This window comes from Symsagittifera roscoffensis, chromosome 9 (genome assembly GCF_963678635.1).
Source record: "Symsagittifera roscoffensis chromosome 9, txSymRosc1.1, whole genome shotgun sequence".
NCBI classification, from domain to species: Eukaryota; Metazoa; Xenacoelomorpha; order Acoela; family Convolutidae; genus Symsagittifera; species Symsagittifera roscoffensis.
Genome location: NC_087070.1, coordinates 11,367,649 through 11,439,737, shown reverse-complemented (window position 1 = coordinate 11,439,737; position 72,089 = coordinate 11,367,649). Strand labels below are relative to the sequence as shown.

General features: G+C 42.7%; 1 protein-coding gene across 2 annotated transcripts; it reads left to right on the top strand.

Annotated features, from left to right (window-relative positions):
* Positions 1-48,010: 48,010 nt before the first annotated feature.
* On the top strand, positions 48,011-61,285 carry LOC134853986 (microtubule-associated protein RP/EB family member 1-like). 2 transcript variants are annotated; one of them, XM_063870028.1, is made up of 6 exons: positions 48,011-48,192; positions 48,632-48,728; positions 49,015-49,289; positions 50,558-50,706; positions 55,170-55,372; positions 60,586-61,285. In XM_063870028.1, the coding sequence occupies exons 1-6, from the start codon at positions 48,177-48,179 to the stop codon at positions 60,941-60,943; spliced, it is 1,098 nt and encodes a 365-aa protein (XP_063726098.1). In that variant the 5' UTR covers positions 48,011-48,176; the 3' UTR covers positions 60,944-61,285. The 2 variants fall into 2 exon arrangements, with proteins under 2 accessions (XP_063726098.1, XP_063726097.1); XM_063870027.1 differs by having other exon boundaries at positions 48,013-48,192; positions 50,558-50,721.
* The last annotated feature ends 10,804 nt before the right edge of the window (positions 61,286-72,089 follow it).

Here is a 72,089-nt window from a genome sequence, read left to right as displayed (position 1 = left end):
GAGTATAAGAACATCGAATTTTTATGGAAACAGAGGCCTGGTGTAGGAGGGATGATAGCGCTACCCCCTGTTGCATCACAGATACCAGGGAAGTATTTGTGTTTCCTGGCTACCAAGGCCACTGATAGGCAACCCGTAGAGCCAAAGAGCTTGGTATTGGCCCTGACTCGACTTAGGGATTTTTTGGTTGAGAGAGGAGTGACCTCTCTCTCGTTACCAGTATATGATCCTAATAGGGGAAAGCTACATCGGAGAGAGTTGTACGCACTTTTACATGTGATATTTTCAGAAACTGACATAGAGGTTTACTTACATAAAAAATACTATCTGAGCATATGCTAGGAATTGCATTTGGCGATAAGTGGTTTTTATTAAGTTACTTGATAAGCATTAGTGTCAAGTTTTAGATTAGGTTAGGTTTTAGGTACAATATTAGGGATTATGTTTTTATGCGATAATATAGATGTTTACGTGTTTATGTGTTATGTTCTTGTTATGATATGTTTTATTTTCGTGTCATAAAAGACCTAGAGTACTCCAGGTCATCAAGGTGACAGCGCTCATTTGTGCTACCCTGACAAAGATACAGGTGGACGATCCACCTTGGTGCTAAATTTTTAAATCAGGATTGAGAAGAGAATTTCAATGAAGAGTTTTAAAGAGTTGAATGATGTTTAATCCAAAAATGATGGTTTTAAGTCGCGACTTGTTTTTTAGATCTTGATTGATCAGAAATTTTTTATTGAATCCATTGAATCAAACGAGACAGGAAGAAACTACACGACAGTAAGAATCAACACGATAAGAAATGGGTGACACGAACGAACTAATGGAATTCCTCTCAGCGAGTCTAGGAGCGACTCTAGACGAGATCTATCAGCGGCTGATCGATTGTGATTTTACACGAGAAGACCCGGGGCTGGCGATGTTTGTGGTCGCGCTCCTCAATGCATTAGGACGAGAGGGTCGAGGGAATCGCCCTAAAGAAGTCGTGTTGATGTTGGCCTTCGGTGAGTCCGGGACCGCCGAGAGAGGTCGAAACCGACTGATGAGATGGCGGCATGGAGAAATGTCTGGCCACGACCTGGCTCGTGAGCCAGGGCTAGGTGAGCAGAGGGACCACCGGCTAGGTGAGATGCCCTTACCCGTCCAACCTGCGCAGCCACTCATCGGAGCGAAGAGACAACGTGATGGGCCAGGCCCGTCACATTCGATCGACTCTCCAATAGCTGCTCCTGAGGGTGAGTGAAATAGAGATCCAGACGTCGGAGACGATCGAGACGCTGGAGAAGAAGGAGAGAGATCAGAGCGAGCTGTGTGCCAAACTCCAGGAGTATAGGGCGATAGCTCGAGAAAGAGACGAATGGAAGAAGAAATATGAAGATCTGCAGGTGGCCTACAAGGAGGATGAAATAAAGCACCTGAAGGAGCTGTATAAGGCAAAGGTGAGCCAAGTGTCACAGGAAGTTCTGGCGACAATGAAATCCTCGGAGGGATCCAGCGATACACGCCCCAAGACGAGAGTACAGGAGCTCTGTGCATCGAGAGGGCCCGAGGCTCCTCAGCAGACACAACAGTCTGCTTCTAGTCAGAGGAACACGATACCGGACCCTTCTGACACCTACCTCGCTCCTCAGTTCCAAGAGTCGTTCAACCAAGTGGCCAGAGCAACAATGGATGAGATCAACCGAACCACTGGGCGGACATTGGGTAGGATCGTTCCTTCCCAACGTCGTGATCATTCATCCAATAGCTCGGAGCGAGCACCCCGCACGGTAGTGTCCTCGGGGACTGCGCATGGCGGAACCTTTCAAAAGTCCCGCGGGTAGACATTAGGAAGAATCTGATGACACGTCACCAGTTCACGCAAGTAGCTGCGGAGCATCCTCGAGCCTGCCTGAATGACATGAGCTGGAACCCCGCTACGAGCGTCCAGGTAATTCCCCCAGGGAGTCGCCACTTGATCATAGGAGATAGTTTGGTGAGGGATCTGAATGAGATCTTCGTCTATGGTCAGACTACCACTCTGTCCTTTGGAGGAGCCTCAGTGGCTCAGGTCATCAAGATGATGGAATTCCAGAGCGAGGATCACCTGGATACGCTGGTGATAATGCTGGGTACCAACGACGTCTCGAGAGCCCCAGTGACTCTGGAGAGCAAGGGGGAGCCTCTGTTGGTATGCCTCCTGAATGAACTGAAGGAGAAGTACAGGCCCAGGCTTGCACGATACCACAAAACCCGCTGGTGGGCACCACAGTGGCAGATTTCATGAATGGCAACGTGACACGGTGGAACGAAATGATCCGTAATCTGGTGAGAAACAACCTTGGCGAGTTGCGACTTCTGGATCTCGAAAACATGCTGCGCATGATTGATCACATCGCGCTTACCAGAGATGGAATACATTTCAACACCCAACGAGGGAGACACTGGGTGAATGATGTATTTCAGACGCAGTTGAGGGAAGTGGAGCAGGAGTCGAGGGCGACCATTTCTCTGGCTCGGACCAGCTCGACCGGAGGAAGTAGAATAAGGGCAAGCGTGCCCGAATCCCTCGTCAACCGCCTAGGGCCCTTGGCAATGAAGACGGCAGCAGCCACACCCATCGCTCCGAGCTCAAACGTAAGAGAGCTCCTCCTCCCAGAACACAACCGCTTGAAAGCCGACTCGGGAGATCAGTGGTTCAGAACAGGAATAACTCCCAGACAGTGTCTAGGAGGAACAATCCGCCCGCCACGGCAAACCCCGCTTCAGCAGCAGGACCGTCTACGAGCGCCGTGCCAGCGGAGGGAGTGGAACCAGGCAGCGTGCTGCTTTGGAACCGATCAGACCCTAGTCATTGGGGACAGTACAAGACGGACATGTCCACGAAGTTGAACATGAATACCCTGACGTGTCGGGAGGACGCAATGAAAATGATTGGCGGAGAAAGTCCCACAGTGTCGCGACTATATCGGATACCGGGCGTGGATTTGGCTGCTAGCAGAGCAGGAGCAGTTCAGCTCTACGACTACGCTCCGGCACGCAGACTTGAATGGGTTGCCTCAGGACAATACCTTTGGACCTTTGAATACCCGGTCTCTTACGGACGTCGGACAGAGAGCCCGGGAACAGACGCCACCTGCTCGCAAGGGCAAGTTTCAGGCAGAGAACAAGCCCAATAACAAGCATCACAAGATGTACAGGCAGTTTGCTAAACCACCCGGTCAGACGCCTGGCGAATATTCGAGGGACTACCCCCGAACGACCACGGTGGATGGAGATGACAAGAGATATGGGAAACTGAAGGCCCCAATAGGCGACGGCCTGTTTGCAGCTTATGATCCCTTAGATATGAAAGCTGCCAAGTATCTGATTGTGGCCAGTTCCGATTATCTCTATACGCCCCGTTCTCTCTTTTGGCCCGACGTGATTTTCTTGACGGCGCCTAAATTGGACTGGGGACAGGCAATAGGCATGATGATAAGTGTACGAAGGGTGGTCAGCATGGAGCCGCAGGTGATAGTGGTTGCAGGCTCAAATGATCATCTGCAAAGCAGGGGCTTGTCGACACGTCTGACGGATGGGTCGATCCCGAGCAACGAGGTCATAGGGGAGGCGATAATGACATTGCTCTCGGCGATGGCTGAGGTAGAAACAGCAGCAAAACAACGTTTCACCCAAAATGTAGTGAAGGTGGTCTTTGTGTTGTCACCAGGGTACGCTGCATTGCCAGAACCCCTTCAGTTTGTGTACACGATGGTCACAACGATAGCAGAGGGGAGGTTCAACGTGATAATTCCTGCCCCGAACAGAGTGGTAGACCCAGACAATTACTACCCGTCCCGATCTGAGCTTCCCGCTGTTTGGGCTGACATTTCCAATGCCATACAGGGACTCAAAGATTGTAGCACAACTCGGTTGGTGCTGGATGAGGTTCTGGGGTTGGAGCTGTCCAATTTTGCCAGATTGTTGAAGTTAAGACCAGGGGTAGATGACGATCATCTGTTAGTACAACAGGTGGCTGATGATCTCTGGTTCAGACAGATGGATCATGCCAAGAATGAGCAGGGCATGGACAGTCAGGAAGAACATGACATCAGCGGAAGAAGATCTCATGGCAATGGCTTTGCGCACGAAGCCGCACAACAACGTATGGTTGTACTTGTCACCAAGGCTGTGCACCTTGGGTGAGGACGCGTTCGAGCATGCGCCGGCAGTGATAAAAGAGATACACGTGTACCTGAAGAACTTGTTTGATGCCCGGGAGTTAGCTGGGGGCATGATGTTGAAATTGATGCAGGACGTAAACACGATGTCGCTGGACAAGTTCCAAGCTGACGTGCTAGCCATGAGGGCATAGTATGAACGATCGGATGCCATCTTGGGTGGAATGGGAGTGGGATGGACGCCATCCTTCCTGTCGACGTGCTATCCTAGGGCATCCCGGAACCTGATCGCGAGTTTCGTCAAGGACATCAGGAAGTTGTCGATTGGCCTGATATTAGCCCTATACGTGACATTTGGTCATGAAAATTTCGTGAAGGGACCGGCGAACCTCTTCACCCAAGCGTTGGCAGATTTGAGATTGGATGGACTCCTGACTCTGATTACCATGACCTACGGTCGACTGGGTGATTTGCTTGTGCTCTTGCGTTACCCTGAACAACTCCAGGGAACAAGTCGTGAGTTCAACGCGCAGTTGGATACCGCCTCGCTCATGAAGATGAAAGACTGGAGGACTCTCCTGCTCCAATATCTCTTGCAACAGAACAGAAGCGTCACGGGAGAAGATAAGGTGGCGACGGATGCGGGTGAGTGTAAGCAGTATTGTGGCATGCCCTTGCTGACCGATTTGGCTGTCATGATGCGGATCGATCCGTTGGCTCTGATTCACGGATTGCGGGAATTCGTCACTGTGGTGTATGGACCGGTGATGTCTTTCGCGTTTCCAGACCTGCAAGTCAAGGCATACAGGAATTCTGTGTTGTATGTCAACCTGGTCTCAGTCGTGGACTGTTCCGTGCTGAATTGGGTAGAGCAGAGGGAGCTGAGAGGGCTGGCCAGCGGCGATAGGCTGTTCGGAAGAATATCGGAGCCAGGTTGGGTGTTGATGGATTTCAACAACCACTTCAAGTGCCGAATGGGCCGTGAGGACCTTTCCCACATCCAACTTAACCCGAAGCTTTGGAATTTGAGACCGGTAGTGATGGATACAGGAGCGGCTATGAGAGTCCCACTCTTGCCAGAAGCCTACGCACACGCGAAAGAGAACCAGCAAGCGTGGCTTTCTGGGTCCAGGCCGCTGCCGGACCAATGCCCTCGATATCCACCGATAAGGAGGATGTTGTTGGGAGTCACATCTCCCGTCATTGCCCCTCGCATCGGAGCCGCTCGTGATGCAGAGAAGAGAATGCTGAAGTGAAGCGAAGGGATGGAGCCGCGCTTCATCAGCTGGAATGTTGCAGCCGCGCACACGTTTGACTTCTCATTTCCTGATGCTTGGAGTAGGAAAAAGATCAAGGCACTACCTTCCAGGAGACCAGAGGTCTCGGCTGAAATGTGGAACGAAGTGTATGCTCCCACAGATGACACTTATCAAGACTGAAGTGGTCAGGAGAAGTGAAAGTAGTGATGCTGGAAGTGGCAAAGGAGAGCAGAGGAGGCTCATACATAACAACAGAGGACCTGGCACCACATGGCGAGGAGTCCGTAGAATTCCTGGTGAACGATGAATTTTTTTTATCACGCAGGAGACATGACCGTACCGGCTCGGCCGGACTCGGGCATAGACACACGACAAGGCCCTTCAGGACCCAAGCCGAAACCTGATGCAGATGATGATGAATTGATAGATCAGGACGATAACGATAACGACATTGAGGGAAAGACGGGAAAACCGGGTGAGACGGATCTAGGAGCGTTGGAGAGAGACTTGCTAGAATACCGGTTCAGTGAAGACGACGATGGGGAAGTCGATGGGAGTCTATTGCTAATGACGCCATCGTCTTTCATGTCCCCTACAAAGGAGGCGTCGGCCGACTTATCCCCGATGGACCCAATAAGTCAGGCGAGAGAGTGCCGAAGCAGGGATCCGCAAAGATTGCTCCATGAGTCACCGAGGAGGAGAAAAATTGAAGAATCAATGAGGGTATCCTTCCTCAGTACGCTACCGGAAGAGGAATGGGAGAGATATCAAAGTGAGTTAGAAGGCAAGACAGGGGCAACCTGGAGCCGAGTGAATTTCATGGAAAGATCATGGGACGTGATACGACGATATGGGACGCAGTCCATAATGAAGGTGGGATTGAACCAACCCATCATGCGTGAGGTCCTGGAGAAAATAGTGAACTCCATGGAGTCGGATGTTCTGACCGAGTAAGTAACGGTAGACAGTGCCGATGATCAGCAGGTCGCAAAGAAATTACCTGTCAGACGAGCCAGAAAGGGGCTGAAGCGACTAAAAGGGAAGACAGGAAGTCGAGCCGTGAACCCGAGAGTGGTGAAGTCGAAAGCCAGCACAGTGGTGGCCTCTTTAACGAGCGCAGGTTGTTCAGGCAAGAGCGGGCAAGGAGATGGTGCAACGCTGACCGGGGGAGAAAAAGAAAACCTGATACCCCCTATGCTCTTGGCAGGTCTGACCACGACAGCCATGAAATCAAAGAAGACAGCACGAACCCTGGCAGACACTAAGTTAGAGATGGAGATCATCAGTCAGTGTGGATCTGGAGGACTTGAAGATTACAGGCCCTCGCGAACCAACATGGCCAAGTTGAAACTGGAAGGACAACTCGACGTGGTCGAGTACAGTCGAGTCACTGTGCCGGAATCGGTCCACATGGGAGATCCAGCAGGGGGTTATGTAGAGATGTTGAAAGCGAAGAACTCCGCGAGAGGGCACTTGATGACTTGGAGCAAAAAGCGAGCCATGCAGGAATATCTGAAAGAGCTTACGGAGAATTCAAACTTAAATCGGAAAGAATACGGCACGGTAATGTCCTCTGAAGCGAACGAAATCGGATTGGAAAAACTACTAGAAATTTCTTGGAGAGCGGCCCTCCAGAGATACTTCGACGAGACGATGCATGCACCTGCGACGGTGGCAGCGTACCTGGCTCATCCGTGCACGAGAACTGATCTGCAAGTACGGTTGGCTTGGTGCTTGATGGGCATCAAGAAGGCGGAATATGAAGCCAGTAATGATTCGAAATCACGGGATCAGGAGCTGGAGTTGATGGAAGCTCTGCGAGCGTTGATTTCAAAAGACGATTCTGCGATAGCATGGGCTAAGCGTAAGGATGCCCTTTGCTTTGTCAGGTTCGTGGTGGATCGTATCCCCACTCCTGTTTTGGGAGAATGTATAAAGATCACTCGGCAAAAGGGAGTTGATTGCGAAAGAAACTTCCTTAGGACACTCTTGAAACTATATCAGGATATGCCGTTGACTGTACCAAATAAGGAGTCGAATGACATGGAGAGCTATCGCAAGTTGGAAGAAGTGAGAAGATATTCCAACAAAGAATTGAAAGTGAACCGGGAGTTGATTGAAGCAGTCAAGGGACAAAAAGACTTTGCAACACTAGGAAAACTGAAGTCGTTCCAATATGTGTCTGGCATACCGGGGATGGCGTATAATCCCTTCGTGAATGAAGAAGCCAGGGAAGCGTACTTCGACTATGAGCAAGTCATAGTACTCATTTACTGGGTTGAACGGATTAAAGAAACTGGAATGCTGATGGTGGAACAACCCAAGCTGGGAATTATCTTGAAAGAACGAGTGGTCGAACCCTCGGTTCCCAAGCTAGAGGGGCAAGTGAGTTTTGATTGTGGTTCTTGGGACGGTCCCTTGAAAACCAGTCTAGTAACGATGTGGGAACTCATGAAGCCTTCTTGGTGTCCTCATCCTAACGCCGGTTTAATCTGGGACATGACGGCGGATATCACGTTAGACCTGGATGATGACGCGAGTTTGCATGATCTGGCCATGATACACCATCTGCTGGCTATGAGGTTGACGAAGCGGAAGAGCAACCCATCCACGGAGCTATCCGAGGAAAGTCCATCGAGCAATTGGTTGAAGCAAGGCACTTGCTTGGCTCAACATAGTGGGATGGAAGGACATGTTTGCAACTTGGGGCACTGCCTGATTACGCTGAGCGAGCAGCATCGACAACAAGCACGATTGTACGGAAAATTGAGCATGTCGGATAAGAGTGGCATGGAGTTGGTCGCGGACTGTCATGTGGTGACGGATGTAAACTTGACCACAACCTTGGGATTTTGTAGCATGACGAGTTCGATATAATCGCTTGATTGCCTGGAGCGTGCCCATGAGCTAGTGACGTCCCTCAGCGTGGAAGTATTCCCTGGAGCATTGCAGACCGAGCAGAAGATTGGAGGCTGGCGAGAAGCTCTGGAGAACGAAATGAATCTGAAAGATAGTGAAGCCTATCATAAACCTACTGGTTCAAAATATCTGGTGGGTTCAAGCTCCGCACCATATTGCAGTAGCAGGTATCCTACACACATGGTGGTGGTGGATGCGAGGACACAGCAGGTGTTGATTGACCAACTTTTCTCTGTGCCAAAGTGCGTGAGGTTGGCCAGAATGTCGGAGAGGTCATATGATTTGTTGGCGAAGATCTTTCGGGCAGTCCCGAAGAGATCTGAAGGCGAGTTGCAAGACGTAGTGGGCGAAGAGTTTCTGAGATTGAACGAAGGTAATGTGAGTGAGTTCCAGAAGCAGAAAGCGAGTGGAGCGTTACCCACTGAATTCCCCACCATAGAAGAGAAAGACGACTTATACAGAATTCTGATGGAGGTGGAACCGTTGCTGGGAGCCTCAGGGTATCGGACCCGAAGGAACATAGTGAGAACCCATGGGGAGTATCCTTGCCACTGCTTGGCGCAGACGTTGTGGTACCCCAAACGCGGGAATCTGATGCTATTATGGGACGTGGAGGAGTTGTACTCTACGGGGTTGCCCGATCAGAATCAACAGGTGTCGATCGTGGTGGTTAGTGCCATGCTGGCAGTGAGATGGCTGGAGGCTAACGCGGACACAAGTGAACAGGAGACGGCCGTGCCGACTCCTGAGCAGCTGAGCAACGTGAAGATGAGTCGTGAATTGGATCTTTTCAGAACCACCTGCAAGGTTCTGAGAATACCCAAAGCCATTGAAAGAATATGGTCAAGGCAAAGATTGATGCCTTGGTTCCGTGCAGTGATGACATCATGAATGTATGAACGCGCGAAGCGTCACATGTCGAGGAACACGGAAGCCTATCAATCTTTCCAGCTAGATATAGGACCGGGAGCCTATAAGAGAGCATTCCTGACGCACAGAAACGCGGTCACCACGGCGGTGAAGTGGGTAGCTGGAGCGCCTTGTGTAACTGAAAATGAGAAGAAAGAGGTCTTAAATGCTGACCTAGAAAGAAATGTGAGCCTATGTCTTCACAACAGCTTTTGCAGGAACCGGGAGCAAAAGGTGAATATGGATTTGCTACCTTGTTGCAATTCGAGACTGTTGGAACAAGAGAGTTGGGGCACGGTCCGCAACTCCATGGACATGCTGGAGAAAGTCCTAGAAGACAGCGAAGCTGAAGATCAGAATGGAGAAGCGATGGAATGAAGATTATGAACGAAGAGAACAAGTGAAGACGTGAGCGAAGAAGAGAAGAGAAGGAGAAAAAACTTGATTGTCATTGTGTGTTAAAACTTGAACCAATCAACCAAGTTTTGATAATTGAACTTGTTAAATTTTTTGTTTTGATTTAGTTTGGTCAAACCAAACTTTGAAAATTGTTACAATTGTCAAAATTGTTGAAAGAGAATTTTAGTTATACTATTTATGTATATATATAGAACATAGGTGAGTATATTTACCTATTTAAACATGACTGAAGTTTTTAACCTGTGTAAGACAAAATTTCACTGTGTGGCGACATGGTAAGTGTGAGTAAACTCGCTCGAGAAGGGTGAGTAACTCAATAACTTTCCTAGCCACAGAGTTTCTTAGTTTTAATATTGAAAGGACCGCATTAATAACTGATTATAATTGGTGAGTGACGTTAAGTTAATTTTAACGGGTGCGTGGCCGTGCCACGTCCCACTTTTTAATCACAAAGAGCGAAAAGAAGTTTTATGGCAAGACGACGTAAGTAGTCAGAAAAGAAATTTTATCTAGGACACTCCTCATGGTGCAAATTTTGTGAAAATGTTGAAAGGCAGTGAAATGTAGTACGATGCCATTTGTGAACACGTAGTGAGTTGAGGTGGAGTAGATAAATTTCATTTTCTTATGCGATTTGTAAGATTGATTACAGAGAACTGGAACACTACTTGACGATAACCCGGTGTTATGCGATCAATAGGGACATTGATGGGGACTTGTCCGGGGAGTATGTGCCATTCTGCCAGATTGACACAGCGCAACCTTTCGACGACACGAAAAAAAAACGAATAAAGGCCTTAGGAACGAAAAAGTATTGCGAAGGAGGGTAGGAACATTCTAGAAATTTTATTTTTAAAATTTCGATTGAAGAGTGGATATTTCTCAGAAATACAAAAAAGACGGCCATTTTGACGAAAAACGACAAAAAAACAGAACAACGACAAATATTGTGGAAAACGGTCGCACAAGAGACGAAAAACACGAAGCCTCTTATCGTGGCAACAACACGATAAGACTCTTAGCAGTGGATATTAGTGGAAAAGGAAGCTTCAGTGGGGAAGGAATATTCCACGGAACCCTCCCGTGCCACAAATTGGAAGAGATAAGAAGGTTATCTCAGGAAGATTACGGGAGCGGAGGCTTGGTCCCCCAGAGACTGTTTTATGTGAAGGGACTATATAAAACTAACTTTGTAGCTACTTGGATGTCGTAGAAGTCTGAATTAATGTGCCAGTCGGTCATGTCTAGGGGTTTGACCTTGAGAAATACGCAATTTTGGAGTGAAATTTTGATTTTGCAAAATTCGAATTGAGCATGTCATGCTCAATTTTCTCGAACCAACTGAAAATGAAAAAGTCAGAAATCAGAACACCCGAATTAACAATTGCGGGAAACTACTCAAGAAAAAGACAGGAAATTGCTATTCGCAATTTCTCGATACGAAATATCAAGAGAGTAGAGCTGTCTTGTCCTGAAAACAGGAGAATCGAATACGGACTTGAGACAGAACAATTATTCGAATGGAAAGGAGTGGACTCTGAATGGAAGAGTGGACAACTCGAGTGTCCAAAGGGTTCATTCAGAGACTTTGATTCTAGAGACAAAACTTACTTCTGTTATTGAAACTAATTGGCCTTAAAACTTATTTAGTTATATTAGTTAATTCTCAAGCTGCTCATCTTTAACTTACTCCTCATACTCAAGTGCGTCGATATGTAAGTTCCAATTTAAATTTCTCGAGTGCATTTTATGATAATTATGTTGAGATAAGGCGAGTTTTAGGTTGATCCATCTGAAATGGATCAAAGTTCCACTGTCCAATAAAAAGTAACTAAGCGGATGGTTCCGACCCGGTTTTTAATGGCGTTCATGTATTTTGGGTATTCCGAGACCTAAGTATGGGGACGTTTCTATTTCTAGAGTGGGGGGGGGGGGTATTCTGGTAGTGGCCTTTAAGCTGTAATGGGTTCCAGTCTCATGTCGCAAGCGAACCGAATTGGCTCCGACCGTTCTTGAGGCGGAAAAACACAAGAGATAGTGTCCCTGACTCTTGAGCCAATGGTTATAGGGCCTATTTTTCTTAAGCCTCATATGTGACTAAAATAGGCGACTGTTACATAGTGTTTTTATGGCGCTCCTGGGTGTTTTTACGACATCATGACTACGGAGTCGAACCCACTTGACACAGCTCCGGGCTACATGCCCATTCTAGAGTACCGGTGGTACGGTTCAGCGGGAACGTGTAAACCTTCCGGTTGTACCGTGATAGCTTTTTAAGAAAACTCAAGAAAACTTCCTGGTACGCTCTCCGAACGAGGCTTAGCTAACCGAGTAAAGGGGGGCAACTAGGGGGACAAAAACACGAGCAAAAAAGGAAAACAAATAGGAACAAAAACTATAAAACGAAAAAAGACAGTGACTTTGATACCAAATTAGTTGGATCGAACCTTTGTATTAATTAAATAGTATACACATACTGTTTTACAAGACCGATCGTTTCGATCAATCTAGCAATTTTTCGATCAACTAGCAGTGACCTTGGTAGGGTGCCCGAGTGGGGGGCGTTGTTAAGGGTTTTTAGATAGATTGCGACCCAACCGGACCACTAGGAGACTTGACTGGAAAGGGTGACCAGTCGAGTGGGAAAGAGGTTCACAAGGATCGAAACGGACCACCAAGAGACTTGATTGGAAGAGGTGACCAGTCGAGTGGGAAAGTGGGTCTGCTGTCAAGGGCAGAACAGAGACAACCAGCACAGGGCCACCACAAGAGGACGCACAAGGGTGTTCTCAGGTCGGACAACGGGTATCGTTAGAATCCACATTACATTATAAGAAATAAGTGTAAAATTGGATAAGCGGAGTCCCATTGTTTTGAAACAGTTTTTACTCAAGCAGACCTGGAAACAGGTCTACGGTTTTCTCAAGAGAGGTTTAGCACCCGGCGCTTAAGGGCTTTTTCGGCTTAAGAGGGGGGCTAAACAGGGGGGAGGTTAGCAGGGGGGCTGGTTAGGTTAGAGGTTGGCGGTTGTAAATTGTAAAAAGGGGGGAATTAGAGTAACTAGTTAATCGACATCGTTGATTTAGTTACATTAGCCATCAACACGCGTGGTAACAATAGGTGGACATCCAAAACTTATCTCGAGTTAAGATTGGTACGCTGGTTGGATCGGTAGGGGGGAACGGATATAGACAGTTTTCGTGACACCTCATAAGACAACTAGTGGGGGGAGGAAAACGAAACGCGTGGCAATTAGGTACCAGACATTTTTTTTGAAAGAAGGTTGACATTTGTCTCCTCTGAATTTTAGGTGGGTCGATTACTCTGTTTTGTTATTTTTTTCGGTACAGAATTTTATTTTTTCTATAGACATTGTTGCGTTTTGGGGAAGATTTGCGATTGGTTTTTAATACAAACAGGTGATCACAAGATACCTGCACACAAGTTGTGGCTCCCAATTGCTGGGAACATTCAAAAAGAGGTAACTAAAAAAAGGGGGGCCAGATTTGGCAACCAAGAGAGGGTTTTTGGGAAAATTTTCACTAGAGCTTGAGTGGTGGTACAAGGTACAGACAACCAAGGAGTCCCTACAACGAAGAAGAAAGAAATCCTATATCCAGACACTCAGTAACGAGTCTTGGGACAGTACCGAACTAGTCTAGGGACATTGCAGTCTGGGGACAGTCTTGGAGCAACACAGTCTTGGGACAGTGCAACTTTGGGGCAGTCTTGGACCAGAGCAGTCTTGGTGCGAAGCGGTCTTGGGACATTGGTCTTGGGACGTTAGTCTTGGGACATTAGTCTTGGGCCATTGGTCTTGGGACGTTAGTCTTGGGACATTGGTCTTGGGCCATTGGTCTTGGGACGTTAGTCTTGGGCCATTGGTCTTGGGACATTGGTCTTGGGACATTGGTCTTGGGACATTGGTCTTGGGACGTTAGTCTTGGGACATTAGTCTTGGGCCATTGGTCTTGGGACGTTAGTCTTGGGACATTGGTCTTGGGCCATTGGTCTTGGGACGTTAGTCTTGGGACGTTGGTCTTGGGCCATTAGTCTTGGGACGTTGGTCTTGGGCCATTGGTCTTGGGACATTAGTCTTGGGCCATTGGTCTTGGGACGTTAGTCTTGGGACATTGGTCTTGGGACGTTAGTCTTGGGACATTAGTCTTGGGCCATTGGTCTTGGGACGTTAGTCTTGGGACGTTGGTCTTGGGACGTTAGTCTTGGGACGTTGGTCTTGGGACGTTAGCCTTGGGCCATTGGTCTTGGGACGCTGGTCTAAAGGTACCAACGAGAAGTACTGGGACAACGCTGAACGGTCTTGGGACGGTAAAGAGAAAGTCTTGGAACAGCATTAGGAAGAGGGTACTACAAAAGTAATAGGTTAGGTTGAAGCACCAAGTATAACAACACGTTCAACACGTTCCCTATCCTAACCTAACACGAAAGAGCTTACAAGAGTTCAAGAAAAATTGTTTTTAGCGAATTATTAATTTCTTTTTCCTTGGAGTTTTTAAACCTTAGAATAGAATTTTTGTAGATAATAATATTGTAAATAATAACAATTGTAAATAATGAGGCGGAGCAGGGTACCGGTAGCTGAAAAAAGATCGACCGAAGCAAAGTATAATTCGTCGCTAAGCAAAGCAACACCAATGGGTCCGAAGATAACAAAGAAGAACTTTTCAGTTAACATGGTCAGCACAAGGAGTACAGCGGAGAACAGGGCGAAAGAGGGCACGGAAGGGGAGAGAGTAGAACCCACCATCGAGATTGATCTAGAGACACCCGATCAAAGTGTGGATGAAACAGGGAAGATGGCGACAGAGTCAACTCCAATGCCCAATACAGAGGAACCGAACCAGAAACCCATAGAGTTCTCACCGATAGATGACGCGGAAGATGCAATAGGCAACACCGAAGAAACGGTGAGAGAAGACTCTCAAGTAAAGAGGACATCTTTTACGGAAAAATTGGGAATAATGTTCGGAATAAAAACGAAAGAAAACGTGACTGAAGAGCCAAAAGCAGAAAGAGCACGAACATTTGGTACAGTGAGCACGAAAGCGACAGAAACCGGCCAGAATGAGGAACAAGCTAAAGCAGAGGCTATGGCCGAAGAGAAACCCACGGCTGACCATGAAGAGACTAACATTGAGCTGGGCGATTTGTTGGCGAAATTAAATCAGATCGACAAAAGACTTAAGAACAGTGAAGAAGACAGAGAGGTGATAAAAAAGGAGATAAGATACAACAAGCACGAGTATCTAGACAGTTATTTTAACCTAGCTAAGGCAACAGAGGAGAGACTCAAGGAAATGTCAGACAAGGTAGAGGCCACCAATGAAGAACGAGAAAAGAACATCAAAACAGACATGCAACAGTTGAAGAACCGATATGATGATGTTAACAGCCAATTAGGGAGCCTGGAAAGGAGAATGGACACAATGAGCAAGAGTCAAGCAGAGAGTTCGTGTGCAATACAGGCGAAGTTGGATGCAATCTTGAGAGGTTCTACACCACAAGAGAGACCGGCAGCGGATCGTACGCAAGGCACCAGAGTTGATTTTGTAGAACCACAAAGAAACAAACGGCAATCGACACCGTTGCCCATACCCAGGGATGCGATAAGCATAGCACCAACAGCTGCGAAAACAATAATGAAGAGTGGAACGTCGAACACGACGACTGGTCCGGGAGATTCAACAGCCAACAGCAACTCAGGACCGGATGCTATGACATGGGCCAGCACTTGGGAGATGATGAACAGGACTCTAGAGGCCTTCGCCACGAGGAACACTGACTCGAGCGACAGGAGAGAGGGAAAATCAAGAAAAACATTCAAGAAGCCAAAAGAATTCAAAGATGACTCCGATGGATGCATTGACACTTGGGTGGAAGTGATGAGACTACATCTAGAGCAAGATAACTTGAGTGACGAAAGACAAGCGTGCACAGCCATACTCAGCAATTTAGAAGGCACGGCATTAAAGTGTGTGGTTGCGAAGAAAGAAGAAGAACGCGACACCGCGGACAAAATCTTTGAAATACTGTTGAACAGATTCGGCTCAGGCATGAAGGGTCATCAAGCGATGATGCGATTTGAAAAATGGAGACAGAGGGACGACGAGTCAATAGATCGGTTCCTAGATGACCTCGAGAGCTTGAGAAGGAGGAGTGACCCAGAAGAGTCGACAAACAGACGGAACTTTAGCATTGCCTCGAAGTTCATTGATGGGGTGAAAAGTGATGACTTAAGGACAATGTTAGCAACATACTACACGTTGTCGAAGGACAGCGCACCCACCCCAGAAGAAATGAGACAGAAATCAAGAGAATACATGCTGATGAAACCTAAGAAGTACTCATATTCTGAAAACAGGAACACGCAAGGGGGAAGCCAACCCCAGAGGTCATCATGGTACAAACCTAGAGATGATATGGATAAGCGCAGATCATGCGCGAACTGCGGGTCAGCGGATCATCATGTGGCTGACTGCACAACGTACAAACAAGGCATGAAGAGCCTAGGTTATGCACCGGATGAGGAGGACATGAGTCAGATGGAGGAACACGAGTACTATAATGGCTTAATCATCAAGATAGGCGCCAGATGTTTTTTCTGTAACCAGGAGGGGCACTTCAGAATGGATTGTCCCTTGTTCTGGGAAGCGGTCAAGGACCAGAATCACCCCAAACATAAGTTGGCATTAGCGGCGGTGCAGAATCAGCGGAACAGGCAAAACGAGTTCGAATCTAGGAACTTAGGGGCACCAAACACCGAATTGCCGACGAAGACAGTGAAAGCTGTAACACATGTTAGCGGTGCGTTAGAGTCCGCGGCCGGGAGCTCTCTAGAGATAAATTATGAGAGAGCGGCGACGGAAGCAATTGCCAAAGTGAAACAAGATCTGGCTGCGAAAGAAATAGAGCAACGACTAAAGTTGGAGATCGAGAGACAGAATTTTAACGAAGCATTAACCGGAACGAACGTAGTACCAGAGGCTAGAACGGGCTCAACAAAGAACGGGAATTGTAACACCGTGAAAATGGTGACAGGTAAACCCTTTGGAATATCGAAAATCGGAGCAAGAATAATGTCGATAATCACAGTGGGCGGCCACGAGGTGACTAGAAACTTGAGCGAGCCGAGCGACCAGACGTTAATGCACATTGACGTGTATGCAGACTACTTGAGTGGAATAAGTCCACGAACTACTTCTAGAGCGCTCAGGGCACTACTCACGAGAGGGGGCAGCAAGTCGGTACGTGTTGATAACAGATACACTGAAGCTTACGGTCCACATGAGGTTATGCTAAACATAGATGGAATCAACATCTATACCAAGACGATGATAACATGCGACGAAGACCTGATTGGACAAATCTATGTAGGGAAGGAGGAATTGAAAGTAAGATCGATTGGACACTGTGCTATGCTTGAAGAAGATGCAATGCACATCGGAACGGAAGCAGACGTGACAGGGCACGTGTTGGACATAAGTGGAAAGAAGACTCAGTTACGTGGGTTACTTGACACGGGAGCGGTCTTGAGTGTCATACCTATTGAGACTTGGGAGCGAATGGGCTTCAACAAAGATGATTTGATAGACTCGAGAATAAGGCTGTCAGCTGCGAACAAAGGGGCCCTTCGGGTGCTAGGCAGGACGCCGATAATAGCCCTCAATTTGGGAGAACGTAACCTGTGGATGAGCTTCATCGTGGTAGAAAACCTGGATGAATCTGACCAATTCATTTTGGGCAGAGACTTCATCAGGAATTTCGACGTAACGATTGATCTAAATAATGCAATGTTCAGGATACGGAACCCGGATAGGAGGTACGCAATCAAACCGGTAAATTTAATAATGGCAAATGAAAACAAAGCACCGGTATTCTTGAGTAGGAGAGTGAGGCTAAAAGCTAATGAAGCAGCAATCGTGAGCTTGAGGATGAAAAACTACAATGAACTAAGTGACAATAAGCAAGTATGTATAGTTCCAAACCCTAATAGTCAAAGTGCTGCTGTTTTAGGAAGATCATTTTCGATAACGAAGAGTGGTCTCTGCGTCAGTGTCTTGTTGAATACCCTTGACATACCGATCACGATACAGAGAGGGAGGAAACTGGGATATGCTTTGCCGGTTAAAACTCGATATGAAACGATTGAGAACTTAAAACAAAATGAAGTTGTTGATTGTCCCAATCACAGGGATAAAATTTGTATCTTGAGACGATTGCAAAAAATTAAATATTCTTCAGGCCTAATTAAATCACTTAAGTCAGAAACGGACGATGGGCTGTCGAGCTGTTCAAACTTTCCAGAGCGACCCACACTAGATGAGATGCAGACAGATAAACCGGTTCTGCCGGAGATTGAACATTTGAGGGGCAAACTGAAAGATGAACAGCTCGAAGCCATCAAAGACGTACTAGAGCGGAATGAAGAAGTTTTCTCGAGGCATAAGGCGGATATCGGGTGTTGTAATTTTGTGGAGCATGAAATAGAACTTGAGGAAAACGCGGTGCCGCACAGGGAGGGGGCGAGGCGTATGACCCCACACAAATCGGACGCGTGTAGAAAAGAAATCGAGACGTTACTAGAGTATGACATGATAGAACCATCCAAGTCACCGTGGGCGTGTGGGGTAGTGATGGCCAAAAAGAAAGGCGACCAGTTGAGGTTCTGTTGTGACTTTCGATACCTGAACTCCGTCACGGTGAAGGATGCCTATCCCATACCTAGAATTGATGAAAGCCTCTCGAAGTTAGGTGATGCAAAATTTTTTACGACTCTTGATTTAGGCTCGGCTTTTTGGCAGGTACCATTAAGGAAACAAGACAGGGACAAGACAGGGTTCGCCTGCGAGTTAGGTCTGTTTCAATGGAAACGGATGCCGTTTGGACTCTGCAATGCCACAGCCACGTTTCAACGGCTGATGGCACACGCGCTGATAGGCGTGACGAAGAAGTACGGCAACCTGGTAATGTGCTATGTGGACGACGTGGTAATAGCAACGCCAACACTAGAAGACCACATTGAGAGACTTGATGAGGTGTTCGCGTGCATGAAAAGATCGGGGCTGAAGTGCAAACCATCAAAGTGTGAAATACTCAAGGACTCAATAAAATATTTGGGCAGGATGGTAGACAAGCACGGCATCAGACCTGACCCAGACGCCGTGGAAGCAGTCCTAACCTGGAAATCACCGAAGACAGAGCACCAGTTGATGAGCTTCCTGGGCTTCGCTAACTATTACAGGGAGTTCATCAAAGGCTACGCGGACAAGGTATACCCGATGCAACAATTAATGAGACACAAGGGCAAGAAGTTCACGTGGAACAACGCAGCAGAAGAGTCATTCCAGAGAATAAAGAAAGAGCTATGTGAGGCACCAGTACTGGGTATGCCGACTGAGAAGGGGATGTACGTGCTGGACACAGATGCGTCGGTAGTCGCGATTTCTGGGGTTCTCCATCAAGAACAAGAATGGAATGGGAAGACAGTCTTGAGACCAATAGCATACGGGAGCAAAGTCCTAAGTGACACAGAAATGAAGTACGGAGCACCGAAAGCAGAGATGTTCGCAGTGGTCACCTTTGTCGAGAAATACAGAGCGTACCTAGGCAGTGAACCTTTCAAACTGCGAGTAGATAACCGAGCATTAAGCTGGCTGAAAACGTACTCAATGGACCAGAGCTACATTGGGAGATGGATAGTTCGCTTGGACGGATACAACATGATAATTGAACATAGAACGCGAGACAAACATCAAAATGCCGACAGCTTGAGCAAGAAGACCGAGTTCTACGAGAGACAAGAACAAAGAGAGGCGGACAGACCTGAGATCAAAGATGGTTTCTCCTTTATGGACAAAGAAACATACGACAGTCTTCCACTCACGAGATGGCTGGACAAATCAGGTAAACCGATTGAAGATCATCCCGAATTGCCAAAAGAGTCTCTTGAAAAGACCATCTTGAAGAAAAGCAGAGGGATTCCGGTAGGAATAATGCTCAAGTCCAAAATCGTGAGGGAAACACTCAAGGCAAAAGGTCACGATCTCACCCAGGTAGAGGAGGGAACGGTCCAAATAGATGAAGACTTAATGAGGTTGCTTGAGAAACTATCGGATGACAAACCCGTGATCCAAGGGAAAAGTCAGGAGGCACCGGAACTAACCATACTTCGGAGAGAAAAAACAGTGAACAATACTGACGTCTCAAAAGGAATCACCACTGATAGCAAGGAAGTTGTGCGATCACTAGTTGAGAAAATCCCCGAAAAAATTCTGGAGCAAACAAAAGTCAGGGATAAGAAAGTGACATTCAGAGAAGAAATTGAACACCTGGGATTAGATCAAGAGTCCGGGGAGTGGTCCAGATTCATGGAAGAAGACGAAACCGGAGAAGGAAAATTGTCCGGGGAGCGTAAAGAATGGGATGAAGACTCGGACGAGAGCAGTGAGGATCAAGACAGTCTATGCATGATACTGGCGGAAGAGAAGATGAGACAGCACGACAGGGAATTACAGACAGATCCATCTTCAGGAACGTACAATCTGGAAATGCAAGAGGTACGAGGTGGAACAGAGCTCGAGAAAATAGCAGTTTCAAGAAAGCCTCTTAGGGAACTATCGTGCAACTCAAACGTCAGAACGAATCTGGTACCAGAGGACGACATGAAGATCATGAAAAGGATAATATGTGTGAAACTGAGCAATGACATACACAATCCTGGTGAGATGAATGGACAGATCATGGCGTTAAAGGAGCACGTTAAGGCGAGATATAGACTGTCTGACCTAATAAGGGCCCAGAAGAATGACAAAATGACAAGTAACCTCTCCAAATGGATCCATTCTGGAGTCAAGGAGAAGGGGGAACTTGAGGAAGACAGCTACAAGATCTTGAGCCAGTTCTACAAAGAAAAGAGAGACTTACTTTACCACACAGCGGAAGGGGTGGTAGCGTGCAAGAGAAGAGATGAGGAAAAGATATTACACAAACACAACCTCATCATACTACCACAACTGTACCAAACGGAAGTGCTCTTCAGATCACACGACCAAATGGGCCATCAGGGGATAGATAAAGTACAACAAAGGATACTTCACAGGTTTGACTGGCCGGGAATGAGAAAAGCTTGCGAGAGATGGGTGAATGCCTGCCTAGCATGCCTTCAAGTAAAAGACCCAAGGAAGATGAAGTTTCCCCTCAAGTCTGTCGAGAGTTCGGAATTCAATGAAGTAGTGCAGATAGACCATCAGAAAATCTGCATGACGGAATCGGGTTATAACCAAATACTAGTTATAATAGATCACTTCACCAAGTTGGCGGAAGCAGTTCCGTGCCAGACAGCCTCAGCAGAAGAAACATGTGATCACCTGATAACGCATTGGATATCGCGGTATGGTTGCCCAATGACTTTCCAGTCAGACAACGGCAAGGCTTTTGTGGGGGACTTAACAAAAGAATTGATGAAGAGGTCACACATTGCTCAAGCACACTCGACGACCTATCATCCACAGACCAATGGGTTGGTAGAAAGACAGAACAGGACACTGGTCAACATGCTCAGGGTGTACTGCTCAAGGTACATGACAGACTGGGACAAATACCTGCCACAGGTAGTAGGAGCCTACAATAGTACCCAGCACTCTACAACGGGTATCAGCCCTTTCATGATGTTGACGGGCAGGGAAAGGGCAATGCCTCTGACATTCTTCTATCCGGAGTACGAGGGGAAGAGGACGTCGCCTCAAGCATACGTGAAGGAAGCGATCAAAAGACAACAAGAGCTGAACGAGCTATGTCGGAGAAACACGGCACAAGCGCAAACGAGGCAACGCAAGAAATATGACGAAAAGATACTGAGAGCAAAGCCATACGAAGTGGGCCAATACGTGTGGGTCTTTCAAAACGTCATACCGCCCAAGGGAACAAAGAAACTACTCAAGAAATGGAGAGGACCGTTCATGATTACGGAAGTACATCAACAAGGAAGGTTCTATCGCTTGAGTACAGGGCGAGCAGCACATTACGAAAATCTGAAACCTCACGTTCCGTCCCCGGAGGATTGGTGCCTGCCGAAAGACATGGAGGGTCTTGACTACCTGGTGGTGGAACCAGCGTGAGAAGTGAATGAGAAAGGCACCAGAGAGAAAAATGATGGTAATGAGAACTTGAGTTTGGACGACAACGAAAAGATAGAAGTGGAGTCGGATACAGGTTCATTTGTAGAAGAAGACTGGAACGACCCAGAGCAAAACGAGGTACCGAAGTGGATGGAACCGGATCGACCAACACCACCGCAAACCAGGACGGGCAATCGTAAACGCACAGGCATGAGGTACAATAGGTACGGGGATGACTTCTTGATCGATAAGATACAGCCAGAAAAGTTAAGCGATGAACTACTAGGCGTAGGCGAACTGGAAGCTGGAGAGGAATGGCAGGTCATTGACGATGGTGGACATTATCCGCAGGATGATTACTCGACGCCAGAAGTGGAGACGGATCTCGAGCAGGGTGAAATAGAAAGGAGGGAGAATACGAACTTGAGGATTCTAGAGTGGATGCGTGATGTCAAAGACGAGGGTCACGAAGGACAAAGCATGCAGCAAGTCGATGTATCAGCAGCAAAGTACATGAAGACAGCGGAGCCTCTTTTCGGATGGACAGCAACAGACAGGCCACTGGACATCCCTAAAGACAATTCAGACCCGACTACATCGACGGGGACGTCGATAAATATTTTTGTCCGGGGAGTGGGGGTAGGACTTACCCACACCGAAAATTCGATGATAAAGAAGCTCAAGGAAGTGAGGGAAACAAGCGGATTGGAACTGGAGGAAGAAGAACCAGAGCCTACCATAGGAAGGAATTTCAAAACGAAATTCGAAATACCCAATGAATACTCAGAGAACATCATGATAACGGATAGCGACTTCATCCTGTCAAACAGGACCAGCGCGATCTGCATCACGGCGGACATGAGTTTCAAATCAAGATTGGAGGCTGACTTCAAAAGAGAATACCAGAACGTAGAGTTTCTGTTCAGACAGAGGCCAGGATTGGGAGGCATGGCGGCGCTTCCACCGTCAGTGGCACAAGTCCCGGGCAAATACCTCTGCTTCCTAGTAACGAGAGTCAACGACAGGAACACAATTGATCCCGAACACGTGATATTGGCTCTGACAAGACTACGCGACTTCATGATTGAAAGAGGAATATTGGAGGTCTCGGTGCCGGTGTACGACCCAAACAGGGGCAAACTGAGCTCGAGGGAATTGTACGCCATTCTTCATGTGGTCTTTGCAGAAACGGAGATAGTGGTGCATCTTCACAAGAAGTACTACTTGAGCATCGCCTGAGTCAGGTACACGGGAGCGTCGAGTCGGGTGTGAGGGAAGAATCTTGAGCTAGGTATTGGGGTACGAAACAGGTAAGGGATCTCATGGGTGATTGGCATGACAATTATCATTTTAAATGAATGATGGTGCTAAAACATAAAATGTGTCTGCATGTTTTTTAGAAAATTTAAATTGAATCATTTTAGTAGGGCGAAAAGGGGAGGGTTTTTAATCATAAAAGTAATGGGGCTTTCTGGTTAGGAACACAGCTTGTCGGTCTAAATATCGGGTGTTATTTTCAGATTGATTTGTTGATCTCAAATTGACTACTCATCTGTATTTAATCAAAAGAAGAGAACGACATCTCAAGAAAACTCAAGTTGCTCAGGTAAAACTCAAGTTGCTCAGGTAAAACTCAAGTTGCTCAGGTAAAACTCAAGTACTAATACTCAAAGAGTCAATCGAAGTCACAGAAATGGCCGATCGATACTGGAAGTCCATGCCATCGGCTCTGAAAAAGCCCACACTTGACGAACTGTACAGACGGCTGAGAGATCTGGATTACACTCAAGTGAACGAGAGAATGGCAGTGATGCTGAACGCCATCCTACAATTGGAGGATGAGGGCGAGTGTCGAGAGTCTGCGACGGAGGCGGTCTTGATGGTAGGCTACACCACTGAAGGGGTGTCCGATCAAGCACAGACCAGATGGCTGTCCTGGAACGTGGATGGAGCGATAAGGGGGTTCGATTTGGCGAGGAACCCTGGTCTAAACAACAACACAGAGTATGGTGCGGGGGAATTCCCACTGCCGGCCAGACCATCAGTCAGGCCCGCGAGCCAGAGTACGAGTAAAGTACCGTCGATGTCACGGGCACAGCAGACGGGGGAGGCTTATCCGGACGTCAGTGCCATGAAAAAAGAACTCGAGAGAACCCAGCGGGAGAAGAATAAGGCGAACCTCGACCGGGATCAAGCGGTGCTCGAGAGGGATCAAGCGCGGAGAGAATTGGACATAATGAAGGCGGAACGGCTGCAGGCAGAAAGGGTGCGGGAGAATGCCGCGAATTGTGAGCAGCTGAAGCAGGCTCTCGAGAGAGACCAAGCAAAACTTGAGAGGATCCAGCAACAACAGCGCGAGCTCGATATGCAAAAAGGGGCTAGGCCCAAAGAGCGGGTAGTGACTGTCTCAAGGCCAGAGTCACGCATGGAGGTGGACGAAGCTCCTAGGTCAAAGGGACGATTCAACCTCGATCGTGCGGCGCAAGAACATATGAATGAGGGGCTGGAGGTATGGATACCACCCGAATCAACGTCCTCCCTGCGTGGAATGGAGACTCAAGTAATACGACCATTGATGGACGTCGCGCTGCCTGGATACACACCGAGTTCGACCCCAGGTAGTAGTGGCGGCTCGTCACGGCTGAAAGAGTTGCAGGAGAGGTTACAGCTGAGGAATCGCGAGAGTCCGGTAAGAGTGGATTTACCCTCGACTTGGGGGGAACAGCCTGTCAGGAGTGTGATGATCTCGAGCTACAAGAAGAATACGGATGGGAGATATCGCAAGCACAATCGTATAGACTGGAATCCGGCGCAGAGAGAGAGAAGAGATTGCTTCCACGATGCGACTTGGGTGGAGTACTTCACGTATCCTCGAGTGCCTGAAGGCTCGGTTCACTTGATCATTGGAGACAGCTTGCTGCGGGTGCTGACCCGGATCCAATCCCATTGGCAAACGGGAATCTTGAGCTTCGCCGGAGCCGCAACGCCGCAGATGTTAGCGACTCTTGAGATGCTAGGGATGGTGAGCGTGTACACAGTCACCCTGATGGTCGGGACGAATGATGTGTCAAGGGGGGAAGCGAGGAAGGTGACAAGGCTGCATGAAAAGATGAGCTGCATTCTCGAGGAGATACGGATCCAAATGGACCCGTCCATTCTCACGGTGTGTACTGTTCCCTACAACATGGGAGCGGATCAACATGCGGTAGAGATGAATACGAAAGTGCGCAGCCTGAACGAAACAATCAGGAAGATTCATCAGAGGAGTGTCCTTCCCCTTAGGCTACTGGACGTGGCTGAGCAAATGGAATTAACCTCTTTCCCTGACAATGCATCTGCGGATGGCATTCACTTTGACAGGCCCAGAGGGGTGGAATGGTTGAACGACGTCTTTCAAAAGCATATAGTGCGCTAGAGACGGATTTGCTGGAAACAGCACAGGTCACGTTCGGGCCACCCCCAAACCCACCCTTCTTCAACCCGAGATCTTTGTCGAGTCGCTTGGGCGAGAGGGCCGATTCTAGAGATAGTGAGAGGAATAGCCGGGCCAAGTTGCCGAGCACCACGCCCATGGAAGCTGATGAAGTGACATCAGCAACTCCCCAGGGGTCGGTAATGTCCTCAGTGGTGGTTGCGGAGAAAAAGAGGTCAGAGAAGCCACTGGAGACCAGCAGACAGAAGTATGAGGAGAAGGTCAAGGAACTGGATCTGGAAGACCTAGAGTGTAGACAGGAGCTAGCGAGGGCTTTGGGTCTTGAGCAGGTCTCACATGAAGACTTGGGGAGGCACAAGTGTGTGGACTGGTTGAAGGCTCATGAAACGCGTTTCTCGAGAGCGAAGTTGACAGAGACAGCAGACCTGAGTGGAATTCCCACTAGGTCGATGATGGGACCAATTAATTACAGACCTCTCAAGTCCTTGGGGAGCCCGGGACTGGTGGTGGAGCCTCCCAAGCACCGGACCAGCATTGCCAGAATTAGAGTGGCCACTCCAGCACAGTTGAGAGTGGTCGACAAACTGATGAACCCAAGAGAGATGGAGTTACCAGACGCCGAATATGAAGGCGCAAAATTGGCCAATGACCCCCGATATGGGAAACCCTGTGGGCAAGCGCAACTGGCCAAAACCTTAGCGGTCTACGACAGAGCAGACCCAGCTGCAGCAAGGGTGGTGATCGTGGCAGGATCAGATTTCGAAGGTACGTCTCCCAAGTTGTTTTGGCCAGAAACCCTGATATACACCTTGCCGGGTGCGGAACTGAACCAGATGTTGACCCTGGTAGTGGCAATAAAGTCAGAAATGCCCTGCGAACCTGAGTTACTGCTGTTTGCGGGGATGAACGATCATCTGCACGCAACGGGATTTCTTGAGCAGCTCAAGGGTGGTGAACCTACGCCAAAGAGGATCTGGGAGGCCATCCAGACCTTATTCGCGGCGATTAATGAAGTACAGGAGAATGTTGCCTCAAGATTCGGCGCCAAGACAAAAGTGGCGTTCACAACATCCCCCGGGTACTCGAGCATGCCGCTGGCTCTGCAATTCGTGTACGCGATCTTGATCTTGATCGCAGAGGGGAATGGGTGGCGTGTCCTGATGGCAGCTCCCAACCGAGAATTGGAACCGACGAACTTGAGGCTGTGCAAGTCAGAACTCGCGGCAGCGTGGGCGGACGTCTCCCATGCATTGAGAGGCTTTCACGAGTTGGCTGATATCCTCATCGTATTGGACGAGGTCCTCCTACTGGAAATATCTAACTTTGCCAGGCAACTCAAGCTCAGCCCGATCCTTAGGGATGATCACCCAGTGATAATTCACCTGACGGCTAGTCTGTGGTTTCGGGACATGGAGTTGACCATTACGAGCTCGACCAGCAGATCTAGAGGGCCAAACAACGAAAGACAGAACGTGGCCACATCGGAAAAACAACTGGAGTCGATGGGGAATCGGTTGGCGCAAGAGGGAGGCAGATGGCCCTTCTTAAGCCCAAGGTTGGAAAATGCCACGAGGAAAACAAGAGAGGATGCGCCGCCTCTGGTGAAGCAGATCTGGGAGTTTCTCGAGGAGCAACTGGGAAAAGCTGAGGAAAAGGGGATGACGGTTGGCAGGTTCGTCACGGCAGCCAATGAGGTCACGATTGGAGGATTTTGGAGAGAGCACGCGTGGGGTGAGCTGAAGACGAGGAGGGATCATGAGATTCTCGAGTTCTTGAGTCCTTGTTGGGGAAGAGAGTTCCTGACTGAGGTGTACAGTGCGAAGGAGACGATCTTTGATGCGTTTATACAGGAGATGTTGAATATGCCGATCAGCCTGTTGCTGGCGCTGTACCTGGTCTACCCAAGATACTTGTTTAATATGGGCCCCGCATACATGTTCAGTCGTGGTGTGGACACCCTCAGAATAGATGGATACTTGACGTTGGTACTCCTGACCCACGGTGAACTGGCGTCATTTCACCGATTGATGAGGTATGGGGAGCCCCTGGCGATGGGAAGAACACACTCGAGTATTGAGACCTACTCGTACAAGTGTGCAGCCGGGCTAAGGACGCTGCTCGTGCAGTATCTACTGATGCAGAACAGGCACCTGACTGGCGAAGAAAAGAGCCCGAAGACCAGAGAGGAGTGGAGGAAAGTGAATGGAGGCATGCCCCTATTAACGGATCTATGCCTGGCCATGAGATCGGATCCCATGGGGATTATCCGGGGGCTGGGGGAGGTCGTGACTTGTATATATGGACCGGCTGTCACGTTCGCATTTCCAGATCCCTTGGTGACAGCTTATCGATACTCCGTGACCCACGTGAGCCTCATAAGCGTACTGGATGGAACGACACTGAACTGGTGCCAGCAAGAGGTGCTGAGGGCACAAATGAGCAACACGGTGCTCTTCGGAAAGGTAAAGGATCCAGAGTTGATCGTGTACAGTTTCCGAGGACAAATGCAGTGCCGGATGGGAGGCAAGCGCGAGGGCCCCATCGAAACTTACCCCAAGTTTTGGAACTTGAATCCCTTGGCAGCCAATGGACAAGAAATCTTGAGAATCCCTGCATGGACAAAAAGTTTCGAGTTGGTGAAAAAGGAGCTGGAAGCGATATTGGAGAGAGAAGCCCTACCGACGAGCATTCCCGAGTTCCCCATAGTGAGGAGAATGACCCTAGGGATGAACAGTTCCCTGGTTGTCCCATCCTCCTACGCGAGAACCACGACTGAAGAACGGCAGAAGGAGTTTACTGACGGCTGGGATCCGCTCTTCATCGGCTATACTGCAGCAATTTATTTCCATACTAGCGATGTGAAGATAAACTCATGGACGACTCAAGCCAAGAAGATCAGAGGGTCGATGCCCCCTAAATTCGACGTGCAAGATACCTTGAGAGTACTTAAGCGGGCAGGCCTAGAGAACCAGCGGCCGGTATGGGACGACGGCAGGATGATAGTGGAAGAAGGGCATGTAGCACTGAAAGCAGACGCGATGCTATTTGCCACAAGGAAGTACCGGGCACCTTACGGACTTGAGCTGATGGAGCGTAATAGAGAAGGAAAGAAGTTAGATGCAGCAGGTCCATTGTACGTGGCACTGACAAAAGGTGAGGCGACGAGTTCAGCGACACCATCACCCCTTCCAGTAGACATCCCTGGGGATAAAAAGAGTGGCACCGTGGCAGATCGATTCAAGAGGATCTTTGAGAGAAGGGAAGCAGAGTCAGGAGACGAAAGCATGGATGAAACCCTCAGTGAGGCAGGAGAGGATATGGAAGTGGGAAACACACCGGAGCAAAAGCCAACGGAAGTGGAATTCACAGCGCAGGAATTGTTGAAAGACCTGAGTGAAGAAAACTGGGCAGATACTCCTACGCCACCTTTGACCTCGTCCCCTCGCAAGTACCCGGAAATGTCGTTGACAAGCGAGAATCCCAACATGGGAATGATCTTCTTGAGTACGGAGAGGAGGGAGAAGAATACCTTCGAGGGAAGCAGAGACGCCTTCCTGGGCACTCTGGATGGAGATGCTTGGCAAAAGTTCTTGAGCGAATTCAGTCGAGAAGTGGATGAAGACACCACGTTGGATAATTTCAAAGAAGAACTGTGGGACACGGTGGTGAAGTTTGGTGAGCCTGTCCTGGTGGGGACGGGTTTAGAAGAGAAAGCTAGAGTGGAACTACTGAACAAAATGGTCGAGTTGAGGAAGTCAAGAAAGACCAGAGAAGACAAATGTAAAGACAGCTCTACTCCGAAACAGAAAACTGACAATAAAATAATTAAGTGTACAAGGGGGGATAAGGTAGGAACTAGTAATATGATTAAAAGTACTAATATCCTTAAGGCTCGAGCAGGGGGGAGGCAAGAGTTGGCTGGAGAAAAGGAAGTTGAATCAGTGATGATACCAATGACGCCCCCAAGCAAAGACGTGAGGTCTCGCAAGAGGAAGAGAGACGTGGAGGGAATGGGCAGTCCTTCAGCTGACGCGGTCTCGGAAAAAGACTTGAGAGAGACGGCTCCCATGGTTCTGGCGCGATGGAAAACGGCAGCCTACAAGAGTAGCTACGAACCGAGGAAACTGCTCGACATAGAAAAAGAAATGGAGAATCCCACTAGTTCCGTGACGGAGGAGGATTTCAAACCTCAAAGAATAAAAATGAAGCGAGGTTCGACGAGCGGGCAGACCTGGGAAGTAGATGTTGGCAAAGAGTGGGTCTCAAGTGAACATCAAGCTGTCGGGAAGCAAGTGACCAGTGATCCACTTGAGAAAAGTAAAACCAGAAACACCTCCCGACCATGGTGGATAGCTCTCGAGACATTGAAGGAGATGGAAGGCTGTTTGAAGAAGTTGAACAGTGGAGTGGCTCGCAAACGATACAGCTGGGCCACCCAGCAGAAGGCTGAGGTCAACAAGATGGAGTTGGCAAACCAGCTGAAGAGATCCTGGCAGAACTTATTGAAGGATCATTTTGAAGAGGCGATGAGGACATCCTCATCGGCACCACCACTGATGGCGAATCCCTTTATCAGGACTGCAGGACAACTGATGTTCGCGTGGAGCCTGTTGGGGATAGAGCTGGAAACGCTGACTTCATACGACAAGTTGAAGCTGGGAGGAAAAAATCTAGAGATATACCGAATGTTGATGCAGCACGTTGCCAAGGACAACTCAGGCTTGAGTCTGGCAAGGAGGAAGGATGCAACCTGTTTCTTGAGGTGGACGATGTCGATGATGACTGACAGTACCATCCTAGCATGTCATCAGAAAGCAGTCGCAAGCAAGACGTTGGAAAGGAGAGTCTCCACAGTCATCTTGAATGTGTATCAGAGCACTGGGATAGAGAGGGAGGATGGTTCTAGGCAATCTCTGGAGAACCATAGGAAGTTGGATGAGATACGGAGATTCTACAACAAGAAGTTCGAAGAGGAGCACGACGTTCACCGCAACCTGGCTTCGTCAGGGGAGTACTTGAAACTCAACAGAAAGGGAGAGTACCAATATGTTTCTGGAGTAATGGGAATGGCGTACAACCCCTTCTTGGACCTGGAAGCTGGAGGAGCCAACAGAAATTATGAAGTGGCGGAGCTGTTGAAGTTCTGGACAGAGAAGATAGTGGAGATAGACGTTGTGGAGAGAGAGAGACCTAGCCTGGGTCTGGTTCTTGAGGGGATGCCGGGAGTGATAAGTGTGCCACGCTCAAGTAAAAGAGTGGAGCTAAGAATGGGTGATGGGAGTGGCGTGTTGATCACGAACCTGGGAGTGGTATGGAAATTACTCAGACCTTCCTGGTGTCCACATCCCCATGCAAGTATGATTGAGGAGGTCACCGAGCGAGTGAGATTGGCACCGACGGAGGATGAGGACTTGGCGATCTTGAGCATAGTACACAAACTGATCTTGCCTCAGGTGAAAGAATCAAGTGAGGTGACAAGTGGAACAGAGCCGGTGAGGAGGATGGAGCCGGGCAGTTGTCTTGATTCGACATGCAGTAACGGCGAACATATTTGTGATGGACGATTATGCGTCAGGATACAATCTTTCCAGAAAGAGGACCTCACTACCTGGTTTGAAGATATCACTGAAAGGGAGAAGAGTGAGGTACAGATAGTGGCTGAATGTTACGCGAGGACCACCGTGAACCTAGCGACAGCCTTGGGATTCTTCTCAAGAATGTGCAGTCTCCAGTCACTGGAGAGGCTAGAGTCAGAACATCACCTGGTGACCGCGTTAAGCGTGGAATCATGGCCCGGAGTGCTACAAGTGAACCAAAAGCACATCAAGAGTTGGAAGATCGGACTCGAGGCAGAGATGGGATTTCCCATGAGCGAAGCCTATGGATTGCCTCTAAATGCAAAATCCTTAGTGGGATCAGTGTTGGCTAACCTATGTGGGAGCCACTATCCACTACACATGGCAATGGTGGAGGTGTCCAGCCAGAGGGTGATGATAGACAAAGCCTTCTCAGTGCCCAAGTGCGTGAGACTAGCTCGGATGTCACACCACTCACACAAGCTATTGAGGAAGATCCGAGGAGCAGTACCAAAGGAGCAAAGAGATGACTTGAGTGAAATCTGGGGTGAAGAACTTCTAGGCTTGGAGAGCGAAAATACAAGTGACCATGGGAAGCAGAACGTGGTGGGGAAACCCGCAGTAGGTGCTTCAAGCTCGGAAGAAGTCGACGTGGTGCATGAGAAAATGATGGAACTTGAGCCTCTCCTAGAAGCTTCGGGAGAACGCAACCTTAGAAGCATCGACCTCACGCATGGGGATTGTCCATGCCACTGTCTGGCGCAGACAGTGTGGTACCCGGACCGCGCCAATCTCTGTCTGATCTGGGACGTAGAAGAAATTAAGTCGCTAGGACTACCGGAGTATCGACAAAAGGTGACCATCTTAATGGTAAGCACGATGCTGGCTCTGAGATGGATTGAGGAGAATATAGCGAAGTACAGAGAATCGAGAGCGCCAACAGCTGAATCGATTTATGCGATAGATTACAGCAGGAGACTGGAGTTGTTCGAGACTGCATGCAAGGTATTCGCCATACCAGTGCAAGTCAGACACATATGGAGCCGCCTGAGATTCTTTCCTTGGTTTCGTGCGACGTTAACATCCTGGTTGTATGCAGTGACAAAGGACCACATGAGGAAACATCAGAAGGAATATCGACAATTCCAAGCTGAAATAGGGCCAGATGCCTTTAAGAGACCTCTGCTAACCCATCGAAACGCAATCACGGCGGGGTGGAAAAGAGTAGGCAGAATATCCAGAGACAATTCTAGAGCGAGGGAAACGATACTGGAGGAGGACCTGGCGAGGAATGTGAGCTTGAGTCTTCATAACTCCTTCTGCTTGAACCGGGAGTCGAAGGTGAAAGGCCTACCAAGTCAATTGAAAAGGTTGCAAGAGCAGAGAGAGTGGATGCGAGCCTATGAACAGCTGAAGGCCTGGGAGGAAATTGTGATTAGCTCCGATGACGAAGAGGCACTATTGGAACAAATTACAGTGCCAAGAACACCGGTATCAGGTACCTCGAAGGCGAAGAACATGAGGTGAGCCAGTGGCTCGAAGGGAAATTCTAGAGTCTTGAGTCTTGAGAGGGAGGGGGCTTGAGCGTGAGCTTGGATAAAATCTGGGTTCACGGAAAAGAAATTTTAAACGAATAAGATATTGTTATTAATATGATAGATCTAGTATATAAATCAAATTGATGCATGACAATTCTCTGACTGAAATAGGACAAAAGAAATTTTAAAAATTACCAGCTTAAAAAAAAAAAAAAAAAAAAAAAACGGGGATCCAGGGGTGCAGGTGTGTGCAGATTTTGATTGCTGTTTAGCGGTAGTGTGAAAATTTTATATGGTCGTGAATTTTGCAAGGTAGATAAGCTTAAGTTCGATGCAAACTTCTGTAAATGACCACTGGCACTGTATCTTGAGCAACACTCGGTTCTCTGGGACTTATTGGCGGATGACAACACACGATGAGGACATCGATCTCGAGTCCGGGGAGTATGTGCCAGTCGGTCATGTCTAGGGGTTTGACCTTGAGAAATACGCAATTTTGGAGTGAAATTTTGATTTTGCAAAATTCGAATTGAGCATGTCATGCTCAATTTTCTCGAACCAACTGAAAATGAAAAAGTCAGAAATCAGAACACCCGAATTAACAATTGCGGGAAACTACTCAAGAAAAAGACAGGAAATTGCTATTCGCAATTTCTCGATACGAAATATCAAGAGAGTAGAGCTGTCTTGTCCTGAAAACAGGAGAATCGAATACGGACTTGAGACAGAACAATTATTCGAATGGAAAGGAGTGGACTCTGAATGGAAGAGTGGACAACTCGAGTGTCCAAAGGGTTCATTCAGAGACTTTGATTCTAGAGACAAAACTTACTTCTGTTATTGAAACTAATTGGCCTTAAAACTTATTTAGTTATATTAGTTAATTCTCAAGCTGCTCATCTTTAACTTACTCCTCATACTCAAGTGCGTCGATATGTAAGTTCCAATTTAAATTTCTCGAGTGCATTTTATGATAATTATGTTGAGATAAGGCGAGTTTTAGGTTGATCCATCTGAAATGGATCAAAGTTCCACTGTCCAATAAAAAGTAACTAAGCGGATGGTTCCGACCCGGTTTTTAATGGCGTTCATGTATTTTGGGTATTCCGAGACCTAAGTATGGGGACGTTTCTATTTCTAGAGTGGGGGGGGGGGGGGGGTATTCTGGTAGTGGCCTTTAAGCTGTAATGGGTTCCAGTCTCATGTCGCAAGCGAACCGAATTGGCTCCGACCGTTCTTGAGGCGGAAAAACACAAGAGATAGTGTCCCTGACTCTTGAGCCAATGGTTATAGGGCCTATTTTTCTTAAGCCTCATATGTGACTAAAATAGGCGACTGTTACATAACACCGGTGTTATTTGATATTTTAGAATATGAGTAGCTAGAAAGAGGAAAGGGTCAATCCATCTCCAATGGATTTAATATAGAACTAACTGTCACACAAAAACATATTAAAATAGGTTGTTCGAGCCGTGTTTTTAATAGCAATCACGTAGTCTGAGGATCCCAGACTCAGCTATGTGGTTGTGTTCGCATGTAAACGAAAGCTGATCAAAAGTCGTTTGACTGATGGCCTAAAAATAGTAACTTTTTACTTAGCCCTAAACAGACCAGAAAATCAACTGGCAAGGTCGAGACTGTGAGAAACGAGTAGGATTAAGGTAACTGACGCCTGCCAGTCGTTAATAGGTACTTTTTCTACGCTCCGTCGCTGTGTAGTATTTGGGCGAATATTTGGGCGAAGGTTTCTGTGATAGTATTACTTGTTTATGATGTTTTTTTGGGCTTCCTGGTTGTCGAATTAAGCACTTTCGGTTTAGCTTCCGATTTGTTAATTTGAATTAAGTAAATGTTTTTTCTTGAGTGGGTAGTAGCGTATAATGAACCATAAGAAGGTTATAATTAATTTTTTTTCGACTTCAGATTAGCAGAGTATGTTTTTTTCGGATATTTGGCTTACAATCTATCGGCTTATTTCCCTTATAATTTAAAGTTCTACATTCCGGTTTATTATTGCGGCAAAGTCCATCCCTTGGACTAAAATCTTCTTGAGTTTGATTCCGGCAAAATTATCCTATTGAAAAGATATCGGCCTTTTGTCTGACTGATCATTTTTTGTCGGCTTATTTGCCTCAGTACAAGTTTTCTTGTCATATGTGCAGTTTTGACTAAAATAAAAATCATTTGAATTACTCATTTTAGTTTAGATTTGTCATTCCTGACTCTATGTTATTTCTCCGTAACAATTTTTTGGCTTTTTTTTTGCTACAAATGTTAATCGGCTCAAAATGTGTCCGTCTCTATCATTTCGGCTTAGTAATTTAATGTTGGGTTGTTTGCAAAGAAAATACTTTTTTTTTTAATGTTTCCCCAAATGTATAAATTTAACTGCGATTAAATTTCGATTTTCAAGAATTATTAGCTCAGGTAATCAGGGCTGTTCAAAAATCAATTGCGTTGGCAATGGATTGTAATCATGCATGATTTTTGGCAACAATTAATTGATTTTTTAATATAGTTAATTGCAATGATTGATTGTAGAGGCTGCAGTCATTGCAATCACGCACAGCTGCACTAAGTTTCTGCTACCCACCTCAAACATATTGGAGAGGTTCTTCAGTACTGCCAAGTATGCCCATGGTGTTTTGCGACAGGGCCTTATGCCATCAAACTTGGAGATGAAACTCTTTTTGTGCATCTACAACAAGTTTTGGGATGACAAACTCTTGTCGAGAATCTGCGCGTCAGTGCCACATCAATAGTTTTTCTTTATTTATTTCTAACTTTATACTATACTTTAGTTGCAATTGATTGCAATGATTGTAAAGTTGGGCAATGATTGATTGCAAAATCTCATGTCATTGCAATGATTGATTGTTACAGAATTAATTGATTGTTAGTGTTGCAATTGATTTTTGAACAGACCTGCAGGTAATCATGCAAGCGGTTGTTTTCCGGTCAACTGGCGACTAACCAAGTATGTTCGTCTTAGGTGCTTAGTTGCCATTCGAAGCGGTTTCTGAAAGGTTTTCATTTCTGGCGCACAGATGGGGGTTAGTTGTTGGTCTTGAAAAATTTGAGTTTAACACTTTATGCTCAAAATTATCCATGACATCAAATTTGTTCGGCTTAAAACTGGGGTCTTCCACAGTATTTCGGCTTTCTTGCCTTACAGTTTTTATGAACGGTTTTTTAACTTCGACGATGGTTTTTCTCGACATTTGCGTTTTCCTCAAATTGCATGTTTTTTGTCCAAATTTGTTCATCGACAATAGCTTCCTTCTCATGTTCTCTCCGCTGTTTTGCTTGCAGTGCTTCGTTTGTGTGTATCGCAAGTGGCGCGTAGCTTCGCTTCACCCTGTGTTTAGGATTTTGACATATTAGAAAAACAACGTTGATCAATAATGAATTAGGAGAACTTTTGAGCTATTGCTCATCATCAGCATCTTAAAACACAAAAATATTGAGCTTGAAAAAAGCACCAAATCCAGTCAAATGAAGAAAAGAAAAAACAAACAAAATTTGACAAGATTTTGACATAGATAAAGAAAATTAGTTTATTCAATTTAGTTACGGAAAGTGCACAAGCTGGATAGGGCCATACCAGCGTTATAAAATTGCATATATATTATATATCAGCAAGCTGTATCATTTTATCAATGCAGTCATAAATCAGCATTAAATGCAGCGTTGTAATGTTAATTTATCTTAGCCGTCCTTCCTCTACAGTAGTGCTAATGGAGTTGTCGATAAATTGAACTTTGCGCAGCGATCTGCACCCCCTTATACATAGTATAGAGCTCCTCAGGAGCGCGAAGCTTATTTTAGTTCTTATGTAATTTATCGATTCTGCATAGCTTTCTTGTCTTTTTTCACTTAGTTTTTCGGCTAATCGTTGAATGGTCCGCGTTGCTGTTGGAGCAGCGCCACCAGTGCCTCCAAAAATTAACGGGCAGAAGCTACTCTGCTCTACGTTTAAAATTCTTTGCTGATATTTGGAGTTCTTCAGCGTTTCGTGATATTTATATGCGTTTTTATGCAGTTTTCGCGATGTTTTGGCATGGGGGTTGCAAATTTTCACATCAACGAAAGCGCGGCTAAATCGTGAACCCCAGAGTCTGTTTGCCTTAATGTCAAGTTGTGCCTCATCTTCAGTTGTCGTTGAATTGTTGACAAAGATTTCGCCTTGCAACGGCTGAAGTTTCGGCTCAATCTCGACGTCATGGCAAACCTCGTTCGTGAGGTTGGCGAATGTGTCTCTGATTCCATTGTGTCTTATGTGTGTGTAACCGCCCTTTGCACAGTGTAGCGCATGTGTCAAGTTAAAATAAGCACCACATGCACATGTGAGTGGGGTTTTGGTCGGTTCCCATCCGTATCTTAAGTAAATACCATCTCTGAATTCTGATTTATTCAGGTTGAAGTTATATCCGTTCAATGGTAAAGCGTTGAGCCAGTTAGAGGCTCGCTTTTCAGAGGCGAGGTCGATTGCGTATTTATCTGTTTCATCTAATGAGTTCATGAGGTTTGTTTTCTTTCGGTTTGTTTTTATCAGTTTTCAATTTTTTGATTTTCGTACATGTTTTTTCTTGCTGTAACAGGATCTTGAGTTTCCAGTACTAGTGATGTTTCATTAGACAATTCTAGATAGTTTTCATGATCGGATGGCAGCTTGATGTTAAGGCCGCCTATTTTAAGAGGTAAGGAAGATATCTCACGGAACTGGGCGTTCAATATGTCTTTACCGATTAGGTTAGGTATTAATTGTTCTTTGATAATCTTTTCACATTTTTCTAATATTTCCATAGTATGGGGCGTTGTCCTGGTATGAAATGAAAATTTTTCTTGAACTCCTTTAGTATAACAGGGATAAACGTTTTAGGGGGGAGTTTTTAGCGATTTTCATTAATTTTTTCAAAAATTTTGATTTGCTCATTTTGTTGAAGTTCGAGGAACTTTTTACATTCAGATTCTGTACCAATAACTGAACCAAGCACTCGGGCATCTGTTTTTCCAGTGATTCCTGTATTTTCAAATATTTTCTCAGCTTTGCCGAGTTTTCTATCTTTGACAATGAGTTGGCATTTGGATGCTGTAACATTGTACCCAAAAAATTTTTCTAGTGATACAATTTTATCGAGGATGGCTCATAGATTGCTTATTTAACCGACTGCGTTTCCGTCGTCTGCGTACCATTTCTGGGTTACGTTGTCTACTGATGAAAAATTTATGAGGGGTATTTTGGCTAGACCGTACATGGCCATTGCTAGTGGATCCCCCTGGGTTGTCCCTTCTTGAGAGTCGATGGTTTTTTTTTTGTTAACGAACAGTTTAGATGAATTGGAGTAAGAGTTCTTAATCGCAGTTAAAAGAGATGGGCAGGTATTTTTGATGTTTTTCAATGCCAGCTTTCGATTAAGCGAGTTGAAAGCGTTTTCGACATCTATCAGTAAAACAGCATCGGCAGAGGTTTTGCTGTATTGATCTCTTAGCGTGTGGATCGCATATTCAATGCCACATTTTTGTCCTAGACAGAGTTGATAGGTTGAACCGAGCGACATGAGTTCGTTTTTTAGGCATTTGGTTATTGTTCGTCCTATTATCCTACGCATAACTTCTCGTACGCCTATGGGTCTTACTCCTGGATTTTTTCTTGCTGTGTTTTTGCTGTAACAGGATCTTGAGATTCCAGTTCTAGTGATGTTTCCTTAGACAATTCTAGATAGTTTTCATGATCGGATGGCAGCTTGATGTTAAGGCCGCCTATTTTAAGAGGTAAGGAAGATACCTCACGGAACTGGGCGTTCAATATGTCTTTACCGATTAGGTTAGGTATTAATTGTTCTTTGATAATCTTTTCACATATTTCTAAGTTTTCCATAGTATGGGGCGTTGTCCTGGTATGAAATGAAAGTTTTTCTTGAACTCCTTTAGTATAACAGGCATACACGTTTTGGGGGGAGTTTTTAGCGATTTTCATTAATTTTTTCAAAAATTTTGTTTTGCTCATTCTGTTGAAGTTCGAGGAACTTTTTACATTCAGATTCTGTTCCAATAACTGAACCAAGCACTCGGGCGCCTGATTTTCCAGTGATTCCTGTATTTTCAAATATTTTCTCAGCTTTGCCGAGTTTTCTATCTTTGACAATGAGTTGGCATTTGGATGCTTTAACATGGTACCCAAAAAATTTACCTAGTGATACAATTTTATCGAGGATGGCTCGTAGATTGCTTAATTAACCGACTGCGTTTCCGTCGTCTGCGTACCATTTCTGGGTTACGTTGTCTACTGATGAAAAATTTATGAGGGGTATTTTGGCCAGACCGTACATGGCCATTGCTAGTGGATCCCCCTGGGTTGTCCCTTCTTGAGTCGATGGTTTTTTTTGTTAACGAACAGTTTAGATGAATTGGAGTAGGAGTTCTTAATCGCAGTCAAAAGAGATGGGCAGGTATTTTTGATGTTTTTCAATGCCAGCTTTCGATTAAGCGAGTTGAAAGCGTTTTCGGCATCTATCAGTAAAACAGCATCGGCGGAGGTTTTGCTGTATTGATCTCTTAGCTTGTGGATCGCATATTCAATGCCACATTTTTGTCCTAGACAGAGTTGATAGTTTGAACCGAGCGACATGAGTTCGTTTTTTAGGCATTTGGTTATTGTTCGTCCTGTTATCCTACGCATAACTTCTCTTACGCCTATGGGTCTTACTCCTGGATTTTTTCTTGCTGTGTTTTTGCTGTAACAGGATCTTGAGATTCCAGTGCTAGTGATGTTTCCTTAGACAATTCTAGATAGTTTTCTTGATCGGATGGCAGCTTGATGTTAAGGCCGCCTATTTTAAGAGGTAAGGAAGATATCTCACGGAACTGGGCGTTCAATATGTCTTTACCGATTAGGTTAGGTAATAATTGTTCTTTGATAATCTTTTCACATATTTCTAAGTTTTCCATAGTATGGGGCTTTGTCCTGATATGAAATGAAAGTTTTTCTTGAACTCCTTTAGTATAGCAGGCATAAACGTTTTGGGGGGAGGTTTTAGCTTTTTTCATTAATTTTTTCAAAAATTTTGGTTTGCTCATTTTGTTGAAGTTCGAGGAACTTTTTACATATAGATTTTGTTCCAATAACTGAACCAAGCACTCGGGCGCCTGCTTTTACAGTGATTCCTGTATTTTCAAATATTTTTTCAGCTTCGCCGAGTTTTTCATCTCTGACAATGAGTTGGCATTTGGATGCTTTAACATGGTACCCAAAAAGTTTACCTAGTGATACAATTTTATCGAGGATGGTTCGTACATTGCTTAATTTACCGACTGCGTTTCCGTCGTCTGCGTACCATTTCTGGTTTACGTTGTCTACTGATAAGTTTTATGAGGGGTATTTTGGCTAGACTGTACATGGCCATTGCTAGTGGATCCCCCTGGGTTGTCCCTTCTTGAAAGTAGATGGTTTTTTTGTTAACGAACAGTTAAGATGAATTGTAGCAGGAGTTCTTAATCGCAGTTAAAAGAGATGGGCGAGTTGAAAGCGTTTTCGGCATCTATCAGTAAAACAGCATCGGCAGAGGTTTTGCTGTATTGATCTCTTAGCGTGTGGATCGCATATTCAATGCCACATTTTTGTCCTAGACAGAGTTGATAGTTTGAAACGAGCGACATGCGTTCGTTTTTTAGGCATTTGGTTATTTTTCGTCCTATTATCTTACGCATAACTTCTCTTACGCCTATGGGTCTTACTCCTGGATTTTTTCTTGCTGTGTTTTTGCTGTAACAGGATCTTGAGATTCCAGTTCTAGTGATGTTTCCTTAGACAATTCTAGATAGTTTTCATGATCGGATGGCAGCTTGATGTTAAGGCCGCCTATTTCAAGAGGTAAGGAAGATATCTCACGGAACTGGGCGTTCAATATGTCTTTACCGATTAGGTTAGGTATTAATTGTTCTTTGATAATCTTTTCACATATTTCTAAGTTTTCCATAGTATGGGGCGTTGTCCTGGTATGAAATGAAAGTTTTTCTTGAACTCCTTTAGTATAACAGGCATAAACGTTTTGGGGGGAGTTTTTGGCGATTTTCATTAATTTTTTCAAAAATTTTGATTTGCTCATTTTGTTGAAGTTCGAGGAACTTTTTACATTCAGATTCTGTTCCAATAACTGAACCAAGCACTCGGGCGCCTGATTTTCCAGTGATTCCTGTATTTTCAAATATTTTCTCAGCTTTGCCGAGTTTTCTATCTTTGACAATGAGTTGGCATTTGGATGCTTTAACATGGTACCCAAAAAATTTACCTAGTGATACATTTTTATCGAGGATGGCTCGTAGATTGCTTAATTAACCGACTGCGTTTCCGTCGTCTGCGTACCATTTCTGGGTTACGTTGTCTACTGATGAAAAATTTTTGAGGGGTATTTTGGCTAGACCGTACATGGCCATTGCTAGTGGATCCCCCTGGGTTGTCCCTTCTTGAGAGTCGATGGTTTTTTTTGTTAACGAACAGTTTAGATGAATTGGAGTAGGAGTTCTTAATCGCAGTTAAAAGAGATGGGCAGGTATTTTTGATGTGTTTTAATGCCAGCTTTCGATTAAGCGAGTTGAAAGCGTTTTCGGCATCTATCAGTAAAACAGCATCGGCGGAGGTTTTGCTGTATTGATCTCTTAGCGTGTGGATCGCATATTCAATGCCACATTTTTGTCCTAGACATAGTTGATAGTTTGAACCGAGCGACATGAGTTCGTTTTTTAGGCATTTGGTTATTGTTCGTCCTATTATCCTACGCATAACTTCTCTTACGCCTATGGGTCTTACTCCTGGATTTTTTCTTGCTGTGTTTTTGCTGTAACAGGATCTTGAGATTCCAGTTCTAGTGATGTTTCCTTAGACAATTCTAGATAGTTTTCATGATCGGATGGCAGCTTGATGTTAAGGCCGCCTATTTCAAGAGGTAAGGAAGATATCTCACGGAACTGGGCGTTCAATATGTCTTTACCGATTAGGTTAGGTATTAATTGTTCTTTGATAATCTTTTCACATATTTCTAAGTTTTCCATAGTATGGGGCGTTGTCCTGGTATGAAATGAAAGTTTTTCTTGAACTCCTTTAGTATAACAGGCATAAACGTTTTGGGGGGAGTTTTTGGCGATTTTCATTAATTTTTTCAAAAATTTTGATTTGCTCATTTTGTTGAAGTTCGAGGAACTTTTTACATTCAGATTCTGTTCCAATAACTGAACCAAGCACTCGGGCGCCTGATTTTCCAGTGATTCCTGTATTTTCAAATATTTTCTCAGCTTTGCCGAGTTTTCTATCTTTGACAATGAGTTGGCATTTGGATGCTTTAACATGGTACCCAAAAAATTTACCTAGTGATACAATTTTATCGAGGATGGCTCGTAGATTGCTTAATTAACCGACTGCGTTTCCGTCGTCTGCGTACCATTTCTGGGTTACGTTGTCTACTGATGAAAAATTTATGAGGGGTATTTTGGCCAGACCGTACATGGCCATTGCTAGTGGATCCCCCTGGGTTGTCCCTTCTTGAGTCGATGGTTTTTTTTGTTAACGAACAGTTTAGATGAATTGGAGTAGGAGTTCTTAATCGCAGTCAAAAGAGATGGGCAGGTATTTTTGATGTTTTTCAATGCCAGCTTTCGATTAAGCGAGTTGAAAGCGTTTTCGGCATCTATCAGTAAAACAGCATCGGCGGAGGTTTTGCTGTATTGATCTCTTAGCTTGTGGATCGCATATTCAATGCCACATTTTTGTCCTAGACAGAGTTGATAGTTTGAACCGAGCGACATGAGTTCGTTTTTTAGGCATTTGGTTATTGTTCGTCCTGTTATCCTACGCATAACTTCTCTTACGCCTATGGGTCTTACTCCTGGATTTTTTCTTGCTGTGTTTTTGCTGTAACAGGATCTTGAGATTCCAGTGCTAGTGATGTTTCCTTAGACAATTCTAGATAGTTTTCTTGATCGGATGGCAGCTTGATGTTAAGGCCGCCTATTTTAAGAGGTAAGGAAGATATCTCACGGAACTGGGCGTTCAATATGTCTTTACCGATTAGGTTAGGTATTAATTGTTCTTTGATAATCTTTTCACATATTTCTAAGTTTTCCATAGTATGGGGCGTTGTCCTGGTATGAAATGAAAGTTTTTCTTGAACTCCTTTAGTATAACAGGCATAAACGTTTTGGGGGGAGTTTTTGGCGATTTTCATTAATTTTTTCAAAAATTTTGATTTGCTCATTTTGTTGAAGTTCGAGGAACTTTTTACATTCAGATTCTGTTCCAATAACTGAACCAAGCACTCGGGCGCCTGATTTTCCAGTGATTCCTGTATTTTCAAATATTTTCTCAGCTTTGCCGAGTTTTCTATCTTTGACAATGAGTTGGCATTTGGATGCTTTAACATGGTACCCAAAAAATTTACCTAGTGATACATTTTTATCGAGGATGGCTCGTAGATTGCTTAATTAACCGACTGCGTTTCCGTCGTCTGCGTACCATTTCTGGGTTACGTTGTCTACTGATGAAAAATTTTTGAGGGGTATTTTGGCTAGACCGTACATGGCCATTGCTAGTGGATCCCCCTGGGTTGTCCCTTCTTGAGAGTCGATGGTTTTTTTTGTTAACGAACAGTTTAGATGAATTGGAGTAGGAGTTCTTAATCGCAGTTAAAAGAGATGGGCAGGTATTTTTGATGTGTTTTAATGCCAGCTTTCGATTAAGCGAGTTGAAAGCGTTTTCGGCATCTATCAGTAAAACAGCATCGGCGGAGGTTTTGCTGTATTGATCTCTTAGCGTGTGGATCGCATATTCAATGCCACATTTTTGTCCTAGACATAGTTGATAGTTTGAACCGAGCGACATGAGTTCGTTTTTTAGGCATTTGGTTATTGTTCGTCCTATTATCCTACGCATAACTTCTCTTACGCCTATGGGTCTTACTCCTGGATTTTTTCTTGCTGTGTTTTTGCTGTAACAGGATCTTGAGATTCCAGTTCTAGTGATGTTTCCTTAGACAATTCTAGATAGTTTTCATGATCGGATGGCAGCTTGATGTTAAGGCCGCCTATTTCAAGAGGTAAGGAAGATATCTCACGGAACTGGGCGTTCAATATGTCTTTACCGATTAGGTTAGGTATTAATTGTTCTTTGATAATCTTTTCACATATTTCTAAGTTTTCCATAGTATGGGGCGTTGTCCTGGTATGAAATGAAAGTTTTTCTTGAACTCCTTTAGTATAACAGGCATAAACGTTTTGGGGGGAGTTTTTGGCGATTTTCATTAATTTTTTCAAAAATTTTGATTTGCTCATTTTGTTGAAGTTCGAGGAACTTTTTACATTCAGATTCTGTTCCAATAACTGAACCAAGCACTCGGGCGCCTGATTTTCCAGTGATTCCTGTATTTTCAAATATTTTCTCAGCTTTGCCGAGTTTTCTATCTTTGACAATGAGTTGGCATTTGGATGCTTTAACATGGTACCCAAAAAATTTACCTAGTGATACAATTTTATCGAGGATGGCTCGTAGATTGCTTAATTAACCGACTGCGTTTCCGTCGTCTGCGTACCATTTCTGGGTTACGTTGTCTACTGATGAAAAATTTATGAGGGGTATTTTGGCTAGACCGTACATGGCCATTGCTAGTGGATCCCCCTGGGTTGTCCCTTCTTGAGAGTCGATGGTTTTTTTTGTTAACGAACAGTTTAGATGAATTGGAGTAGGAGTTCTTAATCGCAGTTAAAAGAGATGGGCAGGTATTTTTGATGTGTTTTAATGCCAGCTTTCGATTAAGCGAGTTGAAAGCGTTTTCGGCATCTATCAGTAAAACAGCATCGGCGGAGGTTTTGCTGTATTGATCTCTTAGCGTGTGGATCGCATATTCAATGCCACATTTTTGTCCTAGACATAGTTGATAGTTTGAACCGAGCGACATGAGTTCGTTTTTTAGGCATTTGGTTATTGTTCGTCCTATTATCCTACGCATAACTTCTCTTACGCCTATGGGTCTTACTCCTGGATTTTTTCTTGCTGTTTTTGCTGTAACAGGATCTTGAGATTCCAGTTCTAGTGATGTTTTCTTAGAAAATTCTAGATAGTTCTTATGATCGGATGGCAGCTTGATGTTAAGGCCGCCTATTTTAAGAGGTAAGGAAGATATCTCACGGAACTGGGCGTTCAATATGTCTTTACCGATTAGGTCAGGTATTAATTGTTCTTTGATAATCTTTTCACATATTTCTAAGTTTTCCATAGTATGGGGCGTTGTCCTGATATGAAATGAAAGTTTTTCTTGAACTCCTTTAGTATAGCAGGCATAAACGTTTTGGGGGGAGGTTTTAGCGTTTTTCATTAATTTTTTCAAAAATTTTGGTTTGCTCATTTTGTTGAAGTTCGAGGAACTTTTTACATATAGATTCTGTTCCAATAACTGAACCAAGCACTCGGGCGCCTGCTTTTACAGTGATTCCTGTATTTTCAAATATTTTTTCAGCTTCGCCGAGTTTTTCATCTCTGACAATGAGTTGGCATTTGGATGCTTTAACATGGTACCCAAAAAGTTTACCTAGTGATACAATTTTATCGAGGATGGTTCGTAGATTGCTTAATTTACCGACTGCGTTTCCGTCGTCTGCGTACCATTTCTGGGTTACGTTGTCCACTGATAAGTTTTATGAGGGGTATTTTGGCTAGACTGTACATGGCCATTGCTAGTGGATCCCCCTGGGTTGTCCCTTCTTGAAAGTAGATGGTTTTTTTGTTAACGAACAGTTAAGATGAATTGTAGCAGGAGTTCTTAATCGCAGTTAAAAGAGATGGGCGAGTTGAAAGCGTTTTCGGCATCTATCAGTAAAACAGCATCGGCAGAGGTTTTGCTGTATTGATCTCTTAGCGTGTGGATCGCATATTCAATGCCACATTTTTGTCCTAGACAGAGTTGATAGTTTGAAACGAGCGACATGAGTTCGTTTTTTAGGCATTTGGTTATTTTTCGTCCTATTATCTTACGCATAACTTCTCTTACGCCTATGGGTCTTACTCCTGGATTTTTATCTAAGGGTATTAATCTACATGCGTTATATGGTTCCGTTAGTTCTGGATTTAGTTCTTCGGTTGCCAATTTTTTGGCAATTTTAGCAATTGTTCTTGAAATCTCAATTTATTGTTGCCCGAAGTGTGTTAAAATTCGTGTCAATTCATTTGCATGAAGGCCAGATGGTCCATGAGATCCATGCGTTCTCATGGCTGCCCTCTTGATATGTTGACCGTTTATCTGATCAAATATCGATGGATGGAAGGGAATTGTTTCATTTGAGACTGGTGTAATATAGTTCTCATCAATTGGTTCAGATGGTGGGTACCGAGCCGAGCGAAAGAACGCCTTTGGATGTGTCTGTTAGTTTTGCTATTGCGCTTGATATTCTACCAGTATTCATTAGTTTATTGAACTGTTGTGCTTCAGTTTCAGTTTTTCTTCTACTTCCTTCTGTCAAGCGCATTTACAGCTCCTTCCCTTCGTTATATAGGCCATCCAAGTCTCCGTCTTGCCATTGCTTAAGTCGCCTTGCTATTGTTTTGGATAAAGATCCATCATTTTTGGACTTTGTTTTGCACAGTAGTAAGTGTGGAAAAATCATTGCTGCGTGCATTGCGAAGGTATTTTCGTTGTTTTCTATTAGGCTGTTCAGAGTTCTTTTGAGGGTTTCAATGAAATTATAACCAACTTTGTTTTTTGATAAAATTATAAAGACCGGTTTCCAGTGGACCTTTTCAGAGTATATTTTCCTTTTGGTTTCTATAAGTACTGGGCAGGGGTTTGACCATGGGTCTTGTGTTCGAATTTCTAGAGTGGAGGTTTCTCTTGAGTTTTATGAGTGTAGGGCAGTGGAAGGGTGAGGGTGAATTTGGGGGAGTGTGGTTGTAGCTAGGGTTGGAAGGATTGCATTCATGCGTGTCGTTAGCTGAATGAAATTGGGAGGTGCAGCGATGACAGCTGAAATCGTCGTAATGATCACTGCTGCGGGCTAGGCCGCTGCATTTTACATGCATGTAGCCTGTGCATGTGAAGCACCAAACACCTCCGCCTCGCAAGCTGTTTCTACAAATAAGGCAATGTGTTTGAGTAGCCATTTGAGAAAGGATGGCGGTGTCAAGTTAGCGAGAGAATTTAGATTATATTTGCAAGAAAATTAGTAAAGAAATCACTACCGTAGAACGAGAAATGGATGCCATCACGGCAGAACATTTGAGTGGTTAGATTTAGGTTGAGATTAGGTGTAACAATGAGTGTATGTGGGTGTACAAATCTATTTATCAAATTAAACAACACATGATTATGAATATAAATTTTGCGATTTATTTCAGTGTTATTACAGTTCTGAATTGTTTTGGGGATGATCAGTGTCTTGGGCTGAAACTTGTTAGTGACGAGGTTAATCAAGTTTTTCCACTGCTGTTCTAATTCTTGTGGATGCAGCCTGGTGTCATTGTATCCAGCAACTATTGTTACTGTATTTAGGCGCTTTGGTCTGTATTGCAAAACTGTTTCAAACAAATCATGAAGCGTTGCGCCGCGGTAGGAGTGAATTGTTGATTTTACTAGAGCTGGTTTGATATATTTGGTCCTTGAAGTCCCGATAACTAGTTTCTGTGAGAACTCAGGGATGCGTCTTGCCTGGAACCGCGGCATCTACCTGAAACACTGACAACTGGGGCGAGAAAGGAAGCTCTTTGGGGTGATTTATGAACTTTCAATTAGGATTTAAAATTGGTTAGACAAGGGTGATGGGGAAAAAAGGAGTGGTACAACCTAACGTCGTTTTGGGGGTCCATTCACCGGCTCACTCCTTCTCGCGTCTAGTTACGCCAGGGAAACTTCACTCGCCTACAGCTGGGACGTCGAGATTTGGTAAGATAAGTCTATTTAATAAGTTAATTAGGCTTGAAGTCGAGCCTATTCAATTAGGCAGAAAACTAAGTGCTTCACGTCAAAATTTTGTTTCAAGCACAGTAGTGGCAAGTAGTAAGCGCTTGCTCCGTTAAGTTTATATTCGATTAGGTTGTGATTAATCAGTTTGCCACTACTCAGGCTCACGGATAACCACTTCTTAAAAATGTTTTCTGCTAAATAGTTGTAAGCTGAATCGTATCTTGTTGCTTCCCTTTGACTGCCACCAGTATTAGTGGCGGTTTGGGATATAGAAAGTACTAAATCATTTATACTAATTTTGCTGCTTAACTTACCGTCGTTTTTTGCTAAGCTCCTTATTTGTATTCTCATCAACTGTCTGTCTCATATAGGTCTTAACTATTCGCAAAGGATTGCGAAAAGTCCTTCAAGCCGTGTTCTTCTTTTTTTTTGTCCCTGGAGAATTTTCCTGAATGCATACCCCCTAACGTGGAAGTTTAAATGGCGAGGCGGAAGGGGTGAATATTTACCTCGAGTTAAGTGAGGTGACTTCAAATTTGAATTGCATCATGCGATAAATTTGATAACCTTCGTGAAATTTAAACCGCCTCCTGATTTGATTAACTCAAAAACAATTGATTTTTATCTACCAAGTGTCTCAAATTTTATTCAGTCTTTGTTTTATCTAATTTGTTTTTATTTAAAGTAAATTGAAACTTCATTCATTCTCCTTTCCTCTCATTTATCCGTCTGTTGTGACATTTTTTCATCCCTGTTCTGGAATAAACAAACTGTGCAAGCTAGCAGAGCGTAGCTTCAATTCGCATTTTCAATCAGAATTTTGAGATGTTCCACAGGTTGATCGATTTGCATTAACTTCTGATTACTTGATTCTGTTGATAATTTATTAAATAGTAGAATGGCATTGCTTTTGGGTTAGATGGGTCTTTTATGATTTTTAGATTTGTAGTATTTCATTTATTTCTCACGCGTGATAGCTTTTTAAAATTAGTATAGTAGCGTTGCTAGTTTTTTGTGTGTGCATCGCAGCATGCTTTTTGCTTCGTGGGGTACAGACTTGATTTGAATTGTGTCATCGTAACTATAATTTACTTGCCACAGACTATTATGTCCTAGGCAGGCGACTATTTTTGTGAAACCTCAAAGGTTTTTTATCTGCAAAAGTACACGGACGCAAAAAGAGGGATAATGTCTGTTTATGGTTCCTCGGTGGGTTGGTCAAAGTCAGAATGTTTTGCTAATCCACAGATACATTAGTTTTATTGAGACCATTAAAATGGACGGATGGTGAGAGCTTTTATTTGGCGATTTAGCCTAAGATTATTATCATAAAAGACCTAAGCTCTCCCGAAGGCAATTTAAAGCTTAAAATGTATTACGAGACGGTCATTTTTAAATTGGCAACCGGTGTTGTTATTGTGATGGCGGTGTCAGCGTTCAAGGTTTTGAGGTAAGAGTTCTGACATAAATATTTTGGAATAATTTGAACTTCAAACATCCACTCTTTTTTGCGCGTCCATGTTGTTTGTTTTACGCTGCAGTTAGGTTCGGTTTCTCATTATGGCTGCTGTTTTTGTTTTTTTTTTCAGAAAAAAGTTTCAAGTGCATTCATTTACAATTATTTAAGGTATTTTTTTTTGTTGAGAAATTTTTATCTTTTTCCAATCTTTGTAATCTTAGTATTCATTTTAGTTTTTGTCTCACTAACTTTTTCTCATTTCTGTTACAATTTTCAGGTCCAAATGGGTTCACTTGCAAGCACAGCGTGATGCAAACTTAAGCGAAGGAGAACAAGACGAACAGAACACATTATCTGAATCGACCAACTCACAGTCGCAGTCGGCTTTAATGCGACTCGTCATGTCGTCAGTGGCCGGAAGTAAGAAGGCACCGGTGGGTCAGGCGGTGAATGTGATTGTGACACCTGCCGCTGCTGCTAAACTGAGCACACACGAGCTGGTCCAATGGGTGAACGATACTCTTCAGACAGATACTGTGTTCAAAATACAAGGTAAGATATAATATGTAGCAAAAAATTGAAACAGACAGAATTAACTAAAGCATTCTGCCAATTTTGAGCAACTGTTGCATGCAAATTTGACTTTTTAGGCGACCTTGGCACACAAGTTTTGTCTGAAAATCTAGCTTATGCTTGTAAAATTTCTCTGTTTAGGACGATTGCTCTTTTCAAATAATTCAGTATGTTCCAACTTACTGCAACTCTATAAATATACGGACAGTCGTAAAGATCTAAGGAATTGATTGGCGAAAGAGCTCGACTCCGCCCTTTTTTAACGCAGTTGTTTTTAAAGAAGATGAATGGAAATTAGTCAGGTGAAGATGTTTGAAAATGAACAATTTGGTCTAATGACAAAACGAACTATTTGGTCTAATGACCTTCTCTCAGGCTTGAAAATAAGGTGCGAGAACTTAGTGTATAACTTGGAAATAAATTGTATGGTTTAAACTATGAGAGTATTTTTAACAATGTGCCGGAAAACAATTTAGTATTTGCTAAAGGTGTTTTTTTTGCGCCAGGCTTTCATACAATGCTATTCTGCAGAAGAGAGCCTCAAGTTTCTTGATAGATGAAGTTCAAATGCCGAAGAACAAAAAATTATAATAAAAACTTGCAAAATTTATCAACTTTCTATTCTAGATCTTCAGCGGATAAAGTAAGTTGTGATGTCTTTGTTGTGTTTAACTTCTATCACGTGGTGTCTCATTTTAACAATTTAACTCACAGAATCATCAAATAAAACTTAATGATCTTCCTAAAATGTCTTGGAAAAAAAGAGAATTTTCGTCTTTGTAGAAGAAAAGGATAAACTTCAGAATCAGTTATTTTGTTAAACTTTTGAAAAAAAGTAGTTCGAATAAAAAAATCTGCTTCTAATCATTGCGATTTCTCTGTTGGATCATCACGTAATAAGAATCATAATCGAGACCATTTTGACAAATTTTTGATAGTCCCAAAATATTCACCTGCATATATTGCTGTTTCCCCTGATTAATATGTATTTATCATACATGTAATAATTTTGACTTGAGCCAAATTGATTCACGAGAAAATACTTTCGATATTCATCATATATTTGACCTTTAAAAACAAGTTAAATGGTTTGATTGCAATTCATGGTAGAGTAATTTAATATCAATTAACTTCGTGGATAAATTATTCTCATTTTTTGAATATATAAGCTTTCCTTTTTCCAATTGTAAATGATTAATACCTATTCAATTATACGTGATAGACATTTCCCTTTTTGTGTGGTGTAGATCTGGGATCTGGTGAGTGCTACTGTTTGCTGATGAACCAGCTCTTCTTCCCCAGAGAGCCAGTGCTGTGGAAGAAGATGCGCTTCAACTCCAAGGCAGAGACAGACCTCATCACAAATTGGCGGGCTCTCCAAGGCGGACTGAAAACTGTAGGCATAGACAAGGTAGCACGCACTTTAATTTTGTTTTAAAATATTTGGATATCTTTAATTATCTCCCCCTATGGTACCTAGTAACGGTCTGTCACCCCCTTTAAAGAATTTATTCAACGGTTAAACATGCGTAAATTTTGTACCGAGTAACGAATCTGTTCCCGTCCCCATATTGCAAAATAGGGGTAGTTTAAGAGATCCCGATTTGAATTTTAGTTGAACCAAGTGAATTGTGTCTTATTTTAGGTATAAGTGAATAAGCCTTGTTTCACTTGCACTGCTTCAGAATAGGGTACTAGATCTTTTTTTTTCTCTTAAAATTGGTTTCGGTTTTGCATGTATTCAAACTGTATATAACTGAATTTCTTGCAAGTCGAGTATATGAAAATTTAGTGTGAAAAAGGCTTGGGTTTTTGTTATTTGAGCCAAAAAAAATTGTTACAATTTTTTTTCGGTTAGTTTTTTTGTTACGTTTTCGCTGCTGTGTTCACTTGTTACTGGTGTTGTTTAAGAGTAATGAACGTAGTGAGTACTCTTATATAGGTCTTGCTGTTTTTTTTCAGGAAATTTGTTCTGGCTCAATTGCGATTTTTTCGCGGTTTGACTAGTGATTTTTTTAAGTTCAGTGCATCTCTATTGTGAAAGGAAGACACACTCCACTATCGAACCAGTAAAATTGTAAAGGTAGCAAAAAACATGAATGACTTCTAATTTCGAAAATCGAAATTAACAATCAGATTTCCTAGCGAAATTACCGATTGATCCAGTTTTCTCAATTTGGGTTAATGTTAACGTATAAGTGTCCATCATAAGTTGTTCTACAATTTCAAGGAGTTTTAAGGTCATCTATTTGTTTCTTCGAAACTCAATAGTTGAAAATTTATGAAAAAACTAGTCGGTTCTAATTTCAGTTTCCTTGCGTTCATTACTCTTCCAATTTTCAGTTGGCTATGTTTTAATGGATTCATTGAACTTGAGAGTTGATTGTTTGTTGAACATATTTTTAAATAGTTACTTCTACCTTTGCTATGCAACTGCTGGCTAAGATCATTTATTCATTTTGAAATTTAAGAATAATGAACATAAAGAAGACTCTTATATAGGTCTTTTTGATTTTTTATTCAGGAAAAAGTCTTAAATTGCTCTAATAACTACATATGTGCATTCATACATATTAATGCATTTATGAATGCTTTTACTTATATATGTACTTTCTGAGTTCAATTGAAATTCATCTGCTGAAAGTTACATAAATAGCCCTCTCCTAAGAGGAACGTTGAAATGGTATAAAAAAACGTGAAGGACTTGTAGCTTTGAAAGTGGAATTTAATTTATAGATTATCCAGTGGTATAAAAAGTTTTGCCTATTGATACAGTTTTCTCAAGTTGGGTTATTCAAAGAGGTTAAATGGTATCTATTTTTTTCTTTGAAGTTCGAAAGTTGAGATTTTTTCAACAAAGTCAGTGTTTTTTTTTCGGTTTACTTGCATTCATTACTCTTTTCCAATTGTCTGTCGGCTATGTTTATGCTGTTAGCTGAAAAAAATTTGGACGATTTTTGATACGGAAATTAATTATTTCACTAGCCATTAGCTAAGTGTATTATTACGAACCTTTTTTTTCTGACCTAACTCGCAAATGAAAGTGTTCATTAAAACTATTCACTTATTTGGAATTTAACTGTACCATTAGAAATTGCAAAGCATCTGTTTTCTGCTTTTTTGACTAGTGAGAGACTCTTAGCTCTAGGTCGCGGAATCGAATCTCAGACGTAACCGAATTTTTGCTAATTCAAGGTTTATTTCTACTGTTTCTAATTGCACTTTAAAGAGCTGCTTTTTGTCGTGTTCTCGCTAATCTTCGCGAAGCGAAGCTTCACCTGTGTTAAATAAAGCAAATATATTTTTTATTCTGTCTTAACATTGGAATTACGCTGGAAGCATTAACTGAAGATCAGTACTTCAAAACTCGCTATTTTCCTACGCTATAATGTTTTTTTTTCGGAAGCGTTCTATTGACCTGTATAGATGTAATTCACCAGATCAGTAAAGCGAATACATAATAACTACTTGAGTTACTCTTTCAAGTAGTTATTATGTATTCGCTTTAGTTACTTGAGTTTCTCTTTCTAAGATTTTATTACCCCGTGGTAAGCAAGGTTTACCTGAAACTGTTTTCCTGAAATAACCTTGTTCACAGGCTAACTAAAATTGGTGGTCATCTCTATCTGTACTTTGTCAGCGAGCAGTCAAATATTAGCATGTATGCATTTTACATTCCCGTTTTATTCGAAGCTGATTCTTACGAGTCATTGAACGTTGTTCTCACTCTTATGTAGGTCGAGATGAATTGTTGTTCGGATGTCTTTTTTCCGGAAAAAGTCTTGAAAATTTGTTCACGGTCAAATTTGATTTTTCGAGGGTTGAGTTTGGATTTTACCAGTTCATTTCCTCTGTTAAAATCCAGGGCAAAAGCCACTATCGAACAGCGCAAGTGTAAAGGACACGAAAAAAGTGATCGATTTCCAGTTTCAAAAATGGATTTTAATTTTCAGATTTCCCAGCGGAATAAAAAAATACTTACTGATCCAGTTCTCTCAAATTTGTTTAATTTTATCGATAAATGCCAGCCCTAAATTGTTCGTAAAATTGAAAGAGCTTCTAGGGCATTTATTTTTTTCTTTGAACTTCTAAGGTTGAATTTTTTCAAAAAACAAGTCAGTTTTTTTTTGTTTCTTGCGTTCATTGGTTCTTTTCTAACTGTCTGTTTGTTGGCTATTTTTATTGTTGGTTGTAATTAAACCATTTCCGATTTTAGTTTATTCGTTTATCAATTTATCGTTTGAATCGACTCGCTAAAAGGAAGGCAAATTACGCTCTGCATTGTTACGAATGAGCGTGAAAAAACGTGAGTCACTTTAATTCAATGCCTCAATTTTCAAAAGTTCAACGCTTCAATTTTCAGAATTCCCTGTGGAATAAAAAAGTTCAATCTTAAAAGTTTCTTGAAACTCAATGAGCTTTAGCGTGATTTTTTGTTTGGCACTTTTGCAACCGCATGTTGGCAATGTTTTTATTTAGCTATTTTTATCTGAATTCGAGTTCTTGTTTGAAAAATTTCTTTTTAAGTTGTTGCCTATTGTATTAGCAGCTGTAGCATTTTTTAAATCAAAAAATAGTTTTCTTAGAACTGCTTCCTTTTTGTTTATTGAGAAGTTTTCAAAATATCGTTGTCGCTTTGCTTAATAGTTCTGTCTCTCAAGAATGTTTATTTTAGAGTTTTTTTTGTTCCAAATTAGCCTTTCTAAATCATTAAACGAATTCACTTTAAGTTTTGGTTTGAAAACCGCAAGCAAGCAGAATTTTGGGACTGTTAAATTCAGATTTATCAATCTTGGATCTCCATTAGAATTTGGTAATCTGATAATGTCCCCACTGCGGTCGCGTGACTCAAATTTAAATATTTTTGCTAAGCCAAACAAATTTACGAGTCCTTTTGGATAACAAATCGGTTAAGCCTCTGCCCAGCAAGACGCCATTGAGCATGACAGTTCGTACGAGTTTATTTAATACTCAAAAACAGTTTCTCCGCTCAAATTCTGTGTTGAACCACTGATTTAAATAAAGTTAGTACGCGTTTGATTTTTGATTGAAATATATTTTTTGGGACATTCTTTTATCACTGAACGGGGAAAAAGAGTTGAACGGTTCATATTTTTATTGACGCTTGAAACCTTCAAACTAAATAATAAGGTAATTATTTCTCTGTTGCTACCAAAAGTATCAATGGTATGTAAGGCAAATGCAGAGAGGTAGACAGGTTTGTAAGTCGACTACATTGATTTTCGGAGCTCCCCTAGAGCGCTAAATAACCCTGTTTTTTTTTGCAAAAACTTATGTGTACCGCCGGCGAATTTTGAAAAAAACGTGCCAAAAATGGCGCCATCGATTAGATTGGAAACTCTGATTAAACTCTGATTTTTTTTCTGACGTGCGCTTCTTTCAAATGTGTTTTTCAAATGTTTTAGAAGGCGCGTTCAGAAAGGTTTTGTTGTTAGTCTACAAAAAATTGGTGTGTGTCGAGAATAGTTCAGAAAAGTTCCTCTAAACTTTCCCCTTAAGTCCGCTCATATGTGGAGTGTTGCATTTGTAACTCCATTTTAGGTCCAAGTTAAGTTAAATTTTGCGGGATTTCCAATGGAACAATTCAATTTTTTCATTATTTAAGCTATTTCCGGCGGCCTTATTTTCATTTTGAAACGGGTATTTTCATTTTCAGGAACTGAATTTTCCTATCATTAGAAGAAGAAAAATTAATTTCGCTTGCAATCGAAATACAATGTTTAATAGAAAATAAAATACTCAATTTCTACAACACCATTGAAATATAAAGTAGTAATTTTTGGTTTTGAAATGTGTATAAGTTCTTCACTTCTGCTGAGAAACGCTTGTATCTTCAAGGAGATTCCGATCGGACGTCTAATCGCGAAGAAGCCTGGCGACAACGTCGAGTTCGCCCAGTGGTTCCACAAATTCTACATGGCCAATATTTCCAAAGGACGACCCCATCCCCACCCTGATTTCGACCCAGTGGAGGAGAGGCGGAAAAGAGGAATTGAACTGCAGTTGTCGGAGAGTGCAGCCGTGAAGCCAAAAGTGTCTTCGTAAGTTTTGTTTTTAATTCTGCAGTGATAAGCTGTACTGGAGTTGTACTAAATGAGGGTTGAAAAGACAATGAATGGGCACCATTTTCCTGTGTGCCAGCACATTCTTCTAGTCTCTTTTCTTTTCTTTTACCATACCTCCCAGTATCTAGGATTTACTCGTTTCTCGAGGGGGTGGGGGCGATTTTTCATAAATTTTCGAAAATTTAGTCGACCAAATTGATTCTCCGAGCGCTCCCAGAACATTATATGGGCTTCTGTTTTGAGTTGAGAAAATTTTGTTGAAAAAGTAGGTAAGAAATATCATTTTTGGACTCTTCTTTGAAAATTGACCTAAAAATTTCGGCGCGCGCTCCCGTTCATAATTAGTTTATATTGGAGCCGAAGGTAAGATGCCTTTGAAAGAAATTTAAGGGTTGGTCGGCCGAAATGAATTTCATAAAATAATACCCTTTGATTGGTTAGGGGGTCGAATCCCGTAGGGGGCGGGGGTGCCCGCCACCCCCTGAATGCGCACCTGATACCTCTCTTTCTACAGCCTTCGAAAAACTACCCTCCCGAATCTGAGATTTTGGGTTCAATTTATAAAACGGGTTGTGGAAAGCTCAATGGCAAAGGCGGCTCCACCAATTTATTTTCCACCAAAAGTAAGGCACTCGGAAAAGTCAGTTTTTTTATATTTGTTGACCACTTTTTGAGTTTTTTTTCTTGAAAACTTTCCTCCCAAATCTGAGATTTTGGTTTCAATGTAAAGAACTGGTTGTGGAAAGTCCATGGGATAAGCGGCTCCACCAATTTTTTTTCCACAAAAAGTTAGGCCCTCGGAAAAGTCAATTTTTTGATTTTTTTCGTTCGCTTTTTGATTTTTTTTTGTTATTCTTAAATTTACCCTCCCAAATCTGCGGTTTTGGGATCAATGTATAGAACGGGTTGTGGGAATCTTCATGGCCTAAGCCGCTCCACCATTTTTTTCCAGCAAATAGTTAGGCCCTCGGAAAATCAATTGTTTGACCGCGTTTGAATTTTTTTACTTCTCTTAAAAACTTCCGCCTTATCTGTTATTTTTGAGTTTTGACCGTTTTTGTATCAAATTTTTTTTTTCTCAACCACCCTATCAGCTTTGCCCATTTTTTTAACTAAAAAAATCATGGCCGTCGGAAACTCCAATCATGGTTTTTTGACCGCTTTTTGAATTTTTTTACTTTTTTTAATAACTACCCTCTCAAATCTGAGATTTTGGGTTCACTGTTTAGAACTGGTTGTGGAAAGTTGCATGGGATTAGCGGCTCTACCATTTTTTTCCACAAAAAGTTAGGCCCTCGGAAAAGTCAATGTTTTGTTTTTTTTTGTTCGCTTTTCGAATTTTTTTTTACTTTTCTAAACTACCCTCCCAAATCTGAGGTTTTGGCTTCAATGTATAGAACGGGTTGTGGGAAGCTTCATGGCCTAAGCGGCTCCAGCCAATTTCTTTTTACGCAAAAAATTAGGCCCTCTAAAAATCAGTTGTTTGACCGCGTTTGAAAATTTTTCTTTTTTCCTGAAAACTACCCCCCTTGTCTGTTATTTTTATTTAAATTGTCAGGACGGATTCTGAGAAGCCCCCCTGCATGGCTATGCCCAAAATTTTTACCTGAAAAGTTGTAGCCCTCGGAAAAGTCAAAGATTTGAGTTTTGACCGTTTTTGTATCAAATGTTTTGACTTTTCTCAATAAAACCACCCTATCAGCTTTGCCCAATTTCTTTGACCCTCGGAAACTTATGACCCTCGGAAACGCCAAATCATGATTTTTTGACCGCTTTTTGAATTTTATACTTTTCTTTATAAATACCCTCCCAAATCGGAGATTTTGGTTTCAACGTATAGAGCTGGTTGTGGGAAGCTCCATGGGATAAGCGGCTCCACCAATTTTTTTCCACCAAAAGTAAGGCCCTCGGAAAAGTCAGGTTTTTCATTTTTTTATTCGATTTTCGAATTTTTTTTTTACTTTTCTTGAAAATTTTCCTCCCAAATCTGAGGTTTTGGGTTCAATGTATAGAACGGGTTGTGGAAGCTTCATGGCATAAGCGGCTCCACCAAATTTTTTTTCCGCAAAAGGTTAGGCCCTCGGAAAATCAATTTTTTGATTGTTCGACCGCGTTTTTTTTACTGTTCTTTAAAACTATCCTCCTTTATCTGTTAGTCCTTTTAAATTGTCAGGACGGTTCTGAGAAGCTCCCGTTCATAAGCGGCAAAGCCCAAATTTTTTAAATGAAAAGCTGTAACCCTCGGAAAAGTCAAATGTTTGAATTTTGACCATTTTTGTATCAAATTTTTTTACTTATCAATAACCACTCTATCAGCTTTGCCCAGTTTTAGGGCCATGTATTTTTTCCTTGAATCTCGAAAATTGAAAAATTTCAAAAACCCAATCGTATTTTTGTTCTGTTTACTGGTATTTTTTCAAAGGCTGAGAAGTCAATTGTCAAAGGTCCTTGAAATTCAAGGAGCTTGATTTACTGTGATGCATTTTTTTTGTTGAAATTTTTAAGTTGAAAAAGGTCGGAAAACTTAGTAGTTTTGTCAGATTTTCTTGAGATCAATGACATTTCCGACTATCTATTAACGATGTTTACGCTAGCGAGCTTCCGAGCAAAGTGTATTAGTATGAACTTCTCTCTTTTTTTTCTAACCTAACTCGAAAATAGAAGTGTTCCTTAAAAGTGATCACGTTCTGTAGGATTAGAAATTTAAGAGCATCTGTTCTCTGCTTCATTTGTGTTTGTGATGAATTAAGCGTCCGTGGCTGAGAGGTTAGTGCCTGAGACTCATAATCTCTAGGTCGCAGACCGAAACTGAGACGTTGATTAATTTTTACTAATTTAAGGCTTGTTTCTTTTTGCTTTTTATAAAGCTGCTTTTTGTGATGCTCTTGCTAGTGTTTGCCAAGCGAAATTTTGCTTTTTTTTGCATATTTTCCGCGTAAATTTAATATTTTGGCTGTTCCGTAGGTAATTAATTTTCACTTTGGTTTATATGATGCAAATCACCGCATTTAAATGTACCATAGCACCACAACAGGCCATATGCAATCCAATGAAAAAAAATAATTGATGGGGTGTTGTTGTTTTGTTTTTTTGGGGGGGGGGGTGTCTAAACTGACGTAACCAAATTAAAGCAAAATATAAAAATGAACTTAACAGAACAGAAATCGCAATTTGAAAACGGAGAAATGAGGTGAAAGTTAGTTTCCGCCAAAGATCAATGAATCGGCTAACAACTTAAATTGTTGATAAATATTAGCGAGTGTCTTAAGTCATTAAGTCATTTTTCGTAATTTTATGGAAAGTATGTGGCGTTTATTCCGGAATTTCTGCAGTTATTGCTCATCCGGTAGTACTGGATTAGCGCCCAGATTGATTATCTATGAAAATACAAATTTTTGTCCTATGACGAGAAGTCAACTTTTTGGATCGACGGATCTCATTTCCGAAATACCTTGAAATACCACCGCAAAATAACAAATCCTTTGTTACTATTTTTGAGGAGAGAACAAACAAAGCAATGTTTTCTGTATGAGAGCAAACAAAGCAATGTTTTCTGTTTTAAAACCCTCGACAAACTGCCTGAAGGGGTCGTCTTTTGCATGATTTTAAAAAAAATTGATTCAACACTGAAGTTTGTTGCTAAAAAGAGTATATTAATGGAGTATACTTGTGAAAATTCCCATCCGAATTCACAAAATCCGGCTTGTTTTCACGCCCTCCCCTCAACACATCCCATTAAAGGTTGAACCAGTGTTTTTTTAAGACATTCTAGCCAGCATGCAATTTTTAATAGCAACCGGACATTTTAACAAAATTATGAAAAAAAAATTTCGCAAATGGGTATACGTTTAAGAGTCGATGAATGTCCTTCGATGAGTAATCTTATATAGGTATTGCTGCTTTTTTTTTGAAAATGTTTTCTTTTTAACTTCAAATTTCTCAGCTGAATGATATATTTACCTATTGATCCAGTTTTCTCAAGTTGGGTTAATTTTATCAAAAAATTGTCAACCATAATTTTTTCTTGAAATGAAAAGATATTTAGGGCCATATATTTTTCTTCAAAACAAGTCAGGTTTTTTTTCTATTTCCTTGCGTTCATAACTGTTTTCCAACTGTCAGTTGGTAATGTTTACTAAGTTTACTTCAAATTCATTTGCTAAAAGGAAAGCAAATAACGCTCTCCACTTATGAAGAGAAAAAGGCGCGAAAAAACGTGAACGACTTCTAGAAAAAAGAATGTACTAATTAGATTTGTCAGCAGAATCCAATTTGTTCTTTTTGAACCAATTTTCTTAAAATGGGCCAATTTTATCGAAAAAGGGTCGTGTGTAGAAGAATATTGAAATTCCAAGAGCTTGAACGTCATCTCGAAAATTGAAGAAGAATCTATTCAAAATGTGTTCAGCAACTATTTCTCTTTTGCTGAGTGACACTTTTCAACTGTGTGGCTATGTATGGTCATTTGTTTTGATTTAATTGCAAAAATCATTTTTTGTCTAGGTAAAATTTACAAATTCCTCTGAGAATCCTAAGGTTGTAGTTTTATTTCGAGCTCGGAGCTGTTTTACGTTGGTAGGGCATCAAGCCGAAAATAAGATTACCATTAAAACAAGCTGAAAAATGATTTTTTAAATCCAACAATATATTGTTACGGAATTCTTGTGTAATTTCGGCTGAAAGTAATGGCGATTGGTAGGCACGGCGGTTTGTTGAACATCCGCTTGCTCTAAATTTATATTTTTCTGCAACCCAATATCGTTATTTTATATGTTTTTTCTTTCAATCTCGTTGGATTGAATGACGACCGTTGCTCTGTAATTTGAAGTAGCTCTGTGCACAAGGAAATCAAAGTAGAATAATCAATTAATTAGGCAGGTGGATTTTGTTTTACTATATACCTTCAAAAAGCAACTACTTTTTCAAAATACTTTGCTTATGTTATGCTGATTTCCTTCATTTCCAGCAACTGGAAATAAATTGATCTTTTTTGCTAATTCAAATTATGGAAGTTAAATCAATCGTGTAAGTTATTGATTCAGTTTTTTTTGTAGGCTTGTTTATAAAATTCAATTCACATCCACTGGTCGTCTAAAATATCATTGTCATTAATTTAAAAAAATACTGTAAAAATACGTGTCGTTTTTTTTTCAAATTTCATTGAGTGACAAGCTTGTTTTTTGTTTCAGCAGTCGAATAACAAAGCCGAAGTCCAGCGTGCAGGCTAAACGACCCCAATCTAAGACGCCAGCCACGCTGAATGTTCCAGAATCAGAAAACGTGCAACCTGAAACTGGAACTACCGACGCAGACCACCAGGTGAAGAACCTAAAAGAGACAATAACCTTTTTGGAGAAAGAGCGAGACTTCTATTTCGGGAAGTTGCGAGACATCGAGATTCTATGCCAAGATCAGCCGTTCGGAAACGCTTTGCCGATAACAGAAGTGATCAATATTTTATATTCTACCGAGGAGGGATTTGCGTCTCCTGACACAGAGAGCGAGTGTTCGAGTCCCAGTGGGGCATCTGTTTCAATTTCAAACTGAGAATTCTTATCAGAAATTATCGAAAAAGGGCATGTTGATTTTACAAAGCAGGGCTCTTCGCAGGAGACTTCCGAATTGGTTAATTAATTAGTATTTGGAATTTCTATTTCTGGAGTTCATTCATCTCTTTCATCGTATTTCTGTTAGACTGATAAATTGGATAATGGAACTAGTTTGATGTAGCTATTCTAGATTGGAATAGCTGCTTTTCAACGCAATAAAGTGCTGTTTTATCACTTCAACAAACTACATGGTTGCAATATTAGCTTTTTGAAAGTTTAATTAATTAAAATCCGTGATTTAAAAAAGATTGAAACAGCAGACAGAATTCAGGCGAAGATAGGTCTTCGATTTAAATAGATTTTATAGTTAATTGTTTTCTAATAATGCCTTAATTGTTAAGAGTAATCCTATTTTTTTAATGTTAAGAGTAATGAGCGCAGTGAAGTCTTATATAGGTCTTGATGATTCTTTGTATTTTTTTCAGGAAAAAGTCTAAAAATGCTTTAATTACTACAGAGGTTCATTCATAATCATACATGTTAATGCATTTATGAATGGACTGAGGTATAAATGCACTTTTGAGTTCAAATGAAATTCATCTGCTAAAATTGACAAAAATAGCTTTATTCAATTTCAAATGTGAAATGGCGAGAAAAAACGTGATCAATTTCTAGTTCGAAAGTGGAATTTGCTTTATAGATTTTGGAGTGGAGAAAAAACTTTATATAATCACTGTTTTCTTAAAATGGGGTAATTTTATCAAAATGCACCAACCATAGATTATTCTTGAAGTTGAAAGAGCTTTCAGAGCATATATCTTTTTTAGCCTAAAAAACTATGAAGAAAAACAAGGCAGTTTTTTTTCCGTTTCCTGGCGTTCATTAGTATTTTCCAACTGTCAGTTGGCTATGTTTCAATTTTAAGATTTGGTTTTTAAGTAGTAAATTTCTTTTCTAAGCGTCAATTTGTAGTTAGGTTAGTAGCGCACAATTTCGTTTAGCGGTTGTCATTTACTTGAATTAGTGAAGCAATGGGCAACGATTGCGCTTGAATCTTCTAGTCTATCTATTGTTTTTTTTGTATCAGGAACTAATACCTAAGGAATTTCCCAACACACCGATTTTTTTTGTTTTGTTTTCTGTTCATTGCTTCCTTACTTCCTGGTAAGAAGGAACTTGCTAAGTGAAAAATCGTTTTTTTTTTCAAGAAAAAGTTGTTCTTGCTTATATTTTGCAGCATTTTGAGTTTTGGCTTGTTTTGATTTCACTTCAAAATAGTTTGCAAATTCGTTCATGCTATATTGGCAAACTATGCTCTTCAATAACGAAAGCATGGCTTTTAGTTGCATATAATGATAGCATGACTTTTAGTGATGTTTCCATCATCTAAGAATTGTGTAGTACTTGCTGCTTTCTATTTCTGGCCTGAAATACTTTATATCAAATCTAAATTTCTGGTCAGAAATTCTTTATGAAATGTTTAAATGAAGCAGGGATTTTCTTAAAATTTTTTTAACTTCTTACCTGAATTCTGGTCTGAAATTTGTTTTAAAATTAGGCTATTTCTAACCAGAAATTCTTAATTTCTAATCCAACTTCTGGCTATTTCTAAAACTAGGCTATTTCTAGCCGGATTTTTTGTTAAGAAATTTTCTAAATAAGTCTATTTCTAAAAAATAAAATTCCACTTTCGATCACGTTTTTCAAGATCGAAGGTGGAATTTTATCAAGCCGCGGGAAAGCGAATATAATCTTGAACAAACATAATAATTTTCTTGAAAAAACAAACGAAAAAAAATCTGACACAATAAGAAAAAAAACTGTTCGTAGCACAGCTGCGAGGTTTCATGACCGATGCTATTCAAATTTCACCATCAAAATATTTAAAAAATAATTTTCCACTTCGAAATAAACTGTACAGTGCCGATGCTGCAGTTAATCGGAGTAAACAAGCAAAAGTAGAAGATTACAAGATAGGGTTTTCTTTTAAAAAATTGAATTACAAAAAAAATTGAGGGCAAAATTTGCCGAGAACTCTAAATTAGCATGATGCAGTGTGTTTAGCGAAGTTTGATCACCAATTTTTACTCTAAAATTGGTCTTTTCGGCTTGTTTTCAAAACTTTTTTAATGAATAGATCATGACTTATTTTGTCTATGAAAAAAGATTGTTCTACAAATGCCTCCTATTTAGCCTACGAAGATCAATTAAGGAGCTAATTTGTGTAAAATTTATGTTTTTTTTTGTCTGATAACCAACACTTACTGTGTTTTTGATTGAAAACTTGTTTTGAGATCTTGTGAACTCTTGACTTGTTTCTTTTTCCTAACAGAATAACTTCTCCTTTTTTATCTATTGAGGAGAAGTCATGTAAAGGCTAGCTACGATCCTTTAATTTTTGATTTTTCAAACCTTTATAGGGAGCTAAAATCTCCGAAAACTAATTTAACTAGAGCAAATTATACGTCTGCTCACTCTCTTAATTCCCTCGAAATTGGACTAAAAAAATGGAATTTTTCAAATCAGTTTTTCTCGACACTTTTTGAAGATGATTAGAACATTAATTATGCGCCTGAGAGAACATTAATTATGCGCCTGAGAGTATGCGACACAACAACGTCATGGTGACCTTTACACTTTTCCTGTTCGATAGTGGAGTTTGACTGCTTTCAACTGTCACATAGTGCTTCACGCCTATGTTAGTTACTCATTAATAATTACCTTGATTGGTGCGAATTAGACTTAAATATCAATGCCATTATATGTCAATGACAAAGTATTAAACTCATATTTACTTAATGCAAACAATCAATTAGAATGTAATTGAATCATTAATTGAGAGAGAGCCATTACAGTAAAACAGCTCAAAGATAGTAATTAAAAGATTAATCCTCACTCTTATAAATCAAACAGCGTAGACTCTAGAGAAGGGGGTAGACATCACGAAGCACATCCCTGAGTCGAAGATATTGAGCCTAGACCGCGCATCCCTTTATTACTCTCAAACACAATTCCTCATTTCCAAACATTAAATATCATAGCAAGACACGCTATATAACATGGCGACTATGAGTGGGATGATGTTACCAACCTTCCAAGACAAGCTGAAGCTGATTGCAAAGTGAGAGTGAAAACAAGACGACATCCAACACAAGACGACTTCCATACGCCACAAGCTGAAGCAAGATCACGGCAGTAACTGGCTCAAACAGCAGAAAAGCGGGGCAAAAACTGAAACTGACGACAGGCAGTGAGAGACGACAGCAAGGGGCAAAAGGAAACTTCAACTGTTTTGTGTTGATGACAACTACTATACTTCTCCAGGAAAGTGATACAAGTACAAAAACAGTTAGTTAAAACCTAAACTTAAAACTCTCGGTGCTTAAATTAAAACTGATGAGTGCTCATTTGAAACCAGTCATATGAAATTATCCATGAGAACCGCCTGAAAACCTATCCAGTGCTTAAAGTCTAACCAAATTTTAAAAAAAAAATGTAGTGGAATAATATTAAAGCCGCAAGAAAAGTTAATTTAAAAAGTATAGTTTAAAATATAGAAAAAAGAGTTAATTAACTCCTTCTCGTAACTAATCATAGTACGAGCTATCTATATATTTTCTCAGAGACGATAATTACGTCCTTAAAATTTAAGTACCCAGTAGGCATTAATTATTTCCACTATAAAATAGCGACTGATTCATCTGAAATCATTTTTGAATCAGACTTGACAATCATATAACTGTGATAAGATGGCGCACGCTCAAATCTCAGTCGAACCATTTGGCGGAAGCGATAACGAAGATTTCGCCCAATTCGAATAGCTCTTCCAAGGATACGTTGGAGTTGCGGGAATCGCAAATGCTCAGCAAGCGAATTTTCTACAATTGCACCTGCGAGATAGCGCTCTGCGATTCTACCTGACACTGCCAGCACTAACAAGAGCCGACGTACCTCGTAGTCTAGCGGCACTACGCGACCATTTTTGCAACCCTCAATTGCAAGAGGTCCACGTTCTAAAACTTGAAGAATCAAAGTTTGATATCAAGCGAGACTCACCAGAGGATTTCCTGGTAAACCTCACAAAAAAGGCACAACGAGCCTACCCGACACCGGATCTACCTGCCGTTGCCCCACTCGATGCGGCACTAGTAGGTGCGGCAGCCGATGCAGACGCAGCGCGCTTCCATGGAGAGATGGCGCAACGTCAAGAACGACTTGACGCAGAAAATGATCATAGGAACAACCAGATTAAACGTCTTTTGATAAAAGGCATGCCCAACTGGCTCCGCTCGAAGATGATGGAACAACCAGCTGCGACAAAAGTACAAGAACTTTGCAACCTGGCACGCAAACAAATGAAAATTAGAGACGTCTGTCGTAATGAGGATTACCCAGAAGATAGTCAATGAAATTGGAGATACAGTTTCTCACAACCTAATCAGTGCGTTGTAAAAACTAACAACTGCCCAGGAACAGATTGAGAAACAACTCAACGAAGTCCGTAGTGAGCTATCGGATCAGAGAAAAATGATCCAGTCACGACCACAAGGTGGGAATATCAATCAAACCCAGCAACAACAAAATCACGGAAATAATATACAAAGCCAAGGGACTGGACAAGGCCCAAACCAGGACAATACATCTGGCCCTAATCAAGGGAATGGACAACAAGGATACAATCAAAGAAGGGGTAGATTTGGTAAAGGAAAAAAGAACGGACAGCAGAGAAATGATGGATACGGAAACCAAGGTTTCTCCGGGTTTCAAAATATGCAGTACCCCCACAAATGTTCCAGTTCCCCAACAGATCCCTGGAATGCAATCGAACCCCTATTTCCAACAAAACCAGAACTACCCCCAAACACAACAGAACGCTCAATTTTATCCGAACCAGATGTACCCTCAGGGCCAACAAACCCAACAGCAACAAGCGATAGCTACGCCACCACAACAGAATCCTCAGTTTGCCCAACAAGTAGCACAACCAATGATGCAGCAGGTGCACACCCAAAACCCAAATACAGCAGCAGTTCGCACTGGATCAAAATTCTGTGATCACTGCGGGAAGTTTGGCCATACCATAAGCCAATGTTGGCACAAACCCAAGCCACAGGGACAGCAGCAACAGAATTTCCCGTTCCAAATGGAACCAAAAAACTAATTCAGCCACAAAGTCAGTCAGTCAATTCATCTAAATCACAAAAATCGCGTAAATCGCGAAAATCACGCAAATCAAATATTCAAGACGTACAAGACGATGAAATTATTGATCTGTACGCAGTCATCCCAACCGAAGGAACAGTGCTAACTTATATGAAAATAACATTAGCGCCAAGCCTTTAAAGAAGAGTACTGATTGACACAGGAGCATGTGCAAATGTATTTTCGAAACAAACATCCGATGAAATTAAAAACGAAAAAACACTATTCGCACCCTATAAAACGGCCAAATCAAGCCTCAAGCAAGTGCGAATGACAGGAGGCCAACTGGTGTCAATTGAAACTGAAGTAACCATTGAATTTCATATGGCAGTTATGAACTTTACGGAAACGTTCCTAGTGCTGAATTCAGCGAATTCAACGATCCTGGGAAACCCTTTCTTTAAAAAACACCATATACATGTCTGCTCAAAATACAATCTACTTCACTTTCCAGATTTGACACTCCAAATCAACGAAATTAAACCCGCCAATGCACCTAGACGCACCAACCGAGTGAAAAAATTTCCTCTTGTTCTCACCAAGAAACAAATAATTGCACCTCATCAAACAGTCATAATCGAGTGCCAATTACAAGATATCCCGACTGACATGGAAAAAACGACAGGAATCGTAGTCCCATCACAGGAACTCGGAGAAAAATGCGAGTTAGCAGTAACCTCATCAATAAATGAAGTTAACAAACAAAATATCGTCTATGTCACGGCATTTAACATGACAGAACATAACTTAACGTTGCCTTTTAAAACCGAAATCGGAAAATTTTCGATACTCACGCTAACCGAATACGAAAATTTAATACAGATCAAGCCGCAAACTTTGGCATTAGCGAAAATGAACCAGCCGGATAATGTCGAACTCGGAATTAACGAAATACTTTCGCAAAAAACAAGCCCTTCATTAGGATCAGAACAAGAACCACCACCTGAATACGAGAAATTTCGGTTCCCGACGCCCGAAACGTGCCCTAACCCGGAATCACTTCCCAGTATCCAAAGGGAAATTTACGAGCAAATCCTCTACTTTCAAAGTCTTGAGAAAATTGAACCAAATAATAACATTCAGGACCGGATGACCTTTTTGAGTAACTTTCAGTGGGAGAATTCAGTGTTGACAAATGACCAAAGGTCAGAAGTAGAACATTTGCTGATCGAATATGCGGATATATTTGCCAATCACAGATTTGACGTGGGTTATAATGCCGACCTAAAGATCAAGTTGACACCCGAACATCAACGCCCACTGTACACTCAAGGATCACCTACGCCCATCCAACTAAGGAATGAACTGACGGTTGAATTAGCTCTGATGCACTACTTCGGACTTATAACAACACTGTCACATTCTAAATACAGTAGTCCGTTGTTTGCACATAGAAAGCCATCTGGAAAATTGCGGATGTTGATTGACCTCCGGCGTATCAATCATTCAATCAAAACGGACTATATAAATAGCAATTTTCCAATATCAAACATGACCGATGCATCAAACCACTTTGCCGGAAAGAGTTTGTTTACTAAATTGGACTGCTTACAAGCATACCATTGTGTGCAAATGGCAGATGACCTTTCGGTCCAACTTTTGGCATTTAACTCCGGGTCGCGGACGTACGCCTATAAATGCCTAGCCCAAGGTCTAAGTAAATCTGTCACGGGATTCAGTTCATTCATCCGTCACTACTCGATCCATGCCTAGCAGCTGATCTGTGTACCCAATTCATGGATGATATAGGAAGTGCGGTGAATAGTTATCAGGAACTAACCCCCACACAAAAGAAAATATTTGAATGCATCCGAAAATTAGGTCTAAAACTGTCACCTAAGAAATGCGAAATAGGAACACAAAGAATGAAATTCCTAGGAAATGTAATAACACCACAAGGAATTACGCCAGAGGAAGCAAAAGTTTCCGCATTTCTAAGCAAAATAAAAATGCCAAGAACAGTGAAACAAGTAAAAAGACTCATCGGGTTTGTGCAGTTTTTTAGGAACTACATGCCGAGTCTTGATGAAAAACTAATACCATTCTATAAGCTGCTGAAAAAGCAGATCGACTTCGAAATAACTGAAAATCACCATAAAAAACCTTGAAACTCTCAAAGCAGACTTAATACAAGCAACCACGTTGACACTCAGACTACCCAAGCCAGGACTGCAGTATGTCATATTCTGCGATGCCAGCTACCACGGGACTGGATTCGTATTAATGGTCGATGACTACGTCACAAACAAGAAAAACGAAGAAATCAAGACGTACGCGCCCGTTTCATTTGATTCCCGGCTATTCAATACAGCACAGCTGAAATTTTCAATCTACTACAAAGAATTCCTAGCCTTGTATTTCGCACCTGGTCATTTCTCCCACTACATCTGGGGATCTGTCAAACCAGTGATTGTATTAACAGATAATAGAAGTCTGACGCAATTGTTTCAGGCAAAAACCATACCGCCATCAGTGTGGAATTTCCTGGACCGAGTACTGTCTTTCAACATCATAATCGCCCACATCCCAGGAACAGCAAACTACGCAGCAGACTTTTTGTCCAGGATGCAAACGGACCCAACGGCATCTCTCTCACTAAAACTGACAGACAAAATACCAGTCAGGGAAATTTATGTTGACACAACAGCAAGAGTACCCGATGCATCGCTTAACCTGGTTCAATCTATCGATGAGGCATTTTCTGAAACAGAACAGGTCGATGAAGCTCTGGTAGCACACCTGCAAAGATTAGGACTTTACCAAGCATACCTCGACAAGCAAACAATATGTGATAGTCAAGGAACAATAGAGCCTAAGGCGCTTGTAACTTTGAAGAGGCCCATGATTAATGCGATAGAGTATCCAGATCCAGCAGAGAACCACATTGAACTAGACTCCAAAAATGAGCCAATTGACAGGAAAAAGGAACAACAACAAGATACTGACATCGAAGAAGTAAAGAAGTGGATAAGAACAGGCGAAATACCAGATCTTACGTATGCGATTAGCAGACTAAAGAAGTACGCAAAGCAATTCAATCGACTTGTCATTGAAGACGAAGTCCTTCTCCGCAACTTCTACGACGATACTGGTAAAATAAAACATAAACAGTTCTGTGTACCAAAACACATGTGGAACGAAAACCTATACAGGGTCCCTAATTCGATGACAGGAGGACATATTGGCATGACACGAACCACAGAGGAATTCAGAAGGAGATTCTATTTTCCCGGATTCTCGGAGTTTCTGGTCAACACAGTCAAAAACTGTTTAACGTGCCCGCAGCTTAAAAATGCTTCGAGTAAACATCAAACACCACCACTTCAACCACTTTCCTTGTTACAATCATACCCTGGTGACATGATGCAAATCGATATAGTCGGACCGCTAAAGTCACCGGTGTACAAGTTTGTTTTAACTGGAATCGACGTTTTTTCAAAATACCTGTTCGCAGCACCAATGACCAACGCAAGTGCTGACACGGTGGCCAGAGAACTAGCGAAGATGTTCTTCATGCACAGTTTTGTGCAAAAAAGGATACTGTCGGACCTGGGAAGTGTATTTACGTCTAAGTTAATCCACGAACTCACAGGCCTTCTAAACATCAAAATTGGCCATGCAACGCTGAAACACCCACAAACCATCGGAGTGGTGGAAAGATTCCATGGAGCTCTGAAAAGGATTCTCAAACTTAATACTGACGCCCAATGGACAGATTGGCACCGTTATGTACCCCTTGGGACTTTCATACACAATACGTCATGCTACTCGTCAATCGGATGTTGTCCGAGCACCATCTTTCACGGGAGAAAGCCTACCAAACCGCTTGATTTCAGATTTTCGACCAAAGCATTGGAAATTGCTACGGCTAATGCCGACTTTGTAACCGCGTTACAAGACGCGATGCTCGAAAAGTTCCAGGAGACTAAAGACAACATCGTGTCATCATATCACATACCGGGGATACCACGACCAGAAAGCACTAGCCCAACCGCTAGTACTTCACTCGTTCTGTCTCCTCCTCAACCCTCTTCTAACAAATCAGTTTGATACCCGGAATAAGTCACTCCAAGTGTGGCTCCCCTTGTATAGAGTGGAAAAGGTTCTAACTAACAGCAATTACATAGTAAAGAAAGTCGGAACCAACCACACACAGTGTGTCCACAGAATTCGCCTCCGATCGATTCGACCACAGCATCAACCAGAAGACATTGACCCAATCGATGAGGCTCAATTCGTGGTAGATCAGTCACTAAGCAAGTACCGCAGTGAGCCAGGACTATTTGATGACTACCTACCTAGACTGCTTGACGACGTTCAACCGCAACACGACAGCGAAATCCAACAAGCAACTCCGACTACCATCCGCTTATCAATACCAATAGGAGGACCACTGGCACCAGCGCCACCCACTGCAGTAGTTATGGCATCACTGCCACCGGCACCACCGCCTCCAGTAGCACTTCCAGTACCGCCACTAGTAGTGCTACCTCCACCACCGCCACCAGCACCACCACCACGTGAGCCACCATTGCCAATAGTGCCACCACGACCGCCATCTCCGCCTGACACCGAACTGGATCCAATGAATCCAACAGGGCTTGAGCAGCAGGACACACCCCCGGAGAAGATCACATGGACGGAGCAGCAGCGGCAGAAACAGGTGGAATTGCACAAGGACGCGACGAAACTGCCGAGGAACAACTCGTACAAGAACCACCGCGAACGAGACGCAAAGCAGCAGCCATAGCACGTGCAGGGTTTATGGACAAACTCGATTCAGCAACGACGTACGTTACCACCCAATACCACCTCGGGAAAAGCACCCTCGCAAATATGGTCTGCGAACAGTAGACGGACACGAAGTCGCTCCGGTTACCTTTAGCCCAAGATCTACACGGAAAGAAAACCAGGCAAAAATACGACAACAAGCAGCTGAGGCAAATGAATTATTCCCTCCAAGGGAACAAAAGGAGAGCATCGTAAAAAGCAGCCTTAAACGCACAAAACAGGCAACGAGGCCAAACGATGGAGCTGACAGCAGCAAAGATTCGATGAATTCTATTCAAGAACCAAATATCATATTTGGCACAGGAGACCTGATGCATTTCCCTGGCTCCATCGCCCATTGTGTCTCTAGTGACTTCCAGATGAGCAAGGGAATAGCACAGCAAATTCGGGACGCCTACCCAGCACTACAGCCCACGTTGAAGTCGATCGAAACACCACAAGTTGGGGCCTCAGTTTCAATGCACATTCCTTGTCAAAACAAATCAATATTCAATCTAGTGACAAAAACGCAATATTTCAAAAAACCGTCTAATTATGACCTCACACGCAGCCTCTGCTGCATGAAGAAACAGCTAATCGAGCAAGGGATAAAACAAATTGCACTTCCCAAGATAGGATGTGGACTGGATAAACTGCAAGATTATTCAGTTTTTAACATAATTTTCGACGTTTTCCGAAAAAGTGACATCAAAGTCTTCATATATGTCTAAACACCATCAATCCACCCCTCAAGATCGTTGGAAGACTAGTAGAAACGTGTCAGAAGCCCGGCGGAGGAGGAAATCTTTAAAAGCCGAGATCTCAAAAATCACCCTCTCCGGCCATGTATTAAGATTGGGAATAAAAAATTCTCACGTCCCCCATCAAACTTCTGAATGGATTTTGAAAATTTCACTACCAATGATCCCAGGACCACCAATGAGGAGGCTCCAGAAGCTCGGCGGAGGAGGAAATATTTAAAAGCCGAGATCCCAAAAATCACCCTCTCCGGCCATGTATTAAGATGGGGAATAAAAAATTCTCACGTCCCCCAACAAACTTCTGAATGGATTTTGAAAAATTCACTACCAATGATCCCAGGACCACCAATGATCCCAGGACCACCAACGAGGAGGCTCCAGAAGCCCGGCGGAGGCGGAAAGTTTTAAAAG

Excerpts from the sequence above, each read along its gene's own strand:
- LOC134853986 (XM_063870027.1), top strand. Across the intron at positions 49,290-50,557 it reads TACTGTGTTCAAAATACAAG|ATCTGGGATCTGGTGAGTGC; the intron begins GTAAGATATAAT and ends TGTGTGGTGTAG. Across the intron at positions 50,722-55,169 it reads AAACTGTAGGCATAGACAAG|GAGATTCCGATCGGACGTCT; the intron begins GTAGCACGCACT and ends TGTATCTTCAAG.